Here is a 72,089-nt window from a genome sequence, read left to right on the forward strand (position 1 = left end):
GGAACTTTTTGACTTTTCGTCTGGACCTAGTGATCGCGCGTCATGAATTTGGATTTGTGAACTCAAGGCGCGAACAACAAGGAGGTATTTGGACATAAATGATGGACTTTATCGAACTAAACAAACATTTATTGTGGAACTGGGATTCATGGGAGTGCATTCTGATGAAGATCATCAAAGGTAAGTGAATATTTATAATGCTATTTCTGACTTCTGTTGATTCCGCAAAATGGCGGATATATGTTTGGCTTGTTTTGGTCTCTGAGCGCCGTACTCAGATTATTGCATGGTTTGCTTTTTCCGTAAAGCTTTTTTGAAATCTGACAAAGCGGTTGCATTAAGGAGAAGTATATCTATAATTCTGTGCATAATACTTGTATCTTTTATCAAAGTTTATTATGAGTATTTCTGTAAATTGATGTGGCTCTGTGCAAATTCACAGGATGTTTTGGAGGCAAAGCCAAATGATTGCATGATTTATCATTCTAAGGTATGTATGTATCTATGTAATATAGTAGAATGTTATGAACCGACACTGAATCGTAGGAGCTAACTACTAGCTATGTAGAAGTTGGACGGAAGAACGCCCAGTGCTGCTTACCTGAGATGCCATCATCATACAGTTCTTCGTAGGTGTCCGCTATGACTTCCTTTGTGTCAGAAAGAAAGGCTGATTGTTGTCAAAACACTCAAAAAATTCAAAAAATTGCCAAAATTGGAGGGTGGTTGATAGCGAAATTAAATTGGAGTTTTGTTATAAAATACATTTTTTGTTCTCAAAATATTTTGGGAGAATAAAATGCATAAAGTTTTGCGCTCTATTACAAAATATTTGATTGCAAAAATGTTTTTACTTTGAAGCCTCATTTTTGATTTCAGAACAGTTATTTTTTGTTATAATCTCCACCCGTTACAGCCAAAAGAGGACTGGCCACCCCTCATAGCCTGGTTCCTCTCTAGGTTTCTTCCTAGGTTCCGGCCTTTCTATGAATTTTTTCCTAGCCACCATGCTTCTACATCTGCATTGCTTGCTGTTTGGGGTTTTAGGCTGGGTTTCTGTACAGCACTTTGTGACATCAGCTGATGTAAGAAGGGCTTTATAAATACATTTGATTGATTGATTGACTATCAAATGCTTCTCAAAGATGCTCTCTGGTGGTCAAACTAGCACTAACTTGAATTAACAGAAGAAATGGCTGACAATTAAATGAAGTGCCACAGAATGCTGCGGTAGCCCGCAAGGTGTGCCGCAGTATTACGCAACTTTTAAAGGAGGAACCACTGTACGCCATTCCGAACATAGGAGTTAAGGGTGAGACTGATTTTCTTAAACACAACCTCGAATTGGTGAAAGTTAACTTCTAAAAAATCCTGTTCTAGGAACAGGTCATGCGTGTTAGAGATACCAGGACAAGTCATGATGAAAGCGATTCCAGAATAAGATCCTGAGGTATTATAGAGATACCAGGACAATGTCCTGAAGTATTCCATAGGTTACGATCGTAAGATGCAGATGCATGAGCTATGTTAAGAGATAACAGGACAAGGTCCTGATGAAAGTGTTCCAGGAAAAGGTCCTGAAGAATTAAAAATTATTCCTGCAGGTTAGAAAAACATTGTAAAAAAACAATGAATTAGTCAGTGTACTGGTAAAACAGTTGGTTATAATTGGGAAACCAGCAATAAATTTAAACCCTACACGGAAATGTGCATAGGAACTACCATGTGGGTACAACATTTAAAATTACATTGAGTAATTAAAAAATATTTTGATGAAGAAAAAAATACTATTTTAAAATTATAAGAAAGGAAGACGTTCCTAATACTGTTTGTTTTGTGTGTTTGTTTTTGTTTCCTTGTGTATTGACAAAATATTTATATTATGTACAGACGATGGACCCTAATTTTGGTAATACTGTATGTGTTGTCAACAACAGTGATATGTGAAGCATGATACTGGTATAAGATATTAGGTCTCCCATATTCTCAAGTAGTAAATTGGCAGACGCTTCAGTATTGGTTCTATTAAAAGGCACAAATACCATAACTACTCTCCGGGGAAGTGGGTATCACTACCTTGGAAAATTGTTAACGTTGGCTTATATTAAAACCATGAGTGAGGAACTCTGAAACTCTGGACACCATTGAGAGAGGCGCAGAAATAACCATTGTAGAAGAGGTCAACTATAGCAAAGCCATAGAGTCACTTAAAGAAGCCCAAGAGCATTCTACCAATTTGGCTCAAATATGGGAAAAAAATCTAATCATGGATAAAATTGAGCAGCATTTCCCTGCTGACGGAAAATTCCAATCTAATCAAGTATTCAGAGATGCTATTGTGAATTGGTACAATTATATAAAAGAAAAATCTGAAGCTCAATACACCAGCGTTTTGATGTTAGCATTCTATCACCAAAAAAGAAAAAGCAATAAAACCAAGATTAGTATATGTACTCAGTATAACTGTTACGTTCCTGACCTTATTTTCCTTTGTTTAACTTTGTTTAGTTGGTCAGGACGTGAGCTGGGTGGGTAGTCTATGTTATGTGTTTCTATGTTGGGTTTAATGTGTTGCCTGATATGGTTCTCAATTAGGGGCAGGTGTTTGACGTTTCCTCTGATTGAGAACCATATTAAGGTAGGCTGTTCTCACTGTTTGTTTGTGGGTGATTGTTGCCTGTGTTTGTCTGTGTTTGTTACACCACACGGTACTGTCTCGTCTCGTTCGTTCTTTCCTGTTCGTGCGTTCATTGTTTTTTATGTTCACAAGTTCAGGTCTGTTTAACGTTGTTTGTTGTTTTGTAGTTTATTCAAGTGTTCTTCGTGTTTCGTCTTCATTTAATAAATCATTATGTCTACGTACCTCGCTGCGTGTTGGTCCGATCCATGCTCCTCCTCGTCTGAGGAGGAGAACGAATATGACAGCCGCTACAATAACTGCACTATTTGTGAATTAAATTGAGTATGTAGTGTGCTTATTGGTCTTAAGATACAAATTCAATGATTTCATTAATTATGACAAAAGTTAAGAAAATGTTGAGCAATGTTATAAAGTAATAACTTTTCAAATAAGTTACGTTATGTTGGCTGACAATTGGCTAGTTATGCTATTCTTATGAACCGCATAGCATATCATTACAGCAGTATGAACCAGTAATATATGTTAGCTAGCTACCTAACGTTAGTTGGCTACTAATACATCAAACTAGCTAGTATATTATCTATATGCTATCTAACTAACCAACGGTTATTGACTTGATTGTTCACGTCATTCTTAGCTTAGCTAAATTGTATAGTTGTAATTTGGGTGTTTCGTAAATTCGCTCTGGCTATCTGCTCCGATTTCAGAGCACTCTCGTCTGAATGTACCAGAGCACAGAATAACCGGTGAATTTACGAACGCTCAACACCTGTTGAATATGGCCGGTGTCAATAAACATTGGGGGAAAAGAACGTCACAGTTAGTCACCAACGCTTTGGATAACATGAAAAAAGCCTAACCAGTTTTGCTAAGGTGAGTAAAATGGTCCGAGTGAGTTGTTCTCTTATTTGTGTCTGGAAGAAGCTAGCAAGCTAGCTAACCAACAGTTCCACACATGGGTGTGGAAATGATTTTGGGGTTGTATAATCCTTGCAAGAATTAAAGACAGTGGATTCTAAAAGGTAACATATTAAAATTGGCAGTATATATGGGCGAGAGCACGAACAATGTTTACAAATAGTCCAACATTGTATCACGCTGCGTTGAAACAATCGCTAAGGATGTACATTTGAGGGTTCTGTGTTGGTAGAGTATGTAGCACATTTGTTATTGGCATAAAAAGACAAAGACACTCATATGCCAGACATCTCCACATTAGTAAACTATTTGACAGAGCGGGATCACAAAGCATCATATGGGAAAGTACAACCAGCGAAGCAAGAGATTGTAAGGACAGATGCAGGGAGATGAGAAGCAAGTACAGGGAGTGAACATTTAATGGATAACAGACAAGAAACAAACAAGGACAGCGTCTGGACAGGGGAAAACATAACGACATCAATGCTGACACAGGGAACAAATTGAGGAGCAGACAGACATAGAGGGGCAATCAACAAGGTAATGGAGTCCAGGTGAGTCCAATATTGCACAGATGCGCGTAATGATGGTGACAAGTTTGCGTAATGATGGGCGCCCTCGAGCGCCAGAGAGGGGGAGCAGGAACAGGCGTGACAGAGATAACATATTTGGGGGTTTCGATTTCAGAAGTAACGAAGCACATTACACGTGATCGAGTAGGAACAATGCGTTCTCTGGCACGACCAAGCACTCCTCGTAGACTCAGGAACGCCCTAGGGGTTTTAATCTGGTGAGACATTTTATTTTGTCTTATTCTGAATAGATGTATAGAATTGACGAAAGGGAGGGGGGTCACAAGAAGATAAAGACGGTTAATGAACAGAAGTTATCATGTTTGTTTTGACTGTAATTTAACCTGTTTGGGGTGCAGCCCGACACCGGTACACTTATGACAACAGCCAGCTCAAAGTGCAGGGCGCGAAATTCAAAAGATATTTTTTTTAAATATTTAACTTTCACACATTAACAAGTCCAAGACACCAGATGAAAGGTACACATCTTGTGAATCAAGCCAACATGTCCGATTTTTAAAATGTTTTACAGGGAAGACACAATATGTAAATCTATTAGCTAACCACGTTAGCAAAAGACACCACTATTCTTACTCCATCAGTTTTTTACTCCATCAGTAGCTATCACAAATTCGACCAAATAAAGATATAAATAGCCACTAACCAAGAAACAACTTCATCAGATGACAGTCTGATAACATATTTATTGTATAGCATATGTTTTGTTCGAAAAATTTGCATATTTCAGGTATAAATCATAGTTTACATTTCAGCTACAATCAGAAATTGCACCGAAAGCAGCCATAATATTTACAGACACCAACGTCAAATACCTAATTACTCATCATAAAACATTTCTGAAAAATACATAGTGTACAGCAATTGAAAGACAGGCATCTTGTGATTCCAGACAATATTTCCGATTTATTAAATGTTTTACAGCGAAAACAAAATGTAGCGTTATATTAGCATAGCCACAATAGCCAGAAACACTTGGGCGCCGACGGCCAGTTCACATGCACGACAGATATTAGAAATAGCATCATAAAATGTTTCTTACTTTTGGTGATCTTCTGTCAGAATGTTGGACAATGTGTCCTTTGTCCAGAACAGTCGTTGTTTGGATCTGGAACGGCAAATTTCCCTCTTCATTTAGCATGGGCACTTGCCAAGTGCTACAGATCTCTCCAACGTCAACAAAGTCAGAGAACGGAACACGGCAAAACTCCCGAAAAAATTTCAATAATCTGATTAAACTATATTGAAAAAACATACGTTACAATGATATGGTCACATGTATCAAATAAAATCTAAGACGGAGATGTTAGTCGTCCATAACGAGAGCAAAACAGAAGGCAAATTCATGTCCTCTTTCGCGCGCTCCAGAAACAGGAAATGGACGGTCACGTCAAACAAAGAGCTTTAATTCCACCTCAGACCAAGATAAACACGAATTTTTCTCTCTCACCGCCTCTTGACAACCAGGGGAAGGTGTATGAAGTGTATGTAGACTCTTACGTATCACGCCCATGTATAGGCATGAAGTTGAACAGAGCATCGATTTCTGACATTCCACTTCCTGGTCAGGAAGTGTGCTGCAGAATGACTTCTGTTTCACTCAGAGAAATAATTCAAACGGTTTTAGAAACTAGAGAGTGTTTTCTATCCAATAGTAATAATAATATGCATATTGTACGAGCAAGAATTGAGTACGAGGCCGTTTGAAATGGGCACGATTTAACTGGCTACTCAATACTGCCCCTTGCAGCCATAACAGGTTAAAACATTTTGTTCACCTGGTCAAGTCAGTTAATAGGAAATAATTTGAATTGCTTGGACTGAATAAGATCTAGCGAAGTGAAAACTAACTAAATGTTTATTTTCTCTCCCTTTCAAATGTTTCCGAGGTTGTTGCCTTGGAAGAGCAGTTAGTGAAATTCTGCTGTTTTATAAAGTATAAAGGTGTATGGATCCGGCTGTAGAGGGAGCTCCCAGATAAGTTAGGCCTGGCCATTCTCTTTGTTTGTTTTTGCCCTACGTTTTACCACACACACCAGCACGCACACACAACCCACCGGTTATGAATATTTGTTAGATTTATTGTGTGGGGTCTTTTTAATTTGGTTGTAAACTGGGTACGCAGAATGATGGAAATGTTTCTAAATCGTTTCTTAGCTACAGGGGAAAAAAGGGAAAGAAAACACAATGGGGTTGAATGACCTTTGTTCTGATTATTCTCACTAGAAAGACTGGAGACATTGGGTGAGATTTAAATGGGCTATGTAAATACTAATAATTAGGAAGAAATTTATAATTTAGCAATAGTCCTATGTGTGATTCAGAACACAAGAAGGAGAGAGAGAGCGCGTTGCCCCTGAATGAGGGATACCTGTCTCTAGTCTATTTTACCATTACCTTGTGGGATACAATTATTTCCTTATGTAGTTATGAAAAGTTGTTATTCTAATTTGATTTGTTATTCTAATTCATTTAATTTTGATTTAACAGGCAGTGTTGTTGTTTTAATTACCGGTCTCCTGGGGCCTTTTGGTAAATATGCAAATAGATTTTCTTCACGCCTGCCTGAAAAAGGGAAAAAGCTATGTTGGTAATGGTTGACAGTTATTCCAAATGGATTGATGTTTTTCCCAGCTCGAGTGATATGTGTATTGTTTTCGCCCGCCTCTAGTTTTATATGAAGAAGTGTATTGCTGTTGTTGTTGTCTGTTTGTTGCTGTCTTGCTTCCATAACAAATCTCATCAAATTGGGTCTGCTGTATGGTCGGGATGTCTCCCTAAGGATTGGCCCTCTAACTCCCTGACCCTGTAACTTTGCAGTGAGATCGCCAAGATGATAGAGAAGTATAAGCCCATTTGGGGGGAAATGGTTTAAACTGTGTATTCTTATTCTCTTTGAGATTTGTCTTAGAAATCTGTATAAATAATATTGGTAGTAGTAATAATTTGTCATACAGTGAATGATTTGTCTGGATTTCCTGAATCAGAAATACCCTTAACTAAACTGTTGTTCTGGTCTGTCCTCTCTCGAGGTTATGGCGAAGGTGACCACAGATGGTATCTAGATTACATTGACTAACCTGTACCCCAGCACATTGACTCGGTACCGGTACCCCCTGTATATAGCCTCGTCATTGTTATGTACATTTCTTGTGTTACTTTATGATTTTATTTTAATTGTAATTTTTTAAACTTTAGTTTATTTAGTAAATATTTTATAAACTCTATTTCTTTAACTGCATTGTTGGCTAAGGGCTTGTAAATAAGCATTTCACGGTAAGGTCTACACCTGTTGTATTCGGCGCATGTGAAGAATACAATTTTATTTGATTTGAAATAGGCATTTTAACATCATAGATTTAGCCGATGGCAACTTGTGGAATAGACACCAGCTGGAATGCGGTTTTAACCAATCAGCATTCAGGATTAGATCCACCCGTTGTATAATTTTTTGATATACAGTGCGATCTGAAAGCATTCAGACCCCTTGACTTTTTTTTAATCCTCAACAATCTACACACAATACCTCATAACGACAAAGAAAAAACAGGTTTAGAATTTTTTGCAAGTTTATACAAATTAAAAAACAGCACTAATGTCACGAACAGGCTCATAGCCCGTAACAAAGAGGGAGACAACCCGGAGATAATGAATAACAAAAATATATTTATTAAATAAAATAAACTATGGTGTGTGTGTAGTCATTAATCAGTAGTGTAAGTAAGTAGTTGCTTGCATACATGGTGATAATGACGGGTGTTGAGAGGTGCCAAAACAAAGAACAAAAAGAAACAAACCACATAATGCCACAGCCAAAATCCAACAGCGTGTCTGCATTGAGAGAGTCTAGATTGAATGAATGGGGGAAGTTGTATTTATCCCCGGGACACACCCGAGCCTAAGTGTGTCCCATTTTCGCTGATGACCTTCCCGGCTCCGCCCAACAACATCCTATTAAGGAGAAAAAGAGCGAAGAGAAAGAATTCGGCAGACAGAGTGGGAGGGTCATCTGTAGCAGGGCAGAAATTTGACTTACTGACTTGTTGGGAAGGTAGCATCCTATGACGGTGCCACGTTGAAAGCCACTGTGCTCTTCATTACAGGTCACTCTACTGCCAATGTTTGTCTATAGCAATTGCATGGCTATGTGCTTGAGTTTAAACACCTGTCAGCAACAGGTGTGGCTGAAGTAGCTGAATGCACTTATTTTTGAAGGGGTGTCCACATACTTTGTATATGTAGCGTATTCCTCAGGCATGAAATGTGCTGCTGTGTACATGTCATCTGTATACCATTCTCAACCTATTCCTACAGGGGAAACTATACAATGAGTATCTTGCGCTGTGTGCGGCTGAATTTGACTTCTGATATTGGGGGGGGGGGGGGGGGGGGGGGGGTCGATTGGAAATCTTATGGACTGCCCTCTGTAATTCAAACCACAGGGATTCAATGGGATTCAAGTCAGAGGACTGAGATTGCCATTCAAAATGTAGATGTTGTGGTCAATTATCCGTTTCTTTGTGGATTTTGATGTGTGCTTGCGGTTATTGTCTCGCTAGGAGATCCACTTGCAGCCAGTGTCAGCCTCCTGGCAGAGGCAACCAGGTGATTTTTGAAAAATGTATTTATATCAGATCACAGCACCGCCTGGATTTTGATAAATGGCATTGGCACTTGGATTGGAACCGGTGCTATGGTCAGATGACATGAAAATAGAGCTCTTTGGCCACGCACACCAGTGGTGGTTTTGGTGTTGAAAAACAGAAGCATCTGCAGAAAAGTACATCATACCTACAGTAACATATGGTGGTAGATCTTTGATGTTATGGGGATATTTTGCTTCAACTGGTCCTGGGGCCTTTGTTAAGGTCAACGGTAGTGATGGGAGAAAAAGTGGATACAGTTACATATTATTGTTATTAATTTGACAATAAATTGTATCATATCGTTTTGTTAATATTGCAATATTATTTTTGCGCTTGTTGGTTGTACCTTTGCCAAAACTCCAGTATTTTTCATCCATAGCTTGTCCTCCATCTTCTTTTTAAATGTTTAAATAGGGAGACAATTTGTTTGACTAATCAAAACTCAGCAAACACATGGCGAGCAATATGTTTGGAACGTCGAATCGCAATAAAATCAGAGTATCTAATCGCAATACATATAGAATCGTGAGAAGCGCAATATATATGGTATGGTATATGGTATATATGTACCATAATACATATGGTATCGGCACCTAAGGATTGTTATAATATCGTATCACGAGGTCCCTGGAAATTCACAGTTCTACTCAACGGCATCATGAACTACCAAGTACCAGGACATTTTAGCCAAAACCCTGGTTGCTTCTGCCAGGAGGCTGAAACTTGGCCCCAAGTGGATCTTCCAGCAAGACAATGACTCCAAGCACTAATCAAAATCCAGAAATAAATGGTTAATTGACCACAAAATCAACATTTTCCAATGGCTATCTCAGTCTCTGGACTTGAACCCCATTGAAAACCTGTGTTTTGAATTGAAGAGGGCAGTCCATAAGCGCAGACAGAAGATATCAAGGATCTGGAAAGATTCTGTATAGAGGAATGGTCTAAGCACACTCCAAACATGTTCTCCAATCTCATAAAACATTTTAGAAAAAGGCTCAGAGTCATTATCCTCGCAAGGGGAAGGTGCTATATTATTAAAAATGGGTGCCAATAATTATGGACCCCACTGCACATGTAGCTTTAATTCCAAAACATGCAGAGAGTAGTGCAGAAAAAAATAGTTGAAGACTTTTATTTCAAAGTATCTATTATAAAAAATACCATTCTAATCTTCCCTGTATGAAGAATATGTTTTTTAAAATGTCTTTCACCTCTGGGCTTAAATATTTTGGAATCTTCAACATGCCAAAATAGAGATGGAAATGCTTTCTCCTCTACACATCTAAGGGAATTATAAGCAAGTTCTGAAAACAAGACCTCTTCAAATACAGAGAACTAATATATGGTAATAAAAAATAAAAGAAACAAATTAATATGTGTTTGCAATGGGACCAATCCCAATGTGACCAGGCCTCAAACCTCAGTTCCCTGAGTTAGTAACAAAGAGCATTCATAGATGACAACTACCAAAAATAGCCTTCAGCAACTATGACATGACCATATCTAAAAGAACAACAGTCATTTACCTTTTAGAAAGCACAGACATATTATTCTATTGCGCAAGCATGAACATAGATTAAAGTACATTTCAATTTCTCATTTATGCAATCTACGAGCCTGCCAACAAAGGTCACCACCAATAAATAGAGGTACATTGTCATCCTTAAAGGAGTGATTTGTGAGCATCTTGTGAGGATTTCATGGTTGTGTGTGTGTGTGTGTGTGTGTGTGTGTGTGTGTGTGTGTGTGTGTGTGTGTGTGTGTGTGTGTGTGTGTGTGTGTGTGTGTGTGTGTGTGTGTGTGTGTGTGTGTGTGTGTGTGTGTGTGTGTGTGTGTGTGTGTGTGTGTGTGTGTGTGTGTGTGTGTGTGTGCGTGCGTGCGTGCATGCGCACCCGTGCATTTATGCGTCAGGTGGGGAAAGGGACAACTATGGATTATGTGTAGTTTATCTTGTTATGATACATTGCATCACACTGGACTCGGGTAGACGTAGCATAGTAAATGTAAATCCGGGACACTCCAATTAGTATGTATGATATGTTACATTTCGTATGGTATGTATTAATTTGTGGATGTCAAATTACAATTTGTATGATATGTTATGAATTGCAATTCATGCAATATGTTACGAATTGCAGTTTGTACAATATGTTACAAATTTTTCAAAATGCATGATATGTTACGAATTAGCTAGGTGGCTAGTTGGCTAATGTTAACTTTACCTGGGTGTCTAACATTAGCTAGGGTTAAGGTTAGGGGTGGGTGTTATGTTAAGTGGTTTTAACCAGATTAGTTTCATCTCAACCTTAGAAAACTCCAGTTTAAAACGGTTTTGTTTACAGTGTATTGAGAATTATAGCTATATACAAAGTTGCATGTACAAAAAAGTTCAATACCCCTATCTGGCCCCTTATAAAAAAGTGTACAGGTAGATACATAATGCAGAAGCACAGAGACTGCATCCAGGATTGCTTCACTGTGAAGTAGCATTAGGACACAGATCTTCCATTACGGTATTGGAGCATGTTAACACCATATATGGTTCACGCTATTGGTAAGAATACTGTATGTACAGCCTATCACCGTGGAGGTTCACTGTAGAACAGTCTCAGTCTCGATTCCAGGGGAGCAACTCCAACAGTCCCAGACACGGGTCTTCTGCTGTATGTCTACAGTATGGCACAGCATCTCATCAGCACCACAAGTGTCCATAGTTAGTGTCCAACAGACCCCAGATGCACGGAGAGCCTGAGATGTGGAGACTCGCTCACTGCGACCCTTTGTCTATCAACCAAGACATGTCCCCTGTCCTGCAATGTGGAGGAAACGAACCAACAAAAAACATCACTCAGAGTGCATATTATGCAGTTTAGACAATAATTATGTGGATAATGTAGTCTAGGCTCTGAACAACAGAAAACAAGAGTGTAAAACTGGAAGTGAACTACATGTCATTATAAACCGGGTGGTTCTGGATGCTGATTGGCTGATAGCCGTAGTATATATATATATTTCCCAAAAATTATTTCACCTTTATTTAACCAGGTAAGCTAGTTGAGAACAAGTTCTCATTTACAACTGCGACCTGGCCAAGATAAAGCAAAGCAGTGTGACACAAACAACAACACAGAGTTACACATGGAATAAACAAGCGTACAATAGGGGAAAAAAGTATATATACAGTGTGTGCAAATGGCGTGAGGAGGTAAGGCAATAAATAGGCCATTGTAGCGAAGTAATTACAATTTAGAAAATTAACACTGGAGTGATAGATGAGCAGATGGTGATGTGCAAGTAGAAATACTGGTGTGCAAAAGAGCAGAAAAGTAAATAAAAACAATATGGGGATGAGGTAGGTAGATTGGGTGGGCTATTTACAGATGGGCTATGTACAGCTGCAGTGACTGGTTAGCTGCTCAGATAGCTGATGTTTAAAGTTAGTGAGGGAAATATAAGTCTCCAGATTCAGCGATTTTGCAATTCGTTCCAGTCATTGGCAGCAGAGAACTGGAAGGAAAGGCGGCCAAAGGACGTGTTGGCTTTGGGGATGACCAGTGAGATATACCTGCTGGAACGTGTGCTACGGGTGGGTGTTGTTATCATGACCAGTGAGCTGAGATAAGGTGGAGCTTTACCTAGCATAGACTTATAGATGACTGGCTCCAGGTCATCTATCAGACTATACCACGGGTATGACAAAACATTTATTTTTACTTCTCTAATTACATTGGTAACCAGTTTATAATAGCAATAAGGCACCTCAGGGGTTTATGGTATATGGCCAATATACCACGGCTAAGGGCTGTATGCAGGCACTCCACGTTGCATTGTGTGTAAGAACAGCCCTTAGCCGTGGTATATTGGCCATATACATTACATTTACATTTTAGTCATTTAGCAGACGCTCTTATCCAGAGCGACTTACAGTAGAGTGCATACATTTTATTACATTTTTTTACATACTGAGACAAGGTATATGGTATATACCATACCCCCTCATGCCTTATTGCTTAATTATAGCATAAGCATGCTGAGGCTGATCATTGTGTGTTCTGACAGAGCGTTTCACACACAGCCGTATCGTATAGCGTTTCATGAAGGGATTTATTTTGATTTATTTGTATATATTTTTTAGGAGCTATATCAGCTTTAATATTGCAGATACAGTATATTGTGGGTTCTATCAATGTAATTGTCTGCACATGAAGGGATTGTTAGTGGAGACTGAGATTAAGAAAGACGTCTTAGCTTTCTTAGTTTTCGTACTTGCGTTGTCGGGTTAACAGCCTTCATTGTATGAATGGACAATTAAAAATGAAGGATCTACATTAGAGAAAGTAAGATATTGTTTACAGCACAGATGTCAAACTCATTCCACGGCGGGACGAGTGTCTACGGGTTTTCCCTCCTTCCTTGTACTTGATTGATGAATTAAGGTCACTAATTAGTAAGGTACTCCCCACACCTGGTTGTCTAGGGCTGCATTGAAAGCAAAAAACAAAAACCTGCAGAGACTAGGCCCTCCATGGAATGAGTTTGACACCCCTGGTTTACAGTAAAGCATTACAGTACTGTATCTTAAAGGAAAAATCCACAAAAAACGTATCATATCATCATGATGATGTGGAAAGTGACAATTTGCTTTTTGAAAGACCTACATTTTCAAAACTTGATCACTGACATGCGTTGTATCAACAGTGGACTAATGAAAATTAAAAAATGTAAATACATAAAACTTTCCTTCAAGCAAACTGACAGACACCCACTGGTAAATATGTAAACCCTCTTCTACTTATTAACATTGGAAAAGTATATCACTGTTTTCACTTATCATGTGGTAACATTTATAGAGGTCAGTGTTTGCTCATAGTGAGCCTCGGAAAATGTAAAGAACATAACCTCATTGTCACCCAGACCCAACTGAAGACCATAGACATGCACTTACTCCACATCTCGCTTTCTAATCATCTTTCCAGACCCTAAGACCTCTGCCACACGGGATACAATGGGGTCATAGTTCATGCTGGCCACGGCAACCACCTCCTCACCCCTATAGGTAGGAGAGATTAACCAAATAACTTTTAGGGAAAACTCTAGGATTACTAGAGTTTAGTCTGCTGTAAGGATGAACACTCCTGGATTATATAAGAACAAACAAAACATGACAAAAACAAAACAGAGGATTTACTTTACAAAACAACATGAGCCGATGGCTGAATGCATCTCAGTAGATAGCCACAATTGTGATTGGACACATACCTGGTATAAAATGCCACAAACTTCAGCTCGTCCACGTCTCCTTGGATGATGACATCATCAAAGCCATCCCCGTAACCTTGGTAATAGAATAAAAGCACTTTCTTAAGTAGGTCTGTAAAAAGAGTAAACACACCATCACAGCACCACCACCACACCCATTATGATGGCATACTTCTGAATCCTATGATGACTGAAAACCCTCAGTGTCTGACTTCACAGCTAGGTGGCAGTACTGGAGCTACAATCTCAACAGAGACATTTGGAGGAGAGCAATTTTGGTAGTAGTCTTACCAACTCACTATTTTAAGATTACTTCCCAAACAATTCACACAGTACATAAACAAAACTTGTATAACTTGTGTGTGAAAAAGTTTCCAATGGTTCAGTGGGCTAGACTGCATGGTGCTGGCAACCCGATGGTGGAGGTTTGGATACATGCACAGGCCACATATAATGAATGGATGTGACACTGTCTATTTTGACAGTTCTGCCATGTGCTTCGGATATAATCTGCTAAATGACCCTACCGGTATTCAATTATATTACTTGTGGAGTGAGGCTTTGTTTACCTGCATAGCGTAGGCTTTTCCCAAACATGGCCGACCAGAAATAGGGCACTGTTTTGATCTCAGTGGGTCTTCCCATCATGCCAAGTGCTGCCGCTCTCCCTGTCAATCCCAAACAAACAGAAAAGGTCCCATAAAAACCAATATACTGCAAATCCAGCCCCAGACATGCAGCTGAGTGTTTGACCCCTTAGGGAAAAACTCACACTTTAACTCACACTGTAATACTTAGCCCTTAAAAATGAACCCTTACCGTGCACATGGGCCATTTGCCAGTGTGGGATGTTCACCTTCTTATTGCTCCGCCCCGGAAAAGGAAACGTCACAATGTCTCCTCCGGCAAAGACACCATCAACGTTGGTCTGCATTGTCTGAGGGTTAAAGGGTTATCCAGAAGAATATAGGAGCCAATGTGGAAATCAGGAGGATCTCTTACTTGTAGACAAGCCACCTAACAAATTAGAGGATAACTGGAATTTTCCCTGTCAGGAAAAACTCAGGTCTCTAGCTCTGCAAATAACACAGTAACACTTGTACATTGCAATAAAGTGGCACTGAAATTAATTGTTTCTATGAACTGAGTGCATTTGAAATTAAATGAGTACATTCAAAGTATTTGTGTGTTATTATAATTGTTGTGCATACAGTGCCGTGTGTCCCAATTGTAGTTTCTACCTTGTTGACGGGGACAAAACCCTTGGAATCCATGTGAACTCCACTCTGTTTCAGGAAGCCAGTGGCTGGGCCTGACCCTGCAGGGGTCCCACATAGATAGAGTCCACCATTAATTCACCACCAGGAAGCAGAGTAACAATGACTATTGTAAGCCAGAAGAGGACTGGTCACCCCTCAGAGCCTGGTTCCTCTCTAGGTTTCTTCCTAGGTTCCTGCCTTTCTAGGGAGGTTTTCCTAGCCACCGTGCTTCTACATCTCTATTGCTTGCTGTTTGGGGTTTTAGGCTGGGTTTCTGTATAGCACTTTGTGACATTGGCTGATGTAAAATGGGCTTTATAAATACATTTGATTGATTTGATTGAGTGAGAGTGAGTTGGATCAACTCTACTTTACACTCCTGCACCACCACTGATAGGAGTGAGTTTGCTAAAGTGGAGGCTATTGCTGAACGAGCATTTGTGTCTCTGAGCTAGCAGCCTCACCTGTGCCAATGACACACACGTCCGCCCTTAGTACTTTCCCACTCTTCAGAACCACCTCTTTCAACTGTGGAACATAAAAACAACATTGACAAAAACAGTGAGGCAACACACACATAATATTACCAATAGATTACCCTCAGTTCTACTACTTCCGTTCCTGACTACAAAGTTCAGATATTTTTTGCAAAACCAGTATTGTCAAGTCTTTTTTACTGAGCCATACTCCAAATGGAGGCTGTAATTGGTAGTAATCTTGGCTGCTTGTCCTTTCTTTTTGTTGGCACACTGTGGTGCATCGGGGTCAGTCACACCCATTCATCAGCATTCAATGGCTGCATCCCCATTCTCCACCCTTCTCCCCAATTGTATCGTTGCACACTTCCCATCATGGATTTGTGTAATCATTCGCAGAGGGAGTTTCCACCATGGTGAAATCAATAACGGAAGTGTGCATGGTAGAGAATCTGGGCGAAGCCTAAAAGTGGGCTTGACTGGCCAGCAGAGAGAAGGAAGGAGAGAGCCATCTGTGCATGTTATGCTGTTTCTCTCACTTTCGGAATACCTGTCCATCATGGCCAAGCATCTCCGATACCTCGTTCAACATGTAGAACTTCACCCTGTTTGTCTCAAACAGCTGAAAAGTCAGTCAGAAAGACAAGCAGACACAGGCAGACAGACAGGCAGACACGGTGAGAGAGAGAGAGAGAGAGAGAGAGAGAGAGAGAGAGAGAGAGATAGCACTGGGTTAAGGTTCAAAGGTCAAAACCACTTCTCAAAGAGTTGAGCTTTTGTTAAGTTTAGCCTAAATTGTGTTCAGCTACACATTTTTTTTATTTTTAATCTTCCATAAGCCTGTTATTAATGCCAATGGTTAATTGGCGGGTAGGCAGTAACGCTTCTTATGAATACTTTCTTAATAATGGATTATTAACACATTATGCACATTATGTATGACTGTATCGACAGTCTCCCTCTGCCTTATCTTAACAGCAGGGAACATGCAGTGTTACCATGCTGAGACCCTATCATGCTGAGACCCTATGCACTCACGCACGCACACACACACACACACACACACTCACACACACACAGTATAAACTCCCCTGAAAAAACAGGACTAGTGGGCAATATCTACCTGATTGTCTAAATAAGTGCATGAGCACCGATAAGAAAATACTCTAAATATTCCCTTGTGGCGCCTGGTGAATTGAGCCCAATGAACATGATTCACGTTTAAAATATATACGTTTCTCTGAGTAGAAATGCAGATTAAGCTGTTCTAGAGGTAGTAGGGCTGACACAGAGCCTGATTTCTCAGGGGTGGGTCCCTACCTTCATTATGGCTTTCCCTACTTTCTCCCCCAGAGCTTTCCGGAAAGGGATTGCTTCTATCCCAATGATGGAGACAGAGTGGGCCTTGTCGGTGAGAGCAGCAGCCACCTCCATACCTAATGCAGAGAATACAGAAGATTACACATGCACACATTTACAGATAGACATGCTACAATTAGAGTAGTACTATCAAAACAAAGGTTCCAAACAACTGTTCAACAAAGTACAACTTAATGTAGCCTTCATAAACACTTTAAGGCTTATAGATCAACATTCCTTCGGAAAAGGAATATGTGACTGTTTTATCTACTGCATGTCTGTCATCTCTCTCACCAACAAATGATGTTCCCACAATCACAGCATTCTTGTTGTTGGCCAGCCTGGCTACGCTGTTAGCATCTTCAGGGGTTAGGAGGTGAAACACATTCCTAACGTCCTGGCCTTTGTAGTTCATCAGCTTGGGTCTTACAATAGACAAAAGATGGGTATATCAGTGTCTACAGAACAATGAGTCACAACTGGTCATATCAACAAGAAGAAAATTGAATTCCATTTAATTGCATTCAACCAAAGACAATTTACGGTTACTCCTTACTTGCTTCCTGTGGCAATGAAAAGCTTCCTGTATTCCATCCTAGAGTCGTCTTGAAAAGTCACAGCCCTCGTCTTGACGTCCACTGCCACAGCCTATTGACATCCAAACATCCCAGTTAGAAAGAGAACATAGGGCCAGGGTGTCACCAAGGGAATCCATACCACTTCATTGCTGCTCTGAGACCAGTGTCGTGTTCAGTAGGGCACACTGTAACAAAAGTTTGCAACGGGAAAAAACTAAAATCTTCTTGGAAGAAGTTCGACCAGGTAGCAACACCCTGTTTCAATCTGTTTGAAAACTGCCCACTGAACACAGCCCAGATGTGGATTCAAACTTAGCCAATATAATCAGTGTTTCAGGTCTTACCTCCTTCTCCGTGAGCAACTCGATGTCGTGGGCTTGGAGGAAGTCTATGGAGCGTAGCCGGAGCTGCTCTGCTGTGCTCTCCAAGGACTGAGGGGGAGATGGTTAGTTACACCGCACCACAGCACTGTACACCACAGGTTGGAGTTTATTGGAGGTTTATTGCAGGTTGGAGGTTTGTTATTGGTGACATTCAGTGAAGAAATGCCACTTTTACGATGCTAATGCAACATACATTTGTTTGGTTTCATTTTTAACATGATCACAATTTGAAACTCAAGGTCAGCAAACCATTTTCTCATAGATATCATGGCCAAATTTCTACATTGGCTGGGACAAATATTATCCCAAGATTACAGACTAAAGATGGGTTCAAGATGGGTTAATAATACTAGCAATAACAAAATGGGAAGTATTTTGGAGCATGAAATGTCTGGGAAGAATATTCAATCTGCTACGAAATACAGTAGGGCATAACTAGTAGTCCTTCATCAGCAATTTCAACACTGTTTGTATCCAGAAGAATAGTCAACTTAAAGAACCCTCATGGTCACTAAGTCCTTATGGAGATAGTCCTTTTACCATCTCTGTGGTATGCTCTGGATCTCTGTACAAACCTTACTCAGTTTAGGCCTGTCATAGGGTGGGTGTTTGTCCATGGTGCACATGACAATGCGATCAGTGAAGCCTTCCTGTCGCAATGTCTCAGCGCACACCAGCCCTGCTGGACCTGGAGACACAAGACACTTGTTTAATGTCTTTATAGGATCTTAGATCCATGCTATCCAAACTGAATCCAAGCTCCCTTTACCATAACTATTGAGTGAAACAATAGTAGTGAATTGGAGTGTGGATTGAGTTTGGCATACCAGACACAATGTTCGAGCGTTGTGAACATAAACAAAACACTTTGAAGCGTGTTAAAACTAAGAGCATACAGTTAAAACGTACTGTAGTACAAATACACTATGAACTAACATCCTTGTTGATGCAATAATTCTTGGGAGCTGCTATCATCTATCCTTTTTTGGAATACTCAGGACCTATACTGAACTGAACATATACAGTATGGTTCAAGTCCTAGTCGACGGTTTGAACATAAACAAACAGACTTCTATTTACCAGCGGTGCGTGCAGGAATGGAACTTAAGTATTTTGGGCACTGGCCAGCCGGGCTAGTAGACTGACATTTTTTATTAGCAGGGTCGAAAATTTGTGTCATGCGATATTTGAAAAGGCAAAATGTCAGTTGCCGGCGTGCAAGTTGAACACATTTTCTTCTAGCCCGGTCTGAAAACTACTAACCACGGGCTAGTGGGCTAGCTTAATTTCCATCCCTGAGGGTGTGAGTGTAAGGAGATGCTCAATGACCAACTCACCTGATCCAACGATAAGGACCTGGCTGAAGCCAGTGCTGGAGTTAACTGCTGAACATCGGGCCATGGCTTTTGACCTCTTCTGTGACTGAAGATCCTGGAAGAAAGAAATGTTTGCCAGGTCACAGGTCATCAAAGGGGGATCAGTTGATTTAGCACAATGATCTATTCTAAATAGTCCCAGAGTGTCTTTACCTGTTTGTTAGCACGAATTATCACTTTGTCCTTTTCAACTCGGACCTGAAACAAACAGACATGAGCGATGTGTACACGGTTTTGACGATGCTTAGAGAGAATGTGAAGGCAGGGAATGTGAATGGCATTGCGAACCGAACGAGGAAGGTCACCTGGAAGATGTACAAGCTGTCCAGCCCAGGAAAGTCCTCAATGTCTCCTGTAACGATGTTGAAACAAGCTCCATGCCAGGGGCAACGCACGTGGCCTTTGGACAAGATACCTGCAACACACAAAGATATACAGTACCAGTCAAATGTTTTGACACACCTACTCATTCAAGGGTTTTTCTTAATTTTTTACTATTTTCTACATTGTAGAATAATAGTGAAGACATCAACACTATGAAATAACACGTAAGGAATCATGAAATAACCAAAAAAGGGTTAAACAAATCAAAATATATATTATATTTAAGATTCTTCAATGTAGCCACCCTTTGGTCTTGATGTCAGCTTTGCACACTCTTGCCGTTCTCTCAACCAGCTTCATGAGGTAGTCACCTGGAATGCATTTAAATTAACAGGTGCCTTGTTAAAAGTTCATTTGTGGAATTTCTTTCCTTCTTAATGCGTTTGAGCCAATCAGTTGTGTTATGACAAGGTAGGGGTGGTATACAGAAGATAGCCCTATTTGGTAAAAGACCAAGTCCATATTATGGCAAAAAGATCTAAATAAGCAAAGAGAAATGACAGTCCATCCGTACTTTAAGACATGAAGGTCAGTCACATTTTCAGTCAACCTGGAAAATTTGAAGAACTTTAAAAGTTTCTTCAAGTGCAGTCGCAAAAACCATCAAGCGCTATCATGAAACTGGCTCATGAAGACCTCCACAGGAAAGGAAGATCCAGAGTTACCTCTGCTGCAGAGGATACGTTTCTTCAGAGTTACCAGCCTCAGAAATTGCAGCCCAAATAAATGCTTCACAGTGTTCAAGTAACAGACACATTTCAACAACAACTGTTCAGAGGAGACTGCGTGAATCATGCCTTCATGGTCGAATTGCTGTAAAGAAACCACTATTAAAGGACACCAATAATAAGAAGAGGCTTGCTTGGGCTAAGAAACATGAGCAAAGGACATTAGACTGGTGGAAATCTGTCCTTTGGTCCGAATTTGAGATTTTTGGTTCCAAACACTGTGTCTTTGTCAGATGCAGAGTAGGTGAATGGATGAACTCCGCATGTGTGGTCCCCACCGTGACGCATGGAGGAGGAGGTGTGATGGTGTGGGGGTGCTTTGCTGGTGACACTGTATGTGATTTATTTAGAATTCAAGGCACATTTAACCAGCATGGCTACCACAGCATTCTGCAGCCATACTCCATCCTATCTGGTTTGCGCTTAGTGGAACTATTATTTGTTTTCAACAGGACAATGACCCAACACACCTCCAGGCTGTGTAAGGGCTATTTGACCATGAAGGAAAGTGATGGAGTGCTGCATCAGATGACCTGGCCTCCACAATCACCCAACCTCAACCCAATTGAGATGGTTTTGGATGAGTTGGACTGCAGAGTGAAGGAAAAGCAGCTAACAAGTGCTCAGCATATGTGGGAACTCCTGCAAGACTGTTGGAAAAGCATTCCAGATTAAGCTGGTTGAGAGAATGCCAAGAGTGTGCAAAGCTGTCATCAAGGCAAAGGGAGGCTACTTTGAAGAATCTAAAATCTAAAATATATTTTGATTTGTTTAACACTTTTTTGGTTACTACATGATTCCATATGTGTTATTTCATAGTTTTGATGTCTTCGCTATTATGCTACATACAATTGAAAATAGAAAAATATAGAAAAACCCTTGAATGAGTAGGTGTGTCCAAACTTTTGACTGCTACTGTACATCCCACTGTATCACTCACCAATCCATCTCAGAACTTGATTATAACATAAGACAGCAAAAATATGAATTTCCATACCAATATTCCACAGAAAAAGCAAACAATGCAGAACGGGGCTCACCTTTGACCAGTGGTGCCCCATAATGTGGGCACTTGTGCCCCATTGCAGAAAACTCTCCATGTTCTTTAATGAGCAGCGCTCTGCCACTTCCCAAATCAACCTCTCTCATCCTAAACAGGAATAAGTGCAAACACAGACACGTAAGCACGCACACACACACACACAGGAAGGGACAAAAATTGTGAGGCAAGGGGAAATAATGACAGGTTCCAGCCATACAAATTTCAGTATTCAGACCCCTTGACTTTTTTCATATTTTGTTACGTTACAGCCTTATTATAAAATGGATTAAATTGTTTGTTCTAATTAATCCACAACACCCCTTGATGACAAAGCAAAAACAGGTGTTTGAAATTGTTGCAAATTTATAAAAAAAAATAAAAAACTGAAATATTACATTTACATAAGTAAATTCAGACCCTTTACTCAGTACTTTCTTAAAGCTCCTTTGGCAGCGATTACAGCCTCGATACTTTTTGTGTATGACGCTACAAGCTTAGCACACTTGTATTTGGGGAGTTTCTCACGTTTTTCTCTACAGATCCTCTCAAGCTCTGTCAGGTTGGATGGGGAGCATCGCTGCACAGCCATTTTCAGGTCTCTCCAGCTATTGTCAGGTCTCTCTCAGATAACTGAACTAAATGCCTACCGCCTCGTAGCACTCACTTCTGTCATCATGAAGTGCTTTGAGAGACTAGTCAAGGATCGTATCACCACCACCTTACCTGCCACCCTAGACCCACTGCAGTTTGCATAACGCCCCAACAGGTCCACAGATGATGCAATAGCCATCACACTGCACACTGCCCTATCCCATCTGGACAAGAGGAATACCTATGTAAGAATGCTGTTCATTGACTACAGCTCAGCATTCAATACCATAGTACCCTCCAAGCTCATCATTAAGCTGGAGTCACTGGGTCACAAACCCGCCCTGTGCAATTGGGTCTTGGACTTTCTGACGGGCCGCCCCCAGGTGGTGAAGGTAGGAAACAACATCTCCACTTTGTTGACCCTCAACACTGGGGCCCCACAAGGGTGCGTACTCAGCCCCCTCCTGTACTCCCTGTTCACCCATGACTGCGTGGCCATGCACGCCTCCAACTCAATCATCAAGTTTGCAGACGACACAACAGTAGTGAGCTTGATTACCAACAACGACGAGACAGCCTACAGGGAGGAGGTGAGGGCACTCGGAGTGTGGTGTCAGGAAAACAACCTCTCACTCAACGTCAACAAAACAAAGGAGATAATCGTGGACTTCAGGAAACAGCAGAGGGAGCACACCCCTATCCATGTCGAAGGGACAGCAGTTGAGAAGGTGGAACGTTTTAAGTTCCTCGGCGTACACATCACAGACAAACTGAAATGGTCCACCCACACAGACAGTGTGGTGAAGAAGGTGCAACAGCGCCTCTTCAACCTCAGGAGGCTGAAAAAATGGGGCTTGTAATCCAAAACTCGGACTAACTTTTACAGATGCGCAATCGAGAGCATCCTGTCGGGCTGTATCACAGCCTGGTACGGCAACTGCAACGCCCTCAACCGCAAGGCTCTCCAGAGGGTGGTGCGGTCTGCACAAGGCACCCCCCGGGGCAACTACCTGCCCTCCATGACACCTATAGTACCCAATGTCACAGGAAGGCCAAAAAGATCATCAAGGACAACAACCACCCGAGCCACTGCCTGTTCACACCGCTACCATCCAGAAGGCGAGCTCAGTGCATGTGCATCAAAGCTGGTACCAAGAGACTGAGGAACAGCTTCTATCTCAAGGCCATCAGACTGCTAAACAGCAATCACTAACTCAGAGAGGCTGCTGCCTACATGGAGACCCAATCACTGGCCACTTGAATAATAAATGGATCACTAGTCACTTTAAATAATGGCACTTTAATAATATTTACATATCTTACATTACTCATATCATATGTATATACTGTATTCTATACCATCTATTGTACCTTGCCTATGCTGCTCGGCCATCGCTCATCCATATATTTATATGTACATATTCTCATTCACCCCTTTCAGATTTGTGTGTATTAGGTAGAGGTTGGGGAATTGTTAGAATACTTGTTAGATATTACTGCACTGTCGGATCTAGAAGCACAAGCATTTCGCTACACTCGTATTAACATCTGCTAACCATGTGTATGTGGCCAATAAAATTTGATTTGATTTTGATTTGATTTCAGATGTTCGATTCGCCCCAGTCTTAGGTCCTAAGCACTCTGGAGTAGGTTTTTTATCAAGGATCTCTCTGTACTTTCTTCCATTCATCTTTCCCTCAATCCTGACTAGTCTCCCAGTCCCTGCCACTGAAAAACATCCTGCATCATGCTGCCACCACCATGCTTCACCATAGGGATGGTGCCAGGTTTCCTCCAGATGTGACGCTTGGCATTCAGGCCAAAGAATTCAATCTTGGTTTCATCAGACCAGAGAATCTTGTTTCTCATGGTCTGAGAGTCTTTAGGTGCCTTTTGGCAAACTCCAAGCGGGCTATCATGTGCCTTTTAGTGAGGAGTGGCTTCCGTCTGGCAACTCTACCATGAAGGCCTGATTGGTGGAGTGCTGATGAGATGGTTGTCCTTCTGGAAGGTTCTCCCATCTCCACAGAGGAACTCTGGAGCTCTTTCAGATTGACCATCGGGTTCTTGGTCACCTCCCTGACCAAGGCCCTTCTCCCCCGATTGCTCAGTTTGGCTGGGAGGACAGATCTATGAAGAGTCGTGATGGTTCCAAACTTCTTCAATTTAAGAATGATGGAGGCCACTCTGTTCTTGGGGACCTTCAATGCTGCAGAAATGTTTTGGTACCCTTCCCCAGGTCTGTGCCTCGACACAATCCTGTCTCGGAGCTCTATGGACAATTCCTTCAACCTCATGGCTTGATTTTTGCTCTGACATGCACTGTCAACTGTGGGACCTTATATAGACAGGTGTGCGCCTTTCCAAATCATGTCCAATCGATTAAATTTACCACTGGTGGACTCCAATCATGTTGTAGAAACATCTCAAGGATGATCAATGGAAACTGGATCCACCAAAACCGGATGAGCTCAATTTCAAGTTTCATAGCAAAGGGTCTGAATACTTATGTAAATAAGGTATTTCTGTTCATTTTTAATATTTTTTTTGAAAATGTATCTAAAAACCTGTTTTCGCATTTTCATTATGGGGTATTGTTTGTAGATTGATAAGGAAAAACATTTTGATCCATTTTAGAATAAAGCTAAAGAATAAAGCGAAAGAATAAAGCTAAAGTAACAAAATGTGTAAAAAGTCAACGAGTCTGAATACTTTCCGAATGCACTGTACATTGTCTTTTGTTTGGCCTTACTGTCCATTTTCCAGGTCTTTGACATGACACACGGAGGCCTCCAGGTAATCGCGGGGTTTGTAGAGCCTGAGGGGGGCGGCAGCGGCGGAGTCCTCATCGGAGAAGTGTTCCAGTGCTCCGTTGGGTCTGCAGTCAGAAAAGGGGCTCGCATTTCCATTGGCGGACTTCACACCTGCTTCCTTTTCTTTGCCCAGAAGGGTTAGCTCCACTTTCACCTCAACTGCAGGACACAGACCACAGACCATTAGCAAAACTGCAGGACACAGACCACAGACCAGTAGCAAAACTGCAGAACACAGACCACAGACCATTAGCAAAACTGCAGAATACAGACCACAGACCACTAGGAAAACAACACCCTTTTCAGGCTGATGTTTGCCCAGTCACTTACATTTAAAAAAAAATGTATTCACTTGTTTTTAGTTCACAACTTTTACCCATCATCCTCCTCAACATTAAGTCACCAGCAGCCACTGATACTCATATACATTTTTCCTTTGATTGCAGAACTCAGCGTCAGACACCCCACGGAGAAGAGTTATGTATCGAATGAAACTGACATGACCATGAAAATACTTTATGAGATTTAAAAAAAACGTGGGGCAAATTTACTGTGGCAATCTTGAGAGCTTTATAGCATATATTTAGAATCACTACACCATGCATTTGTCACGTTCCTGACCTGTTTTCTCTTGTTTTTTTTATGTGTTTAGTTGGTCAGGGCGTGAGTTGGGGTGGGCATTCTATGTTATGTGTTTCTATGTTTAGGTTCATTGTCATTTAGCCTGATATGGTTCTCAATCAGGGACAGGTGTTTTACGTTTCCTCTGATTGAGAACCATATTAAGGTAGGTTGTTCACACTGTTTGTTTGTGGGTGATTGTCTTCCGTGTCTGTGTATGTCGCACCACACGGGACTGTTTCGTTTTCGTTCGTGTATGTAGTCTGTTCCTGTTCGTGCGTTCTTCGTGTTTATGTAAGTTCACATGTTCAGGTCTGTCTACGTCGTTTTGTTGTTTTGAGTTTATTCAAGTGTTCATCGTGTTTCGTCTTATTATAATAAATCATTATGGATTCAACCTACGCTGCATTTTGGTCTGATCCCTACTCCTCCTCTTCAGACGAAGAGGAGGAGAGAAACCGTTACAGAATCACCCACCAACCAAGGACCAAGCGGCGGAATAAAAAGCAACAGCAGCGATCGCAGGATTTCTGGACATGGGAGGAAATACTGGACGGTAAAGGTCCATGGGCTCAACCTGGAGAAGATCGCCGCCCTCGTGAAGAGCTGGAGGCAGCTAAAGCCGAGCGGCGGCGGTATGAGGAGGCAGCACGGAAGCAGGAGAAGGATCTGGGCTACACTACGTGGGAGGAGATCGACAGGTGGGCGATCGACCCAAGGAGAGTGCCGGAGCCCGCCTGGGATTCTCTGGCACAGTGTGAGGAGGGATACCGGCGAATGGAGGCAGCACGACGACGCGGTAGGAAGCCTGTTAGTCAAGCCCAAAAATTTATTGGGGGGGGGGGGGGGGGGGGGGGCTAAAGGGTAGTGTGGCGAAGTCAGGTAGGAGACCTGCGCCAACTTCCCGATCTTACCGTGGAGAGCGAGAGTACGGGCAGACACCGTGTTATGCGGTAGAGCGCACGGTATCTCCTGTACGTGTGCATAGCCCGGTGCGGGTGATTCCACCTCCCCGCACTGGCCGGGCTAGATTGAGCATTGAGCCAAGTGCCATGAAGCCGGCTCTACATATCTGGCCTCCAGTACGTCTCCTCGGGCCGGCATACATGGCACCAGCCTTACGCATGGTGTCCCCGGTTCGCCTACATAGCCCAGTGCGGGTTATTCCACCTCCCCGCACTGGTCGGGCTACGGGGAGCATACAACCAGGTAAGGTTGGGCAGGCTCAGTGCTCAAGGGAGCCAGTACGCCTGCATGGTCCGGTATATCCGGCGCCACCTCCCCGCCCCAGCCCAGTACCACCAGTGCCTACACCACGCACCAGGCTTCCTGTGCGTCTCCAGAGCCCTGTTCCTCCTCCACGCACTAGCCCTGTGGTGCGTGTCTCCAGCCCATTACCACCAGTACCGGCACCACGCACCAAGCCTCCTGTGCGTCTCCAGAGCCCTGTTCCTCCTCCACGCACTAGCCCTATGGTGCGTGTCTCCAGCCCATTACCACCAGTGCCTACACCACGCACCAAGCCTCCTGTGCGCCTCCAGAGTCCTGTGCGTCCTGTTGCTGCTCCCCGCACTAGCCTGAAGGTGCGTGTCCTTAGCCCGGTACCTCCAGTTCCGGCACCACGCACCAGGCCTACAGTGCGTCTCAGCCGGCCAGAGTCTGCCGTCTGCCCAGCGGCGCCTGAACTGCCCGTCTGCCCAGCGGCGCCTGAACTGCCCGTCTGCCCAGCGGCGCCTGAACTGCCCGTCTGCCCAGCGGCGCCTGAACTTCCCGTCTGCCCAACGCCGTCTGAACTGTCCGTCTGCCAAGCGCCGCATGAACTGCCCGTATGTACTGAGCCTGCAAAGCCGCCCGTCTGCCATGAGCCTTCAGAGCCGTCCGCCAGACAGGAGCCGCTAGAGCCTTCCGCCAGACAGGAGCCGCTAGAGCCTTCCGCCAGACAGGAGCAGCCAGAGCCTTCCGCCAGACAGGATCAGCCAGAGCCGTCCGCCAGACAGGATCAGCCAGAGCCGTCCGCCAGACAGGATCAGCCAGAGCCGTCAGCCGGCCATGACCAGCCAGAGCCGTCAGCCGGCCATGACCAGCCAGAGCCGTCAGCCGGCCATGACCAGCCAGAGCCGTCAGCCGGCCATGACCAGCCAGAGCCGTCAGCCGGCCATGACCAGCCAGAGCCGTCAGCCGGCCATGACCAGCCAGAGCCGTCAGCCGACCATGACCAGCCAGAGCCGTCAGCCGGCCATGACCAGCCAGAGCCGTCAGCCAGTCCGGAGCTGCCCCTCAGTCCGGAGCTGCCCCTCAGTCCGGAGCTGCCCCTCAGTCCGGTGTTGCCCCTCAATCCGGTGTTGCCCCTCATTCCGGTATTGCCCCTCATTCCGGTATTGCCCCTTAGTCCGGTGCTGCCCCTTAATCCAGTGGGGTTAATTTGGAGGGTGGTCATTGGGAGGAGGCTACAAAAGCGGGGATTGACTATGGTGGGATGGGGACCACGCCCAGAGCCTGAGCCGCCACCGTGGACAGATGCCCACCCAGACCCTCCCCTAGACTTTTGGTGGTGCGTCCGGAGTTCGCACCTTGAGGGGGGGGGTTATGTCACGTTCCTGACCTGTTTTCTCTTGTTTTTGTATGTGTTTAGTTGGTCAGGGCGTGAGTTGGGGTGGGCATTCTATGTTATGTGTTTCTATGTTTAGGTTCATTGTCATTTAGCCTGATATGGTTCTCAATCAGGGACAGGTGTTTTACGTTTCCTCTGAGAACCATATTAAGGTAGGTTGTTCACACTGTTTGTTTGTGGGTGATTGTCTTCCGTGTCTGTGTATGTCGCACCACACGGGACTGTTTCGTTTTCGTTCGTGTATGTAGTCTGTTCCTGTTCGTGCGTTCTTCGTGTTTATGTAAGTTCACATGTTCAGGTCTGTCTACGTCGTTTTGTTGTTTTGAGTTTATTCAAGTGTTCATCGTGTTTCGTCTTATTATAATAAATCATTATGGATTCAACCTACGCTGCATTTTGGTCCGACCCTTACTCCTCCTCCTCATCCGAGGAGGAGGCATTAGACGAGCGTTACAGCATTAGATATTTGCTGAAATAACACACATACACAAGGACAGGCCTAAGTGGATGTTTGGGTTTATTTGTTGTGAGGCGCCCTGAGGCATTTGATGACATCTGATAAGTTGCCTCTGGTGTTTGTATTTCTGCATTTGAAGAGGTGGTTGTGCAACCTGTTTTCACTGCAGCCAGATTTATCTCTTCGGCAGTAGAAATGTGCTGACCCTCCGGTTCCTACACGATAATCTGGCTGGAATTTTGACCTGCTGAGCAAGTCTTAATTAAAATCAATGGAAAATCATGAGAGTGACTGCAATCACAGGAGAGGAAAGGGGGAGAGGCATCCATCCCCAGACTCATATGGGATCTTTTTTTTCAAAGGAGAGATCTTCAACTAGGACCTTATGTAAGAGAATTCACATTGTGTATTAGATTTGTTATTGGGATATTAAAAATTTCGATATTCTCTTTTCTTTTGATTCTCAGATCATAAAATCACATCCGCTGATCGGGGCAATTCTGAATCAATAAATTGATAGCTTACTCAACCATATGCTCCATGCTGAAGTCAGAATGTTGATTGATGTATAGTGAGCTCCAAGTATTGGGACAGTGACACATTTGTTGTTGTTTTGGCTCTAGTCTCCCTGTTTTAGGGGACCAAATACTAAACTTTTGACTACTTTAATACACATATAACTGAATTTGGCCCAATACTTTTGGTCCCCTAAAATGGGGGGACTATGTACAACAATTGATGTAATTTCGAAACGGTTCACAAAATATGGGAGAAAATACCCTCAAATTAAAGCTTACAGTCTGCACTTTAACCTCCTAGCCATTGTATCATTTCAAATCCAAAGTGCTGGAGTAAAGAGCCAAAACAACAAAACATGTGTCACTGTCCCAATACTTTTGGAGCTCACTGTATATATAAAATGAAGAGCAGCATGATAATTGCAGATTACTTAATTAATTCACTAATTTGTTAATTCATTGAATCTAAAGTAAGCAGCACCACCCATTCATGTACATGAGCATTTTTTAAATCATCATAAAAAAAGCATAACGTGTATATTTTGGTTCACCTCACCTTCTCCTGGACAGGGGTTTATTTGTCAATGACTTGCAAACTATGTGAGATGACTCTGTCCTAAAACCTATTACCTTTAACTGAGGCTATTTGTCCACAATGTGTAGTTGCTCTTACTTTTGTACTGTATATTACATGTACAAAGTGTAATTTTACATTCATACACACTGCTAAAAAACAAAGCTGATTTGTGGTTCTATATAGCACCATTTCTTCTAGAAATGCAAGCGTCTTTGTTTTTGGATTATTCCTGCCTAGTTAAGGGATCAATCTCTCCACTGAGATTATCCAATGCACCAAAGAGCAATATGATTTATTGACAGCAAAACTGAGTGAATTGTACACCTCAGGAGAAACATACTTGTCAAGTGAGGAAGAGATACTCCTTCTGCGTTCTCTCACTTTGCCATATGTTATCACTTCATCCCCTCTCTCACACACTCATTCCCCGTTCTTTTCTCCCTTCTGTTTTTCCATTCAGAGGCATCATGTGCTTAATCCTTTTGAGTGGGCACTGATGGCTTTATATTATTCCTAGTCTTAGAAACTATTCTGTGTTTACTTGACTCTATGATGCTAAAATATTTTATTGGATCAAATTGAGTAGTCAGCTCCCACTAACACACCTGTAGGGATCATGTAAAATGTATTAGTCAAATTAGGTACCAATCTGCTTTTCACTGACTGCAGAAACTCACAGTGTGCATCAATGTTTTGACTGGGCCCACGCTTTTCAGAAATGTTCAGTATCACATCAGGCAATACACTTGAATAATTATTATCATCTTCATGTAATTGCTTTATGATTTCAATTTTTCTCTGGATTTTTCCTAACCCTTACCTTAGCGCTAGGTACAGTTGAAGTAATTACAATACTTTTTACATTGTACTTATAATAATATAACAATTACACAGTTATGATGGTGTGATACTGTATTCTACATTAAAAACATGTATTTATTTAACATTGTGTAAAAGTTTTTGTCTGGTTTAGTTTCTCAACTATACTGGTGCTCATCCCTGCTGTGTCCAAGGTTCCGTTCAGGGTCCCACTTGTTTCCTAAAGACTGACTAATTAGACATTTTACAGTCAGGGACCTCTGTTCCAGCACAGCACCCTCTAAAGTCGCCCCTATAGAACTGTAGACTACCTACCTATCCCCTCCACTTTATTCATACTAGCTGCCAGTGTGGTATTGCAGTGGTTGTTTTTGTGAAAATTATGTTTTGGTTTTTTAAACCGCTCTCCATAAGAGCTAAAGCACTATTAAGTCAAAGCTTTAGGAGCAAGCAAAGATATAAAACATGTAATGTGCTTGATTACAGCACTTACCACAGCCTTCAACAAGCTGACTGCATTGCAACAGTGATATGTTTGCTTTGAAACAGTCATACATTGTGCCATACGTTTAAAACTCAAATTTGACTATGTAATCCTCTTGAAGGCAATGCAATTGAGAGCATTAAAATTCCTCCTCCACAAATCGCCATGCTACAAAGGCAGTCAGGAGAGGGGTTTGTATGACCTATATACTGTATAGCTGGCGAACAAATGCCAATTATTCCAGGATTTGGAAGGGGTAGGACAGACGGAAGGAGAACAGGAAGCAGGACGGAGGGAAGGAGAACAGAGGGTAGGACGGAGGGAAGGCGAGCAGAGGATAGGACGGAGGGAAGGACGGAGGGAAGGAGGACGGGGGGTAGGACGGAGGGAAGGAGGACGGGGGGTAGGACGGAGGGAAGGAGGACGGGGGGTAGGACGGAGGGAAGGAGAAAGGGGATAGGACGGAGGGAAGGAGAAAGGGGGTAGGACGGAGGGAAGGAGAAAGGGGATAGGACGGAGGGAAGGAGAAAGGGGGTAGGACGGAGGGAAGGCGAGCAGGGGATAGGACGGAGGGAAGGACGGAGGGAAGGAGGACGGGGGGTAGGACGGAGGGAAGGAGGACGGGGGGTAGGACAGAGGGAAGGAGAACAGTGGGTTGGTGGAGATGGTGTTCACCTGGCTTGCTTTTGGAGAGGCATCCTCCCATTATGGGCCCAGGGTAGAGCCAGGAGGCCTGGCTGGAGGAAGCCCAGGGGAGGTGAGGAAGAGACGGGGTCAGATCCTGGGGTTGGGCTGCTGGGTCGGGAGGTAACCACGACAGTGTTGAAACGGGGGTATCAGTATGTGCAGGTGCAGATCCAGGTCAGCCATTGTAGACATCAGCTCTCCCACATCACCACCTGGGAGGAGGAAGAGTGAACAACAGCTGAGTGGCTGAAAAGCCCAGTGGAGGCTGGTCGAGGCAGAAATTGGGAGGTTACAAAAGCCCAACCATCAAACAGCACCACTACTCCAACCTGGACTCAGGGGTAGACTTAACATAGTAAATGTAAATTAGTATGATATGTTACGTTTCATATGGTATGCATTAATTTATGGATGTCCATCATCCATTTCATATGATATGTTACGAATTACAATTTGTATGATATGTTACAAATTGCAATTCATACAATATGTAATAAATTCCAATTCATACAATATGTTACAAATTTGCCAAACCTATGATATGTTAGGAATTCCAATTTGTTGTCGCTAAATTTTCCTAGGTGGCTAGGTGGCTAACGCTAACATTAGCTAAATTTGCCAATAAGCTAAAATTAACACACAACCTTTGGGTTGCTAAATGTTTACGTTATACGCTCACCCATCCACCCCGACCAACCACCCTACTTTCGTTTTTGCCTTAAGTAACCTTCTGTCTTATGCAGCCATACCAAACGTGACATGTCATAATAATTTTACGTCTAGTCTATGAGACCAGGCTGACTACACAGTTCTAAAAGTTTCTCACATGACTACTTGTGTTTTTTAGAGTTCCTCTGTATAGAGTGGTGTGTGTGTGTGTGTGTGTGTGTGTGTGTGTGTGTGTGTGTGTGTGTGTGTGTGTGTGTGTGTGTGTGTGTGTGTGTGTGTGTGTGTGTGTGTGTGTGTGTGTGTGTGTGTGTGTGTGTGTGTGTGTGTGTGTGTGTGGTGTGTTTGCATTTGTGAACCACTACCTATTTTAGTCATTTAAATATGTACAGTTTGTGAGTTTGCCTAAGGATACCAAATAGTTGATATCAACATTAGGAAAACTTTATATTTTCATAATATTCTGAAGTAATTGAGATAATATCACGCGAGGATTAGCCACATATATCAACCATGGCTTAGAAATGGTACAATGAACTACTATGCATTCATGATGCCATTCATGATGCTGAGAAACATGGACAAAGTCCTGGAAAGGCCACTGTGGTAGTTAAAGGGCTAGCCTAGCACTCATTAACAACCATTAGCATTCACAGCACCATCCACAGTGCTCTCAATGGCATTTTTGACAATTTGTTTTCCACCACAAAAACTGCCGTTTGAAAAGGAGAGGGTGTGTAATTGTTCGTCAACCTGTAGAGAGGCCCTAACTTGGTTCTCTGAGGTGGTATAGAACTAAGCAGCTTCTAGTACTATTCCTGTGTGCTCTGCCCTCCAGCAACACTTGGCAACAATGTAAGGCTGAGAAAAGGTTGTCACTTGTTTTCTACACTTGTCTTCAGTGTTGGGGAACCTACTTTGAAAATACAGTTTACAAAGCTACCAATTACTTCACACGGGAAGAAGTTAAGCTACAGTAGAGCTACCCTTAAGAAAATATTGTTTACTGAACTAAAGTCACTTTGAAAAAGTAGTTCACCACATCCAAACTACTTAGTGAAGAATTATCATATCTAAATCAGAAATGTCATAGACTACAATTGCATGACCAGATCACTCTGGAGTCAGATGTTAACATAATGTGCAATTTAGCCTATTAAAAACTAAAATTATGTTTCAAGTGAGAATTATGCAGGTCTAATGCTGAAAAAGAAAGTAAATTCTTGCCTACTTCACTCATATTTTATTTTAGCCTAAAAAGTAGTGTGTATTTCCAATAGTTAGCTACACCAATACATGGCAAACAAGTAATTAACTACTGAAAACACTACCTAGATTTGAATTGAGTTCAACTACCACCAAGCTACTTCAAAATGCAGTTAAATTACTAGTTGAACTACATGTAGTTCACTCCTCCCCAACACTTATTGTCTCTCTACAATGAAGCTAATGTGTGTGTGTGTGTGTGTGTGTGTGTGTGTGTGTGTGTGTGTGTGTGTGTGTGTGTGTGTGTGTGTGTGTGTGTGTGTGTGTGTGTGTGTGTGTGTGTGTGTGTGTGTGTGTGTGTGTGTGTGTGTGTGTGTCCAAATGCCCTTGAAGAGAATGTAATAGTGTTAATCATGTTAATTGATAAAATGTTCGACATACATTGTTACTTAATGTTACTTACATACAGTGCCTTCAGAAAGTATTCACATCCCTTGACTTCTTCCACATTTTGTTGTGTTACAGCCTAAATTTAAAATTGATTAAATTAAGATTTTGTGTCACTGGCCTACACACGATACCCCATAATGTAAAATTGGAATTATGTTTTTAGACATTTTTACAAATTAATTAAATATGAAAAGCTGAAATGTCTTGAGTCAATAAGTATTCAACCCTTTTGTTATTGCAAGCTTAATAAGTTCAGGAGTAGACATTTGCTTAACAAGTTACATAATAAGTTGCATTGACTCATCCTGTGTGCAATAATAGTGGTTTTTAATGACTACCTCATCTCGGTAGCCTACACATACAATTATCTGTAAGGTCCCTCAGTCGAGCAGTGAATTTCAAAAACAGATACAACCACAATGACCAGGGAAGTTTTCCAATGCCTCGCAAAGATATATAGTTGAAGTCGAAAGTTTACATATACCTTAGCCAATTACATTTAAACTCAGTTTTTCACAATTCCTGACATTTAATCCTAGAAAAATTCCCTGTCTTAAGTCAGTTAGGATCACAACTTTATTTTAAGAATGTGAAATGTTAGGATAATAGTAGAGAGAATGATTTATTTCAGCTTTTATGTCTTTCATCACATTCCCAGTGGGTCAGAAGTTTACATACACTAAAATAGTAAATGGTAGTGTTGCCTTTAAATTGTTTAACTTGGGTCAAACATTTCGGGTAGCCTTCTACAAGCTTCCCACAATAAATTGGGTGAATTTTGGCCCATTCCTCCTGACAGAGCTGGTGTAACTGAGTCAGATTTGTAGGCCTCCTTGCTCGCACACGCTTTTTCAGTTCTGCCCACAAAATTTCTATAGGATTGAGGTCAGGGCTTTGTGATGGCCACTCCAATACCTTGACTTTGTTGTCCTTAAGCCATTTTGCCACAACTTTGGAAGTATGCTTGGGGTCATTGTCTATTTGGAAGACCCATTTGCAACCAAGCTTTAACTTCCTGACTGATGTCTTGAGATGTTGCATCAATATATCCACATAATTTTCCTCCTCATCATCATGCCACCTATTTTGTGAAGTGCACCAGTCCCTCCTGCAGAAAAGCACCCCCACAACATGATGCTGCCACCCCCGTGCTTCACAGTTGGGATGGTGTTCTTCGGCTTGCAAGCCTCCCCCTTTTTCCTCCAAACATAACGATGGCCATTATGGCCAAACAGCTTTATTTTTGTTTCATCAGACCAGAGGACATTTCTCCAAAAAGTATGATCTTTGTCCCCATGTGCAGTTGCAAACCGTAGTCTGGCTTTTTAATGGCAGTTTTGGAGCAGTGGCTTCTTCCTTGCTGAGCAGCCTTTCAATTTTTTTCTGAGGTCTTGGATGATTTCTTTTCATTTCCCATGATGTCAAGCAAAGAGGCACTGAGTTTGAAGGTAGGCCTTGAAATACATCCACAGGTACACCTCCAATTGACTCAAATGATGTCAATTAGCCTATCAGAAGCTTCTAAAGCCATGAAATAATTTTCTGGAATTTTCCAAGCTGTTTAAAGGCACAGTCAACTTAGTGTATGTTAACTTCTGACCCACTGGAATTGTGATGCAGTGAATTATAAGTGAAATAATCTGTCTGTAAACAATTGTTGGAAAAATTACTTGTGTCATGTACAAAGTAGATGCCCTAACCGACTTGCCAAAACTATAGTTTGTTAACAAGAAATTTGTGGAGTGGTTGAAAAACAAGTTGTAATGACTCCAAACTAAGTGTATATAAACTTCTGTCTTCAACTGTAGATGGTAGATAAAAAAAAGCAGACATTGAATATCCCTTTGAGCATGGTGAAGTTAGTAATTACACTTTGGATGGTGTATCAATACACCACGTCACTACAAAGATACAGGCGTTCTTCCTAACTCAGTTGCAGGAGAGGAAGGAAACCACTCAGGGATTTCACCATGAGGCCAATGGTGACTTTCAAACAGTTACAGAGTTTAATGGCTGTGATAGGAGAAACTGAGGATAGATCAACAACATTGCAGTTACTCCACAATACTAACCAAATTGACAGAGTGAAAAGAAGGAAGCCTATACATAATACAAATATTCCCAAAACATGCATCCTGTTTGCAACAAGGCACTAAAGTAATACTGGAAAAAATGTGGCAAAGCAAATAACTTTTTTTCCTGAATACAAAATGTTATATTTGGGGCAAATCCAATCCAATACATTACTGAGTACCATTCTCCATATTTCCAAGCATAGCGGTGTCTCCATCATGTTATGGGTATGTTTGTAATCGTTAAGTACTGGGGAGTTTTTCAGGATAAAATAAACATTATAGAGCTAAGCACAGGCAAAATCTTAGAGGAAAACCTGGATCAGTCTGCTTTCCACCAGAGACTCGGAGATGAATTCATCAGATGAATTCAGCCTTTGCACCTTTAACTTTCACGTCACTGTGTTTTGAATGGAAGTAGAGGCCCCATGAGTTTCAAAAACACTTTTGTTTTGCTGCCACACATTGCCCACACACCCCTGCCAGAGCTTGTGATATTTCAACCCACTTGGTGTTGCTAAACAATACAGCTGTTGATATGAATATGAGAGCAGTACTACAGTAACAAGCATTCACATGATGGCAGGTGTATCACGCAACGCAGTGGGATTCGTTAGCAATAGCAAGCCACCCTTCGGGGTGCACTAAAGAAAGTACTTGATATTCAGAGCACATCTTAATGTCCTTGAAGTTAAAAAAAAGAAGCTTGCACTTTTGAATGGAGAAGTGGTTATTAAAGTTCCAGAGACCAAGTGAGACATGGAAAGATCTCTCTTTTGAATCATGAAACATTTCACACAGTAAGAAATGTCTGTGTCATGTCATCGTTGTCATACTGCTACATCGAAAGTATATGAGTGTATATACTTCACAATAAAATCAATTCAAAAGGATCACAAAAACATTCAAGAAGTTTAAAGTTTTACAGCATGGAATTATCAAAGTCAGTTTAGTCATCTTTTTAAAGGTAATATAGAACCGGAGCAAGCTAAATAACTGATATAGCCTAGTTCTTTTGGGCAGAATGTGGGCATCTGTTTTTTCTCTACACGAACTGTGAAAATGTCATGGCAACCACTAATTATTTTCTACACTAATTTTATAGCTTCACCAATCTCAATGACCCAACAACAACAAACACATTTCAAAATGCCATTTTGTCATGAGAATGATGTTTCCCTATGAAGAAATCAATGAAGGTTTAAACACTTCATGAAGACGGAAGTGCACTCTATCTTCTCTATCTGCCATATCAATAATTACTATACAAATTAAAATTGAATGAACGTTGAAATTGCATCAAAAAGGCTGCCGTTGTGAGGTTCCAGCAAGCCTGAAATATTTTGTACTAACCCAAAGTCAGGTTAAGCAGATTTGGTCCTCAACATATGACGCAGATTCCATTCGCTCACCGTTGGGCCTGTCCCCAAGCAGTGCTAATAATCCTTCCTGCAAACAAGCTGTCAGTTTCACTCACTTTTCTCCACAAATGTAATACGTTTTACTGGAATGTAGCAGGGAATTAGCCATTGTGGCACAACCCTTAGGTAGTTTCCCCCCACACACCCACCCCAAGAATGGATCTGAGTGAAACCAATGTTAAACTCCGAGGACCGGAATCAATTCTGATAGCCACATCAATCACTCAGAAAAGGGACTTTACTTTTCTTTGAACAGCCCAGGTAAACACACTGTGTTTCTAAACAGACTACTCCAGTTGCGCAAACATTTCACTGCACCACAGTGAATAGCCCTTATTTGATCACCGCTGTGGCACACCTGAGGGGTTGGTACCACACCCCAGAAAGATGAGTTCAAACAACCAAGAGAAAGTAGTACCATCCAGGTCATGATAAAGCCAATACACTATCAGGTATCAAGGTAAGACCCAGATGCAGACCGTGTCGAAGTAACAATGTTTATTACAGCAACAGGGGCAAAGGTACAGGACGGCAGGCAGGCTCAGGGTCAGGTCAAGCAGAGGTCGGTAACCCAAAGGTGGGGCAAAGGTACAGGACGGCAGGCAGGCTCAGGCAGAGTGGTCAGGCGGGTGGGTACAGGGTCAGGACTGGCAAGGGTCAAAACCAGGAGGATGAGAAAAGAGAGACTTGGGAAAAGCAGGAGCTGACACAAAAACGCTGGTTGGCTTGACAAACAAGACGAACTGGCAACAGACAAACAGAGAACACAGGTATAATTACAGTGGCTTGTGAAAGTATTCACCCCCCCTTGGCATTTTTCCTATTTTGTTGCCTTACAACCTGGAATTAAAATAGATTTTGGGGGGGTTTGTATCATTTGATTTACACAGCATGCCTACCACTTTGAAGATGCTAAATATGTTTTATTGTGAAACAAACAAGAAATAAGACAAAAAAACGGAAAACTTGAGCGTGCATAACTGTTCACGCTCTCAAAGTCAATACTTTGTAGAGCCACCTTTTGCAGCAATTACAGCTGCAAGTGTCTTGGGGTATGTTAAGTTTGGCACATCTAGCCACTGAGTTTTGCCCATTCTTCAAGGCAAAACTGCTCCAGCTCCTTCAAGTTGGATGGGTTCCGCTGGTGTACAGCAATCTTTAAGTCATACCACAGATTCTCAATTGGATTGAGGTCTGGGCTTTGACTAGGCCTTTCCAAGACATTCAAATGTTTCCCCTTAAACCACTCGAGTGTTGCTTTAGCAGTATGCTTAGGGTCATTGTCCTGTTGGAAGGTGAACCTCCATCCCAGTCTCAAATCTCTGGAAGACTGAAGCAGGTTTCCCTCAAGAATTTCCCTGTATTTAGCACCATCCATCATTCCTTCAATTCTGACCAGTTTCCCAGATCCTGCCGATGATAAACATCCCCACAACATGATGCTGCGACCACCATGCTTCACTGTGGGGATGGTGTTCTTGGGGTGATGAGAGGTGTTGGGTTTGCGCCAGACATAGCGTTTTCTTTGTTGGCCAAAAAGCAAAATGTTTTTCTCATCTGACCAGAGTACCTTCTTCCATATGTTTGGGGAGTCTCCCACATGCCTTTTGGCAAACACCAAATGTGTTTGCTTATTTTTTTCTTTAAGCAATGGCTTTTTTCTGGTCACTCTTCCGTAAAGCCCAGCTCTGTGGAGTGTATGGCTTAAAGTGGTCCTATGGACAGATACTCCAATCTCCGCTGTGGAGCTTTGCAGCTCCTTCAGGGTTATCTTTGGTCTCTTTGTTGCCTCTCTGATTAATGCCCTCATTGCCTGGTCCGTGAGTTTGGTGAGCAGCCCTCTCTTGGCAGGTTTGTTGTGGTGCTATATTCTTTCCATTTATTTATAATGGATTTAAGGGTGCTCCATGGGATGTTCAAAGTTTCTGATATTTTTTTATAACCCAACCCTGATCTGTACTTCTCCACAACTTTGTCCCTGACCTGTTTGGAGAGCTCCTTGGTCTTCATGGTGCCACTTTTCTTGGTGGTGCCCCTTGCTTAGTGGTGTTGCAGACTCTGGGGCCTTTCAGAACAGGTGTATATATACTGAGATCATGTGACAGATCATGCAACAGTTAGATTGCACACAGGTGGACTTTATTTAACTAATTATGTGACTTCTGAAGGTAATTGGTTGCACCAGATCTTATTTAGGGGCTTCATAGCAAAGGGGATGAACACATACGCACCACTTTTCCTTTTTTTCCTTCTTTTAATTTTTTTTTTTAAACAAGTATTTTTTTTTAAATTTCACTTCGCCAATTTGGACTATTTTGTGTATGTCCATTACATGAAATCCAAATAAAAATCAATTTAAATTACAGGTTGTAATGCAACAAAAACGCCAAGGGGGATGAATACTTTTGCAAGGCACTGTACACAGGGGATAATGGGGCAGATGGGCGACACCTGGAGGGGGGTGGAGACAATCACAAAGACAGGTGAAACAGATCAGTGTGTGACAATACACAAACAGAAACTTCAGGCCAGGCAGTAGATGACCCTTAACCCTACAGAGACAACAACACGCTAACAAACTCCTCACTGCCTCAGGCATTCAGTGATATCATGGGCTAGTAGCTTCAGTAAATATGTATCAGAAATGATTGTGGTTCCTCAAGCAACCATAGGGTTCCATTTTCACCTTAATCTGGTAAACCTTGAAAGTAGATGCGGTCAGATCTTCACCAGTGATGCTATGCAAGAGTGTATGTTTTCTGTCTGTAAGCATGTGGTTTCTCTATGCTGTACATGAACCAACATGATAATTTGTCCCTCGGGCATGGGTAACTGGTTATTTACATTTATTAACTGGGTGGTTTGAGCCTTGAATGCTGATTGGCTGTAAGCCGTGGTATAACAGACCATATACCATGGGTATGACAAAACATTTATTTTTCCTGCTCTAATTATGTTGGTAACCAGTTTATAATAGCAGTAAGGCACCTCGGGGGTTTGTGGTATATGGCCAATATACCACGGCTAAGGGCTGTATCGAGGCACTCCGCCTTGCGTTGTGCATAAGAACATCCCGTAGCCATGGTATATTGGCCATATATCACACCCCTCTTGCCTTATTGCTTAACTAACATCTCAGTTGGTTATTTAACATCTCATGCACCTAACACCTGTTCCACAGGTAAATCAGGCCGCTCGATTAGAACCACGGCTGATAAGGACCGAGGACAAAGTAACACCACACAAGACAAAGTAGCACAGCACCTATCCCCCATTACTAAAGATTTGTGAATTACAAGATAAACTTGATCGTCCCAAGATTGTGTTAACCACCGCTTGAACAACAACCTTTTTCGTCCGAGACATTTAACAGCTGCATTTACCACGTTTGTCCTGAGCCTAATCAAGCCTGTGGAGTTAACCTCATTTTGAATGTTCTTGTTATGTTAGAAAACCTGCAATGCTGATCAAATACTTAGCTTGTTGTTCAGCTTTAATTGCTAAAAAAACAAGCCCTGGAAAGCTGATGAAATAATAACAATTGTTTGAATTGTTAAGGGGTGGAAAGAAGTTTTGTTAACTCATCCTATACTTGTATTTGTGGCCAAAGCACAAATTGTTGAAAAACAAAATGTGAAAAAAAATCCCACCTCAAACTTGCATCTCAAACAGACCATTTAAAAAATGCTTGCTATTTCCTAATAGAACATGATGTCATGTTGACTCACTGGCTGAACCGGTCTACTCACTTGAATCTTTTTAATGACCGGTATACACCCACACCAGTCTGTGGTTGGGGTATGCCCACACCATTCCAAGACAGAAAATATGCTTTTTAACATACTTAATTACCATTTCTTTGGAAAGAAAACTATTTAACTCATATTGTTGTTAAATATAGGTCCTATTTCATAGAAATCTGGAAACACTGGACAGTTACTTTATATTACCTTTTTGATTATTTCCAGAGGCTACCAGTTTTACACTGTGAATGTATTATAAATTCCCCAATACTAGGCTCTAGAAGCATGTGAAACAATCATCATACATTGTGACTAAGTGCATTCCCCCGTTTGTCTTGTACTTGCTTGTTTAAGTTTGTTTGTCCATAAGGTACATGTAAGGTAAGATCAAAATCTAACATTGTTTTTTAAATGTTGTTTCGCCACTGTAAAATGTATTCATGCGTCCTTCACAAAGACAAATTTCAGCCTTGCTGAAGAAACCCCAGATCATCACCGATCCTCCACCAAATTTCACAGTGGGTGCGAGACCTGGGGAGGCCTACAAGCCACAGTGTCTTGCAACCACTGTGAAATTTGGTGGGGGATCGGTGAAGATATGGGGGTGCTTCAGCAAGGCTGGAATCGGGCAGATTTATTTTTGTGAAGGACGCATGAATCAAGCCACGTACAAGGTTGTCCTGGAAGAAAACTTGCTTCCTTCTGCTCTGACAATGTTCCCCAACTCTGAGGATTGTTTTTTCCAGCAGGACAACGCTCCATGCCACACAGCCAGGTCAATCAAGGTGTGGATGGAGGACCACCAGATCAAGACCCTGTCATGGCCAGCCCAATCTCCAGACCTGAACCCCATTGAAAACCTCTGGAACGTGATCAAGAGGAAGATGGATGGTCACAAGCCACCAAACAAAGCCGAGCTACTTGAATTTTTGCACCAGCCATAAAGTAACCCAACATCAATGTGAAAGACTGGTGGAGAGCATGCCAAGACGCATGAAAGCTGTGATTGAAAACCAGGGTTTTTCCACCAAATATTGATTTCTGAACTCTTCCTACTCTAAGTTAAAACATTAGTATTGTGTTGTTTAAAAATGAATATAAACTTATTTTCTTTGCATTATTTGAGGTTTGACAACACTGCATCTTTTTTGTTATTTTGACCAGTTGTCATTTTCGGCAAATAAATGCTCTAAATGTCAATATTTTTATTTGGAATTTGGGAGAAATGTTGTCAGTAGTTTATAGAATAAAGCAACATTTTTAAACACATACGTACCTATAAATAGTAAAACCAGAGAAACAGAACATTTTGCAGTGGTCTCTTCATTTTTTTCAGAGCTGTATATGACCAAGATGAACAAGGTTCCATGTAGCTACTGTGGCTAATAGACAGTGAAGTTTCCATGCAATAGGTGGTGAAAGTCATTAAGTCTGGAATGTAATGTTTGATGTCTGAAATGTGTTTTTACCATGATCAGGCTGCGGAGGTCAGGTAGGTTATTTTGTATTTGTATTTATTATGGATCCCAGGAAGAATAACTGCTACCTTGGCAGCAGTTACTCTTCCTGGGGTCCAGACACATTAAAGCACATCACAAAATACACAAACAAAAAAATTAAATAAAACAGTACATCATAGGGGCCTCCCGGGTGGCGCAGTGGTCTAGGGCACTGCATCGCAGCGCTAGCTGCGCCACCAGAGTCTCTGGGTTCGCGCCCAGGCTCTGATGCAGCCGGCCGCGACCGGGAGGTCCGTGGGGCGACGCACAATTGGCCTAGCGTCGTCCGGGTTAGGGAGGGTTTGGCCGGTAGGGATATCCTTGACTCATCGCGCTCCAGCGACTCCAGCCAGCAGTGCGTGCTAACCAAGGGGGCCAGGTGCACGGTGTTTCCTCCGACACATTGGTGCGGCTGGCTTCCGGGTTGGAGGCGCGCTGTGTTAAGAAGCAGTGCGGCTTGGTTGGGTTGTGCTTCGGAGGACGCATGGCTTTCGACCTTCGTCTCTCCCGAGCCCGTACGGGAGTTGTAGCGATGAGACAAGATAGTAATTACTAGCGATTGGATACCACGAAAATTGGGGAGAAAAGGGAGTAAAATTTAATAATTAAAAAAAAAAAAAAACAGTACATCATATAATATCATTACACCACTACATATCTACAACACAAATGTACACTGAGTGTTCAAAACATTAGGAACACTGCTCTTTCCATGACATTAACTGACCAGGTGGATCCAGGTGAAAGCTATGATCCCTTATTGGTGTCACCTGTTAAATCAACTTCAGTAAAGGTAGATGAAGGGGAGGAGACAGGCCAAAGAAGGATTTTTAAGCCTTGAGACAATTGAGATATGGATTGTGTATGTTTGCCATTCAGAGGGTGAATGGGCAAGACAAAAGATTGAAGTGCCTTTGAATCGGGTATGGTAGTAGGTGCCAGGCGCACTGGTTTGAGTTTGTCAAGAACTGCAACGCTGCTGGTTTTTTCACACATAACAGTTTCCTGTGTGTATCAAGAACTTGACACAACTGTGGGAAGCATTGGAGTCAACATGGGCCATCATCCCTGTGGAACGCTTTCGACAACTTGTAGAGTCCATGCCCATGACTAATTAGGGCTGTTCTGAGGGCAAAAGGGGTGCAACTCAATATTATGAAGGTGTTCCTAATGTTTTGTAGACTCAGTGTATAATACCACCATACAACAATATTAAAATGTACGTGTGTGTAGAGTGCATGTGCTAGTGTGTGTGTGTGACTATGCACGTGTGTGTGGGTGCCTGTGTGTGTGTGTGTCTCTTCACAGTCAGCGTTGTTCCATATGGTGTAGTTCTATCTGTTTTTAAATCTGATTTTACTGCTTGCATGGGTTACTTGATGTGGAATAGAGTTCCATGAAGTCATGGCTCCGTGTAGTACTGTGTGTTACCAGGAGTCTGTTCTGGACTTGGGGACTGTGAAGAAACCCCTGGTTGTGAAGAGACCCCTGGTCGTTGAACTTGTTGTGGAATTCAGAGGCTAACCATTCGTACACTTGATGGGATAAGGCAGGGATACCACGTGATACCACACAAGTTCTAGCGACCTACAATTAGTTGTGTTAACCATGTAATGCCACTCCAAACATGAAACTGATCTGAATTTACTGAAATGAAACATTGAGTCTGATTAGGAAATTTGAAGTTTACAGATATATGACAAATAATGGAGAATTAAAGAGATGTTACGCTGAGTAGCAGGCAGTGGCACTATCGAGATGTAGTGTCAGGGCGTTTTGGTGCTGCTTTCAGCGTTTGCCTCCCAATTAGGCAAAAGGAATTGTGAGGTCATGGAAAACCAGAATAGCATTTTACAGAGGGGTGTCCACTCCTGCAGGGGACCAATGTTTCCATGGTCAGAAATAACGAATAATACAATCAATTTCCAGAGGAGTGCGCACACGTGCGTACACACAAACACACACACATATCAAAATGAAGCTAAACAAATAAATTATATCACAACTCATACACAAATGTATAGGAGCAATCTCCCTTAGTGGACCCTTCATTGTTTTGAGGTCAGGAAAATCTCTCAATTACCTCCTCTACCTAATATGGCTGTTTATTTTGATTACTGTAATTTACTGTACATTTGCCACTGTGTAAGAATGTGCTTGTTTGTGAAGTGCCTTGTGTCCATTGGTGTACAGTTTGTCAGAGTATTGAGTATATTACTGCACCACATTGCTCCACTTCTTTAAGCATGACTGCAGAAATCTGTGGAACTGGCCCAGAACCGAGTTACTTCCTTGGCTCTATAATGCTGAATGGCCATAGTGCTGTACCATATACAGACCACAGAAAGTGGTAAAGTCTAATGATATACTGAGCATCACATTAACATATCATATCAGCAGAAACAAGCACAATCATAAAATCAGCCCTTGGCCTACTGACTGTAAAAGAGGAAAAGGATCTTACCCAACAAGCTAGTGTGGAGCAGGTGCACCGCTGAGTGCCTGTCTATCAAATGCCCCAGTGTTCAGCCTTTCCTGTGGAGCACGTTAGAATACTATCACACCCAGTCTTCCAAGAATCCTGTCCCTCCCCCAGGATTGTCTCTCTCTTCTAGAGTATTCCCACTCCGTATCTACTGTTCAGCTCTCCTCCTGTCTCTTCCTCTCCCTCAGACGCAGCAGTAGCGGCCGGGGCTCTGGTGGGTGTGTTATCCCTGGGAGAAACCTCTCGAGCAGCACACGGATTGGGGGGATTGTGGAAGCTGCTCTCTCTCACTGACAGAGCCGGCAAATGCAGCACCAGGGGCCTCTGCCTGTTTCTTAGCTGTATGCAGTATTGACAGAGTTGCTGGGTGGATGCTAACATAGCAGGAATTCTCACAGTGCTCGGCTCTCCTCCCTCCATCTCTAGCTCCACTCCTCTCCTCCCCTCTCTACCCGCCTCTCTCACTCTTTCTCTCTCTCTCACACACGTGCGCACACACACACACACACACACACACACACACACACACACACACACACACACACACACACACACACACACACACACACACACACACACACACACACACACACACACACACACACACACACACAAACACACACACACACACACACACACACACACACACACACACACACACACACACACACACACACACAGTCCCCCTCCTGGTCAGATCCTTTCAGCCTCGCCTTCAGATGCCAAAGGCCTGGCTGGCCAGTTAAATCTGATCAAAGATTGGCTGCGATCCCCCTGTACTGCCTGGTCTGCCGGCTTTCTTTGATTGTCTGCCTGCTTGTCTGCCTGCTTAATGCATGCATGTGTGCTCTATTGTATGCCTGCTTGCCTGTTTGTGTGGAGGATTGTCTGCCTACTGTAAATGCCTATTTTACTGACTACTGGCTGGCTTGACAGCCTAGTGGGCAAAACTAATTGCAATGACGTTCTTAAGTAACATTATGGTCCAGTTGTATATTGGCTGTTAAAGGAAGTGACCAGAAGAACTGGTTGTAATGGTTGAACTGATTGTAATCTGGTTATCTGACCAGTTAATAACCAAAATATGACATCTTTCTAAGATGTTAGGGTAAAATATGTCTTTACCTGGTTGTAATCTGGTTTCTGATGTCTCTACCAATAGAAAAACTGTTTACAACCAGAAAATGACAAGATTAGGACTTCCCATGCTAAATCTTGACAGCTGGGTGTCTATCTACATTGGTCAAAATTCTATATATCCCCTTTGCTTGGTGGATGGAATGGGAACGGGGCACACTGATAAGATGTCCTTGACATCATTTATTTGGGGGATGGGGCATAGGTGTGCTGGTTGCTCTGGTGTGGATTCAATTATGTATTGATTGTCAAATCCCCTCTGTAACTTCTGACAATGGCCATACAGTACCTCATATCATATTCACTGGAAAGGAATTGATTTTATGGTAATACTGCACCAAGATACAGATGGGTCATTCTTGAATTGCGGTCCCTCATCTGCGCAACCATGAAAAATACTTTTAAATGACAAATAGTTACACATCATACATGTTTTTGTTTATATTGAACTGTTTATCACTGATACAACCTAATGCAAGTCCTTTAAACAGCAAAACTTTATCTTTATGCATTGTTTAAAGTACTAGGGGAAAGAAAATTACCAGTAGTGATGAGTTGTGGTGACATGTTTTGTGGATTTAGAGATATTTATCTATTATTTTGAATGCTAGAACTTTTTTATATATAGATCAATAGAAAAAAAGAAGTCTATTAAAATACCTATGTTATCATAATTCCAAAAAATATTTATAGTAATTAAGCTGTCATATTAGCTGATTTAGAATGGGAAGATACCAAAATACAAATAAATACACATCTAGAAAAATTGACTTGTTTATTGCTTAATACCATGCCCAAATGTTAGAGCAATTACAAGAACAACATATATGTATCTATTCAGGGTATAGATTGTGTATTTCATGACATGAAAATGTTTTCTGAATAGTTTGGAATAAGTGAAGCACAGGAGGCTGGTGGCATCTTATTTGGGGAGAACGGGCTCGTGGTAATGGCTGGAGTGGAATAAATCGAATGGTATCAAATACATCAACCATTATTATGAGCTGTCCTCCCCTCAGCAGCCTCCACTGAAGTGGCATAATATGTAATTTGCCATATTGACATTAGTTCTTACAATTCCTACGGACCCAGAGGAGAAACCTGAACCATAACATTGCAAATTAAATGTTTTGCTTTGGCTGTAATGCTCAACCAATGCAAAAAAGCGTAATTTGAGCTCGCTTGTCTTGCTGCTCTGCTCACAAGACCCTCTGCTGGTCACACAGTGAAAGAACAGCACCACTGTTGCTGTGTGTGTGTGTGTGTGTGTGTGTGTGTGTGTGTGTGTGTGTGTGTGTGTGTGTGTGTGTGTGTGTGTGTGTGTGTGTGTGTGTGTGTGTGTGTGTGTGTGTGTGTGTGCGTGCGTGCGTGCGTGCGTGCGTGTGTGTGTGTGTGTATACATGTGTGTCTGTGTTATTGTTACTAAAAGGGCAGCAAGATTACTTATCGTCTCTCCCCAAGGGCAGGGGGAGGGTCACAACATGACATCACTGATACATCACTCAGTTGAATTTAATTACAATAGTAGTCCAATCCTCCCATGCCCCAGGGACAGCCAGCCACGCACACACACTCCAAAAACCCAGATTAAAGGAGTGTGCCACATGGGTGCCTCATTTATGTGCTATGATCTCCAAATGTTAATGTCAGATGCTTTAAGTGTAGGCTTAACACCTTTACTACTCTCTGGGCAATACTACACTGTGTAAATACTAAATATCTGATTTCCCTGACATTGGCACAGAGAGTGACTAATTTTACCTTACTCTTATTGGTGATACATGTGATTGTTTGGCTGTCTCCCTTTTACATTTACAGTCTTTCATCAAACAAACGTCTATTTGGGTCTCACTCCTTGTACAACATACAGTAGCGTCCCTGAGCCTAAATGTGTATTAAGATCTCAGGCCGCCTCACGTGGCTAAATCCCTCCCCCAAACTAAATACATCTCAGAAGAGGTGGGGCTTTGGAATGCTTCTCTCTCTCACCAGTGGAGGCTGCTGAAGGGAGGACGGCTCATAATAATGGCTGGAACGGAGCAAATGGAATGGCACCCAACCATGTATTGGATGTATTTGATACCATTCCACTAATTCTGCTCAATGTCTGTATTTTTTTTACCCATCTACCTTCTTTGCGAGGCATTGGATAACCTCCCTAGTCTTTGTGGTTGAATCTGTGTTTGTAGGCCAGCAACCAACAAATCTCAATTTAATTAATTTTAAATTCAGGCTGTGACACAACAAAATGAGGAAAAATTCAAGGGGTGTGAATACTTTCTGAAGGCTCTGTATGTTGATGTTGGGGTGTGGAGATGATGAAGTTGAAATATTTTGAACTTTCCCTTTAAAGGGGAAGTTCTGTATTTTACAATACGTAACGATATATTGCCCCTCACCCTGAAAGCAGTCTTCGGGCACAGACAAACTGTAATCCATGGTTTGGTTTACAAACTTCAGCTAAATTTAGACACTGCTAGCTAAAATCACTGAGAGTGGTAAAGACATGCGTGCCTATAAAAATGTTTATGGCCAAATCAACTCAAATCAACTAAATGATTTAGCTTGATATTATTTCAAGGTGATATGGCAACAAAACAAATTACAAATGTACTGCATGCCCCTACCACTCCCATTGATTTTTAGCTAGCAATGGCTATGTTTACGGTGGCTGTTTAAAGATAACCAAACCATGGATTACAGTTTTCCCTGACCCAGACTACTTTCATCATGAGTTACCATCTAACATTAAATTGTATAAAACAGAACTCATCCTTTAAAATTGCCCCCTGAGCTCCACTAAGGGAAACAACTGCAGAGTTGGCATTACAAAACAAGTAGCTCCACTTATATCATGGCATATTGTGGCAAACTATCCCTTTACGAGCTTTAGTGATTGTGGAAAATCACAGTGATCTTTTCCTTTCTCTTAACATACAATTCATAATTTAAAGGAATTGTATTATCTTCACCGGTAGGAATAACTTCACAGTGCGACAGAGACCACCCATCCAGCTTGATGCATATCAAGAGACAAGACATACTGTGCAGGAACAAAGTAGGCACTCGAATTACAATGACCAGAGTCTCTTGTAATTAATAAATGAGAGGCTGCAAACAAGTTACAGACAAAAGGTTTTCATTGCACTTTTCCATCGGAAATACAGCACTTTATCCATGTTCAACAATATTGAAATATACAAATATATCTTTCAAACATTTCAAACGTGACCTTTCATATTTCAAAATAAACCCAGGCAGTCGCAGTCTGAATTCAACTTTATCATTCTCCTTCAAACTAGGCATTCTAAGCTACCACCATTCATTAAGTGAAAATGAGACTATAAAACCTCTGTCTTTAAGTAGTACTGACTCCTTGGCTTCTCCTGGGGGGTGTTTGGGAGGCTGGCCACTCGCTGCTGCCCGTCGTGATCCGCCATGCACACAGCCACAAAGAAAAGAGAGCCTCCAATGACCAGGAAGAGACCCGCAAACCAGCCGGAGAACATGGCCTCGCCATACTCCCAGCGTGGAACGACGTCAGGCAGGTTCTCGTCCCAGAACTCCACCAGGGTCACGTAGGCCACCAGGGAGACGGGGGCCAGTGTTGTGAGCCCCGACACCCAGGACAGCACCCCGCTGACAATGAGGAGGCCCCTCTTTAACCCTTGCTGCCTCCCAGAGCCCAGTTCCACCCCCTCCAGGCCTGGCAAGGCCACCACCACGGCTAGGGCCCCAGTACCCACAGACACCAGCATGAGCACCCGTGAAGCCAGCAAGTCCATGGGCAGGGCCATGAGGGATTCAAAGGCTTTACATTGCATCCCAACCTCCTCGGCAAAGATGCAGATGTGCCACAGGCCTGAGTACCAGTTCTCCACTTCGTTCAGCTCTGAGTTCAAGGTCTTCCACAGGGGAATGAAGGTGGTGACCAGAGTAGTGACCAGACCCCCGAATATCACAAAGAGCGCAGTCCTCTCCATGATTTTGGCAGTCAAGAGCACCATCTTCAGTGTCAGTCGTCGTTGCTTACACTCCTCGCACTCTTTCTGCTCCTTTCTCTGTCCCTCTCTCTGTCCTGGCTGAAGAACAGCTAGTGAGTGACTGGGAAGCCCGTCCCCCTCTCCTGTGGTAGCACTTGGACCGACCCAGCCAGCCTGCCTCATTCAGCTTTATAATAGAATGCATAACTGGGAGATAATCCCAGGTCCTGAGGCATTACAAAAGACATATTGTTTTGTCGTAGTGTTAAATATCATTGTAGGGAACAATGGGCTCTGTTTTGAGATGAAACCAGATATGTAAACCAGATATGTCTAGTGGGATCCTGGGATTGAGTGTGGTAACAGAGAAACATAAGCAAGTTGGTCATGGGGGAACAAACAAAAAGAGGAAGGGCCAAAAACTCTCCCAAGGGTGTCCAGTAGCCTGATTCTATGGACTCTTTGATTGGCCACAGCTAATTATTTCAAATGAAACCATGTGCTGATGTTACTGATAAGAGCTTATGAGATTAGCTCTTCATGTAAGTGAAAAAAAAAAATCCTAAAGAAATCTATAGAAAATCAGTTGATTTGCCAAATGTCTCAAGTGTTAAGACTAGGAATAGTGCTCAAAGCAATACTACTTACAAAAGACCTCAACACTTGGTGAGGTATTCATTGAGGTTTTAAAGGTCTGGGTTTGTAGCTGGCAGGGAACATTAAATCCTATCTGGCCATTCAGCCCTCGAGTCTTTGATTCGTTTACTTCAGGGAAAGCATCTTCTTTAAAATGTTACATGAAATCAAATGGAATCAGATGAAAGAAGTCAACATTCCACTGCAAAATCAAAGTTTATCAGTTGTTTTCAGACGTGAACATTTGAATTTTGTACACATCCCAGGTAATCTGTTTTGTAGACCCAGCCATACGCTGACAATCCAAAATTAATGGTAAGCTTGACTACCGGTATACAGAAATATCAAAATATCTTTCATTAATCATTCAGTATGTAATAAATAAATATTAAAAAGGAAAAACCTATAAGGTATAAGGTCTGATAACCTTGCTTAAATGGAAGGATTTCGCCCACTCTATTGAAAGGTGCATTGTGCAAGCTTATCTCTCACATATCAGTGGAACCTGAAACTGCTAATTTGTAGAGACAAAGGTCAAGGATTAACCTGCGTAGACTTGGACTTCTCCTTCAGCTTGGATTCCCCCTGGCCACCTGCTGGTGCAGCAGCTGACATGTGCTCCATTTCCCTCAAGTGGTCCACTGATTCAACATCATCTGCTGAATTTGAAAAAGTAAAATACTTTCCCGTTTCTAATGCCAGCTTGCTGCAGCCCAACGACTGAAGGCAGTGTCGGTTGCACACTACTGGAAGACGGTGTGTCAGAGAGAATGAGATCCATTGTGCTGTAATCAGGTCACTCAGTCTCCTTTCTACTATTATGTTTCAGGTAAGGGACGGTGGACAAAGCACACAGCAGGAGAAAGAGAGACCTGGTAGTCAATCAAACTGTATCAGAATGTTTCTTCTTTAAAAAGTGGTCTACCTTCAGATTGTTGCTTAATGTGGTTTTGGGAGCCTTTTCTATAAGCAATCACATCTTTGCAATTTGCAAAATGACATCGATAACAATCCCTGTGACAGTTCTCAGCAAAACAACAACTAACACAAAGCCAACCTATATTGAGTGACAGGATGGCGTGTAAGTACATAGACTAAGTGATGAATTTCACATTTGTATTTTATTTATTTAACCTTCATTTAACTAGGCAAGTCAATTAAGAACAAATTCTTATTTACAATGACAGCCTACACCGGCCAAAACCGGACGACGCTGGGCCAATTGTGAGCTGCCCTATGGGACTCCCAATCACAGCCGGTTGTGATTTAGACTGCTACGCCACTCGGGAGCCATATGTAATTTATTAAGGCTTTGATGGAGTGAGAAACATTTGACTCAGTAGCATGTCATCATAGCAAAACACAAAACAGAGTATTTTAGCAGGTTCATATTCCTGCAAACTGTACAGCAGCTGGTTAATCAGAGAATTTTCCAATATAGGTCCTGTGTTTGCCAATGTCAAACATCCATTCAACTCGAACACCAATATTAAACAAAACCTGGTTCTCCCAAGCTTAAACAAACACCTCTCCAGTACTAGACATGCCATAGCTCATCTGAAACCATCCAGAATTAAATGATACTGATTATATGCTGTGATGTTAAAAATGTCCAAATGTTTTCATTTTATAATTGATCAGCAGAGAGGAGCAAATACTTTGGTGATACATTTCCCATCCTGTTTGATTTAGTTGCTCAGGAAGGAATTATTGATTTAGTTGCTAAGGAATGAATTATTCCCTCAGAATAATGACCACGTCTTCAATTCTTCTTGAAACACATTTTATATTATAAACTGGGTTGTTCGATCCATGAATTCTGATTGGCTGACAGCCGTGGTATATCAGGCCGTATACCACGGGTATGAGAAAACATTTATTTTACTGCTCTAATTATGTTGGTAACCAGTTTATAATAGCAATAAGGCACGTCAGGGGGTTTGTGGTATATGGCCAATATACCAAGGCTAAGGACTGTATACAGACACTCCGCATTGTGCTGTGCTTAAGAAAAGCCATTAGCCATTGTATATTGGCCATATACCACACACCGTTGTGCATTATGGCTTAAATATAGTACAACTATAAAGAGTTGTCACACATATATAATGCATACAGTATGTCAGGGATCATCAACTAGATTCAGCGATGGGACGATTTTTTCTTGAGAGGATAGTCGGGGAGCCGGATCATAATTACAAATCATTTGTAGACATTTGTATACGTGTCTCTCTATTATGCATGGAAAAACTTAGAAACAGATTTCTTCAATTAAAATCCCTTGGAGCTGATTTCCTGGTGTTTTTACAGTCTTTTATGTTCAATAACAATAATAATAAAAATAAAATATATATATATTTACACACTGCATTGAGAAAGTATTCAGACCCATTGACTTTTTCCACATTTTGTTACATTACAGCCTTTGCTAAACTTTAAAAAAAACTTGTTTTCACTTTGTCATTTTGGGGTATTATGTGTAGATTGATGAGGAAATTCAATTTTGACGACGCTCCCCATCCAACCTGACAGAGCTTGAGAGGATCTGCAGAGAATAATGGGAGAAACTCCCCAAATACAGTTGTGCCAAGCTTGTTGCATTATACCCAAGAAGACTCGATGCTGTAATCGCTACCAAAGGTGCTTCAACAAAGTATTGAGTAAAAGATCTGAATACTTATGTAAATGTGATATTTCCGTTTTTTAAACATTTCAAAAATCCTGTTTTTGCTTTGTCATTATGGGGTATTGTGTGTAGATTTATGAGGGGAAAAAACAATTTAATACATTTTACAATAAGGCTGTATATTGTAACAAAATGTGGAAAAAGTCAAAGGGCCTGAATACTTTCCGAATGCACTGTATATAACGTTTTTGCTCAGAAAACTTGGGGGGGCCAAATAAAACCAACCATGGGCCGCCAGTTGGGTAACCCTGCAGTATGTAGCGTTACTATGCAGGAGAATCAACATTTAACTATGATCCAGGTTTTTTTATATACCATTTATGAAATTATCAAATTAATATATGAGGGAATAAGTAGATGAAAAGGGTACTTATAAATCAGGCTAACTGAACAAGGATGAGGGGGAGGTTACTTCATGTTAGCACAATATCAGCATTCTCAAAACTGGCCCAGACGTACACATTCAGGTGATCATTGTATAATGTTCAGTATTCTTCTCGCAGGTCATTCAAACATGATTCATTTAGAGAGCGCATCCAAAGTAACCCAGCATAGGTAAAAAGGGACATTTGGGACAAGGTTGAGGAAATGTTACGTAAGGTCCACAGTAACTTATTTCTGCATTTTTTATTTAACCTTTATTTAACTAGGCCAAACCCTCCCCTAACCCAGACGACGCTGGGCCAATTGTGCGCCGCCCTATAGGACACCTGATCACGGCTGGTTGTGATACAGCCCAGTTTCGAACCAGGGTCTGTAGTGACACCTCTAGCACTGCGATGCAGTGCTTTAGACCGCTGCGCCACTCGAGAGCCTTAACCCTAACTTATAAGGCAGTGGAGGCTGGTGGAGAGAACCCATCCTCCACATTTCTCTTTTTACCAACCTCCACTGGTGTAATGGAATGACTAATGAGAGAGAGAGCAGACACGGAGGGCTTCGGTAGAGAGAGTAGGTCAACAGCCTGGTCCTAGATGTAGGAGCCCATCTCGTAGTATTTTCCTTGGTTTGTTAAGAAAAAAGATACCCCCACATGGCACTGTAAGGAGAGTTGACAACAATGAAGGTTAAGTTGCTGTTACTGCTAAATGGCATATATTACTGCATGCTTGGCTGTAAACTGTCTCTTCTCTAACCACTGTGTAGAGCAGTGGTTCCCAAGCATTTTTGGTTACTGTACCACCAAGCTGTACCCTAGAAGTATCCCCTCATGTGCATTTTACCAGTAAGCCTATGGTCTCATGAGTCTTCTCATGTTCCCCCTGTGGATAGGTCACATACCCCCAGGGATCCTAGTACCCCTGGTTGGGAACCACTGGTGTAGAGGCTTCCCCACAGAGTTTGCCCTCAGGGGTTTAGTTTAGCTGTGGAGTGGGGGGCAAAACCTCCCCATGGCTCCAGACACCAGTAGCCCACCCACCTTGATGAACTGGTGGATGAGGATGTGCAGTCAGTGCTTCTTCATGTCCCAGGCCTGAGTTTCGTCCGCTTTCTCTAGGATCTGAAAGGAAGGATCAAATGAAGGACATGGAACTGAGTGATGCACACATGTTCAATGACACACTAACAGGATATTAATGGTGGGTGTAGAATACCTGAAGGACGTTCTCCACCATCACATTCATCTCCAGGTTCTGCTTGCAGTAGGCCTGTAGTCTGTTGTTCAGGAAACCGTAGCAATATGGTGCTGCAAACAGGTAGCTGTTATCAAGAGTCAAGGGCTTCATTCATTAATTAATTGCATACAAATATCAGTATTGCCAAGTGATAGAAATTCATATTTTTCACAAAACGTATGTTAAAAACAGTGTTCTGTTGTATTGGACACAAATGGATGATGTGGAAAATGCTAGCCACGTATTGGCTGAGTGGGAAGGATACAGAGAGTCTTCCGGAGGCATGTTAACATCCCATAGTACATGTAGCAGAGCATGGACTCAAAGGCCTGCATGCTGGGCACCATCTCACCGATGGAGATGTTCACCTTACGGCGAGTGTGTAATCGGCCTATACCATCGGTCCTATTAGCCAATGTACAATCATTGGATAATAAAACAGACGAACTACGAGCACGTATATATGCTACCAATGGGACATTAAAAACTGTAACTGTTTCACCGAGTCGTGGTTGAAAGACGACATGAATAACATTCAGCTGGTGGGCTTTACGCTTTTTCGGCAGGATAGAACAGCAGACAAAGGGTGGCGGTCTATGTATATTTGTAAACAACAGATGGTGCACGAAATCTAAGGAAGTCTTGAGGTTTTGCTCGCCTGGGGTAGAGTATCTCATGATAAGCTTTAGACCACACTATTTACCAAGAGAGTTTTCATCTATATTATTCGTAGCTGTCTATTCACCACCACAAACCGATGCTGGCACTAAGACCGCACCCAATGAGCTGTATACGGCCATAAGCAAACAGGAAAATGCTGATCCAGAGGTGGCTCTCCTAAGGGCCAGGGACTTAAATCTGTTTTACCTAATTTCTACCAGCATGTTAAATGTGCAACCAGAGGGGAAAAAACTCTAGACCACCTTAACTCGTACAAAGCTCTCCCTCGCCCTACATTTGGCAAGTCTGACCATAATTCCTGATTCCTGCTTACAAGCAAAAACTAAAGCAAGAAGCACCAGTGACTCTGTCATTAAAAAAGTGGTCAGATGAAGCAGATGCTAAGCTACAGGACTGTTTTGCTAGCACAGACTGGAATATGTTCCGGGATTCTTCCGATGGCATTAAGGAGTACACAACATCAGTCACTGGCTTCATCAATAGGTGCATCAATGACGTCATCCCCACAGTGACTGTATGTACATACCCCAACTAGAAGCCATGGAATACAGGCAACATCTGCACTGAGCTAAAGGGTAGAGCAGCCATTTTCAAGGAGTGGGACTCTAACCCGGAAGCTTATAAGAAAACCCCGCTATGCCCTCCGACGAACCATCAAACAGTTAAAGTGTCAATACAGGACTAATATTGAATCGTACTACACTGGCTCCGACACTTGTCGGATGTCGCAGGGCTTGCAAACTATTACAGACTACAAAGGGAAGCACAACCGCGAGCTGCCCAGTGACATGACCCTACCAGAGAAGCTAAATTACTTCTATGCTCACTTCGAGGCAAGTAACACTGAAACATGCATGAGAGCATCAGCTGTTCCGGAAGACTGCGTGATCACGCTCTCCGTAGCCGATGTAAGTAAGACCTTTTAAACAGGTCAACATTCACAAGGCCAGACGGATTGCCAGGACGCGTACTCCGAGCATGCACTGACCAACTGGCAAGTGTCTTCACTGACATTTTCAACCTGTCCCTGACTGAGTCTGTAATATCAACATGTTTCAAGCAGACCACCACAGTCCCTGTGCCCAAGAATAATAAGGTAACCTGCCTAAATGACTACCGACCCGTAGCACTTACGTCTGTAGCCATGAAGTGCTTTGAAAGGCTGGTCATGGCTCACATCAACACCATTATCCCAGAAACCCTAGACCCACAGATGATGAACAGATCCACAGATGATGCAATCTCTTGTAATCCACACTGCCCTTTCCCACCTGGACAAAGGAACACCTATGTGAGAATGCTATTCATTGACTACAGCTCAGCGTTCAACACCATAGTGCCCTCAAAACTCATCACTAAGCTAAGGACCCTGGGACTAAACACCTCCCTCTGCAACTGGATCCAGGACTTACTGACTGGCCGCCCCCAGGTGGTAAGGGTAGGTAGCAACACATCTGCCACGCTGATCCTCAAAACGGGGGCCCCTCAGGGGTGCGTGCTCAGTCCCCTCATGTACTCCCTGTTCACTCATGACTGCATGGCCAGGCACGACTCCAACACCATCATTAAGTTTTCAGATGACACAATAGTGGTAGGCCTGATCAACGACAACAATGAGACAGCCTATTGGGAGCTAGGTCTCTTGAAGGGACAGGTAGACACATAATGACCGGCAGTACCGCAACACAGACAACTCTGGGTGTTAAGTCTGCGTACGCGTTTGGCTGGAAACAGCCTAGCCCTGCTGAGCTGCATCAGCTCGGGAAGAGGCAAACGGCAGTCTTCGGAGGCTCATGGAGGAACTTGCGTAAGCTCGGATCCTTTCTGGGACTTCCGGAGTTCATCAGATGCAAAGTGGGATCCTTGAGTGAGCGATTGGGACCGCAATCAGACCTCTGCTCCCTCCCGGCAGGTTCTGGAATCTCCATCGTAGTGCTCCAGGGGAGGTAAGTGGGGTTCCCGGGAAATCGGGGTGACGGCGTTGCTACCAGCCGGGTTACTGAGGGGCTGGGAGGTTACCGTCGTGGTAAGCTGCCTGGTAGACAACCCACGGAATTGCTCCCGCAATGCGTCCAATGCTATGTTGTGACGTTCGGCCACGTCCTGGAACCCTTCCATCAGACCGCGAAGCAACACCTTGTGTCTACTAACGATGGCTCCTTGGGAGGAGATGACGTTGTGGTGCTGGTCCAAGTCTGCTGGGTCAGTCATGGCCAGTTCATACTATAACGCTTCAGGTAAGACCCAAATGCAGACTGTGTTGAAGTAACAATGTTCATTACAGCAACAGGGGCAGGCAAACGACAGGTCAAGGCAAGCAAGGGTCGATAATCTAGAGTAGTGGCAAAGGCACAGGACAGCAGGAAGGCTCAGGGTCAGGTAAGGCAGAGGTCGGTAATCCAGAGTAGGGGTAAAGGCACAGGATGGCAGGAAGGCTGAGGGTCAGGGGCAGGCAGAGTGGTCAGGCAGGCGGGCTCAGAGTCAGGACAGGCAAAGGTCAAAACCAAGAGAGCGAGAAAAAGAGAGACTGGGGAAAAGCAGGAGCTGAGACAAAACACTGGTTGACTTGACAAACAAGACGAACTGGCAACGGAAAACAGAGAACACAGGTATATGTACCCAGCGGATGATGGGGAAGATGGGAGACACCTGGAGGAGGGGGGGGACAATCACAAAGACAGGTGAAACAGCTCAGGGCGTGACACTTCCTGCCATCCAGGACCTCTTTGCCTGGCGGTGTGAAAGGAAGGCCCGGAAAATCATTAAAGACTAGAGCTACCCAAGCCATAGACTGTTCCCTCTGCTTCCGCACTGCAAGCGGTACCGGTGCATCAGGTCTGACACCTGAACAGCTTCTATCCTAAGCCATAAGACTGCTAAATAGCTAACAAAATTGCTACACGGAAAGGCAAACTGAGATGGCAGAGATGCTTTCCAGAGCATCTGAGATGACCCTTGTATTTATTTATATTTTTGCACTGTCTCTATGCACACTCACAGGACTCTACACAGTCACACACACTGACACTCTAACACACATATAACATGGACACACATTTAAACTGACCCTACACACACTCACATACAATCTTAATTTACGCTACTCTGTTTATCATATACAGTGCATTCGGAAAGTATTCAGACCCCTTCACTTTTTCCACATTTTGTTACATTACAGCCTTAATCTAAAATTGATTAAATGAATTATACTTTTCAATCTACACACAATACACCATAATGACAAAGCAAAAACATGTTTAAAACATTTTTTACTGGAGTCCACCTGTGGTAAATTCAATTGAATGGACATGATTTGGAAAGGCAAACACCTGTCTATATAATGTCCCACAGTTGACAGTGCATGACAGAGCAAAATCCAAGCTATGAGGTCGAAGGAATTGTCCGTAGAGCTCTGATACAGGATTGTGTTGAGGCACAGAACTGGGGAAGGGTACCAAAACATTTCTCCAGCATTGAAGGTCCCCAAGAACACAGTGGCCTCCACCATTCTTAAATGGAAGAAGTTTGGAACCTTTAAGAATCTTCCTAGAGCTGGCTGCCTGGCCAAACTGAGCAATTGGGGGGAGAAGGGCCTTGGTCAGGGAGGTGACCAAGAACCCGATGGTCACTCTGACAGAGCTCCAGAGATCCTCTGTGGAGAAGGGAGAACCTTCCAGAAGGACAACCATCTCAGCAGCGCTCCACCAATTAGGCCATCTTTCCCTTATTATTTATTATTATTATTATGGGCAAGGGAAGATCCAAAGGAGACAATCCATCACTCTATGGGGTATTTTGACATGCTTGGTTATTTAAGATACAATTGAGTTTTGCTCCCCAACCATGCACATTCTCAACCTTTGGCTTGTTGCTCTATTAGAAGCTGACTATATAGACATTGATCTTCTTAAACCTGCACTCTGTAGCTTATTTCCCATTTCCTCTGTAGCTTGTTTGTTTCTGTTTTTGAGGACTGAGAAGGGAGGGTTGAGGCAAGTGCAAAATCGAAGAAGAAGAGTAACCAGAAGTCTGATTGGCTTAAACCAAACAGCTGTTGTTTTTTTGTGTTTGTTTTGAGTTGTAACTGTGAATGTAGAAGAAGAGCTATGGAGGGGGCATGTTGAATGACGAGAAAGAGCAAAGAGGCATTTCACAAGAGACATTTTCTACATGGTTAAAGATCTTTTACCAGGACAGACCCTTGAGATGAGGTCATCTCGTTTCCAAGGGGATTCTGGAAAAGGTAGAGATCATTGGTACTTCAAAATGTATACATGTCAAACAAATGGCGAAATGTCATGCTTCCTATGCAAGTCAGATAAGATGACAAATACACACATCCAAATTCTTAACGTGCTAGACAAAAAAAATGAACCCGAAGTATCTGAAGATATGTCCACAACTCTGATACTCTCGCAGTGATTTATTGCGACAAAGTTGTATGTTATGTACACGTCTCAGTGAATCACTGTGGGAGCATTTAAAAGTTACCATATTTTTTCACGCTTGCTATGCAACTCAGGTATTGGCAGCCTGACCAACACAGACAAATAGGTACCTCTTTGACATCAGATTAGGGCTACACCCACAAATATGACAATGCAAACATGCCACATTTCCACAACTGCTCTTGGGGTACAGAGAATACATTCCAACCCCTAAGCCCTTCCACCTTAAGCACTTCCGGAGATCTGAGAGGAATTTATAGATTTAAGCAATATGGTGAATGCAGGTGTTCGGTCAGGATGTGTGTCCACCTGGGCAGAAAAGGACGTTTAACAAGACAGGATCTCGGTCATCTGACCCTTGGACATCATCAGCACAATCACTTCTTTCATAGCATCATTAAATACCTCTCTTTTGTGTCTACTCATTTAAAATGCCTATATAAACCTTCAATCTTCTTAAGGCTATTTAAACCTTCAGTCTTCTTAAGGTTATATAAACCTTCAGTCTTCTTAAGGCTAAATAAACCTTCATTCTTCTTAAGGTTATATAAACCTTCAGTCTTAAGGCTATATAAACCTTTAGTCTTCTTAAAGCTACATAAACCTTCATTCTTCTTAAGGCTACATAAACATTCATTCTTCTTAAGGCTATATAAATCTTCAGTATCCTTAAGGCTATATAAACTTTCAGTCTTCTTAAGGCTATTTAAACCTTTAATCTTCTTATAGCGATGTAAACCTTCAGTCTTCTTAAAGCTATATAAACCTTCAGTCTTCTTAAAGCTATATAAACCTTCAGTCTTCTCAAAGCTATATAAACCTTCAGTCTTCTCTGGCTTACTTGGTATGCTCTGACTTACATGTGTCCCTTGAACTTTAACTGGAAGAGGTTGTTGGTGATCTTGGCTCTTACTTACTTACTTACTTACTTACTTTATTGTCCCCATGGGGAAATTTTGTTGCAGTGTCATGTACACATTTAGTGGCGTTAAATACAAAACAAGATTGACAATACAACTTTCAATAACAGTCACGCACCAATAAAAAAAATAATAATAGTAAGAAATAAGAAATAAAACATTTAAAACATTTAAAACAAAGACTAGCCTGCTGGCCTTACGGGGTCAATGGGAACATTTGCCCGAGCTATTTAAGAGGGATATCACACCTGGCACAAATGATTTGTCTCGTTCTATTTTTCCTGCTGAGGGGTGCCCTATACCTGCGCCCAGAGGGGAGTAATTCAAAGTCCAGGTACAGGGGGGGACTTGGGTCTAAAATGATTTTGTGAGCCTTACGGAGGGCCCTGACCTTAAAGATCTCATCCAGGCCTGTCTGTTTGACTCCAAGTACCTTACTTGCTGTGGTAATAATCCTTCTCAGCATGTTTCTCTGACTGACAGTGGCATTGCCAAACCAACAAACAATACAAAAAGTTAAAATACTCTCAATAAAGGATTTGTAAAACAGAGTCAATATAGTACAGTCTATATTAAAAGAACCCAACTTTTTTAGAAAGTACAGTCTCTGTTGGCTCTTTTTGTAGATCTGGTCTGTACATTTACTCCACTGAAGCTTACTGTCCAAAAAGACACCCAGATATTTATATTCCCCTACAATTTCTATATTCTGGCCTCTGATAGATGTTACAGAGGTAGGTGTTGTACGCTTCCTGAAGTCTATGCACATCTCTTTGGTCTTGTTAGTATTGAGGACCAAGTGTGATTCCTCACACCACTCTACAAAGTCATCTAGGACCGGGCCATGATGTTCCTCGTCATCATGCAACAGGCTGATCAAGGCAGTGTCATCAGCGAACTTAACGAGGTGTCTGTCAGTATGGGAACTAGTAAATGACATCAGCATTTGCTTTCCTATGCATTTGTAGCTATTTTCCCATGTACTCACAGTACTTGCTCAAGGATCCGCCCCCTTTTTTCAATTTTCGCATAAAATGACATACCCAAATCTAACTGCCTGTAGCTCAGGACCTGAAGCAAGGATATGCATATTCTTGATACCATTTGAAAGGAAACATTTTGAAGTTTGTGGAAATGTGAAATGAATGTAGGAGAATATAACACTTTAGATCTGGTAAAAGATAATACAAAGAACAAACCATGCATCTTTTATTTAAAAAGAATTGTACCATCATCTTTGAAATGCAAGAGAAAGGCCATCCAATGAACCATTACATTTCTGTAAAAAAAATTGTATCAAGACATCCCAAATGTGCCTAATTGGTTTATTAATAACTTTTCAAGTTCGTAACTGTGCACTCTCCTCAAACAATAGCATGGTATTCTTTCACTGTAATAGCTACTGTAAATTGGACAGTGCAGTTAGATTAACACGAATTTAAGTGTAACAGTATTGCTTCTGTCCCTCTCCTCGCACCTACCTGGGATCGAACCAGGGACCCTCTGCACACATAGACAAAAATCACCCTCGAAGCATCGTTACCCATTGCTCCACAAAAGCAGCAAGGGGAACAACTACTTCAAGGTCTCAGAGCGAGTGACGTCACCAATTGAAATGCTACTAGCGCGCACCCCGCTAACTAGCTAGCCATTTCACACCGGTTACATAAGCTTTCTGCCAATATCAGATATGTCTATGTCCTGGGAAATGTTCTTGTTACTTACAACCTCATGCTAATCGCATTACCCTACGTTAGCTCAACCGTCCCGTGGGGGACCTTTCTGATCCTGTAGAGGTTTTAAGGGCCGGTTTCCCGGACACAGATTAAGCCTCTAAAATTGCCAGTGTAGAAGTTCCCTTCAATAACCCATGTGTAGCCTACAATATGTATACAATTTTTTTCACACTTAGACAATCAACAAATGTGAATTTGTTTGGTGGCAACAATATTACAGACAAGACAAATTGTAGACTATAACATGGGCCGCAACATTACAGTAACATCTAGATAAATACATTAGCTATATTGTCACAAGCAGGATATTTCATTTATTTTTGTTATAAATTAGGATCATATGTAGGCCTATGTAATTTGATTGTAATGATGTAAGGATAAATATGTATTTAAGCTCTAAATAGTCATCCACCTAAAACAGTAAACATGCATTGATAATAACCAATGATAGGTTGCGACAATGTTCCCTCTATTTTTTTTCGGCACTGAGCGCAAACTTGAATGTTGTTAAAACTTCCAACATACGTTTACTGTGAACACTGAGGCTGTACCTGCTTTAAGTTACAGTTTTAACAGTGGCCAAGTAGGCTACTGTGGCTATTTGCTTATAATGACGGCCTACCAGAGTGGCCTACCATAAATAACAATGGAGAAAATGCATCCCATAATATTCTAACATGGAAATAGCTGTTATATCATTCAGCCTACAGTAGCAGCCAATGTGTGGTGTTCAATGTAGGTCTACAGTCCATGAGAATTTTTTAGACGTATTTTGATTTAATTTATTTAACTAGGCAAGTCAGTTAAGAACAAATTCTTATTTACAATGACGGCCTACCAAAAGGCCTCCTGCGGGGACGGGCTGGGACTAAAAATACAAATATACTACAAAACACACATCACAACAAGAGAGACACCACAACACTACATAAAGAGAGACCTAAGACAACAACGTAGCATGGCAGCAACATATGATAACACAGCATGGTAGCAACACCACATGACAACAACATGGTAGAAACACAACATGGTAGCAGCACAAAACATGGTACAAACATTATTAGGCACAGACAACAGCTGTATGCAAGAAGGTAGAGACAACAATACATCACGCGAAGCAGCCACAACTGAGTAAGAGTGTCCATGATTGAGTCTTTGAATGACGAGATGGAGATAAAACTGTCCAGTTTGAGTGTTTTTTGCAGCTTGTTCCAGTTGCTAGTTACAGCGAACTGAAAAGAGGAGCGACCCATATACACTTGTCCTTCAGGCAAGGAGGTGAGTGAAAATGTTGTGTTGTTTGATGCAAGAAACCACTTTACAAACTAACATTTATTATTATTCCCATACCATTATTATGGGAAAAATAATACACTGCCCCTTTAAGACAAAAAAAAGCTATTTACCTGACTTGCTTTTCAAAGATGTCTAGAAATGTACACGTTTTGTGCTCTTGTAGGAAGCAATCACTCCCTTATTGCTGACTACAAATTATCTATAACTGGGCTAATAACTCACTAACGAGCAACGGATATGGACAAAATGTGCACGCATGGCTACATGCAGCTCTCGCATTGATCTCAAAACAAGCGCATCTACTCACTACAGCTCATGCTGTAGTGTAAACAACAGTCCTCTTCAAAGTAAATGGCACAGATCCATATATGGCAATGGTCTATTTGCATATAGGCCTACTGCATCTCTGATTGGTTATGCCGAACAGGTCTGTGTAGAGTATGGGGTGAGTCATGCGTGTCAATGCAAAAGAATCCTACTCCGATGCGTTCTGCCCACATCAAAATATTCCATTGATTCTTTCAGTGCACACCTGAGGGGCCCCAGTGTTGAGGATCAGCGTGGCAGACGTGTTGTTGCCTACTCTTACCACCTGGGCGTGGCCCGTCAGGAAGTCCGGGATCCAGTTGCAGAGGGAGGTGTTTAGTCCCAGAGTCCTTAGCTTTGTGATGAGCTTCGTGGGCACTATGGTGTTGAACTCTGAGCTATAGTCAATGAACAGCATTCTCACATGGGTGTTCCTTTTGTCCAGGTGAGAAAGGGCAGTGTGGAGTGCGATTGAGATTGCGTCATCTGTGGATCTGTTGGGGAGATATGCGAATTGGAATGGGTCTAGGGTGTCCGGGAGGATGATGTTGATGTGAGCCATGACCAGCCTTTCAAAGCACTTCATGGCTACTGACGTGAGTGCTACGGGGCGGTAATCATTTAGTCAGTTTACCTTCGCTTACTTGGGCACAAGGACTATGGTGGTCTGCTTGAAACATGTAGGTATTACAGACTCGGTCAGGGAGAGGTTGAAAATGTCAGTGAAGACACTTGACAGTTGGTCCGCGCATGCTTTGAGTACACATCCTGGTAATCCGTCTGGCCCAGCGGATTTGTGAATGTTGACCTGTTTAATGGTTTTGTTAACAATGGCTACAGAGAGCATTATCACACAGTCATCCAGATCAGCTGGTGCTCTCGTGCATGCTTCAGTGTTGCTTGCCTCGAAGCGAGCATAAAAGACATTTAGCTCGTCTGGTAGGCTCACATCACTGGGCAGCTCGCGTCTGGGTTTCCCTTTGTAGTCCGTAATAGTTTTCAAGCCGTGCCACATCCGACGTGTGTCAGAGCCGGTGTAGTAGTATTCAATCTTAATACTGTATTGACGCTTTGCTTGTTTGATCTTCTGAGGGCATAGCGGGATTTCTTATAAGCGTCCAGATTAGTCTCCTGCTCCTTGAAAGCGGCATCTCTGGCCTTTAGCTCGATGTGGATGTTGTCTGTCAGGATGTGTGGGGACGGCGTCGTCGATGCACTTATTGATGAAGCCGATGACTGAGGTGTTGTACTCCTCAATGCCATTGGATGAATCCCAAAACATATCCCAGTCTGTGCTAGCAAAACAGTCCTGTAGTGTAGCATCCCCGTTATCTGACCACTTCCATATTGAGCGAGTCACTGGTACTTCCTGCTTTAGTTTTTGCTTGTAAGCAGGAATCAGGAGGATAGAATTATGGTCAGATTTGCCAAATGGAGGACGGGAGAGAGCTCTGTATGTGGAGTAAAGGTGGTCTAGGATTTTTCCCCCCTGGTTGCACATGTGACATGCTGGTTTTCCTGCATTAAAGTCCCCGGCCACTAGGAGCGCCGCTTCTGGGTGAGCATTTTCTTCTTTGCTTATGGCCTTATAGAGTTGGTTGAGAGCGGTCTTAGTGCCAGCTTCGTTCTGTGGTGGTAAATAGACGGCTACGAATAATATAGATGAGAACTCTCTTGGTAGATAGTGTGGTCTACAGCTTATCATAAGGTACTCTACCTCAGGCGAGCAATACCTCGAGACTTCTTTAATATTAGACACTGCGCACCAGCTGTTATTGACAAATAGACACACACCCCACCCCTCGTCCTACCAGAGGTAGCGTCTCTGTTCTGCCGGTGCATGGAAAATCCTGCTAGCTCTATATTGTCCGTATCGTCGTTCAACCACGTCTCGGTGAAACATAAGTTACTACAGTTTTTAATGTCCCGTTGGTAGGATAATCTTAATCGTATATCATCAATTTTATTTTCCAATGATTGCATGTTAGCGAGACGAACGGATGGCAGTGGGAGTTTACACACTCGCCTAGAGGATTCTCAGAAGGCTGCCCGATTCTTCACGCAAAAGGCGGGGATCTGGACCTGTTCCAGTGAAAGCAGTATATCCTTCTCCTCAAACTCGTTAAAGGAGAAAGTTTCTTCCAGTCCACGGTGAGTAATCGCTGTTCTGATGTCTAGAAGTTCTTTCCGGTCATAAGAGACGGTAGCAACAACATTATGTACAAAATAGGTTAAAAAAAATAAGTTAAAATAAGCAAAAAAACTAACAAAATAGCACAATTGGTTGGGATAATGTAAAACGTCAGCCATGTTCTTTTGCAACATCTTACACTCGAACCGCCGCCCGGTTTGAGCAAGAAATTATTTATGTTTTTACGTGAAATGCTTGGGTTCCCCGGGGATCTCTCGGTCAACGGGGCAGCCTTGGAAAGGGGGTGGGCCTTTTCGTGGCACGCTTGTAAGGCCCTGATTATCCGAAATGTTTCCAACAGCTCTTCTACTGTTGTCCTTCTTCATAGTTGTCCGGTATCCGGTGACTTGTTGTGTAGTCCTGAACAGAACTACAGAGTTGATTTTCCTTCCATTCGCTCTTGAAGATGCTTTTTTGAAGATAGGCTAGCCAGCTGTATCGATGGTTTCCCAATGGGGTAATGAAAGTAGTGTGATATGATTGTTTGAGCAGAGTAACAGGATGGTCTTACTTAAATTCGCTTTAGAACGTATACTTTACTTAGGACAGCTAATCAGCCGTACAAGTGATCGTCCGGGAGATGATTTTACCATCTCCACCTCGTGTTGAGATTCAAAGTTCAAACCATTTTATACGTGTAGCTGCCTCTTTGCGTTTTTTCTGGTTCAACCCATCATTTATACCTTTCGCACGAATGGAGTGGTTCCGGAAGGCTGGCATGCTCCCTGACCTCACTCCGGGGCGGTGATTACTCACTGTGCAAAGTTATGGGAAAGAATGATCTCTTATAACTTCTCAAATCACATCCCTTTCTTAACAAAAACACTCATAATTTTCTATAATACATGCACAACCCATAGTATAGAAACTTCATCCACGTAGTGGGTATACTTACCAAGTTACAGTATATCCTTTATAACATTTTGAATGACATCCCAAAATAACAAACAAAATGACAGTGTTCTATAAATCGCCTCTGACCATTCCCCACGTTAGAAATATTGTTCCAGTATTCGCTTTTGAACGTGTTAGAGTTTCAGCGGCAAAAATGCATTTTGAGACAATTTGGAGAGCACAGGCCTGGATCTTCTCCCTTGATTTACAACAGGACACGAGTGTCAATCCCCACTAGTTCTTTTCTCCCCCCTCTATGGGTGAAAGGGGGTCTGATTGAAGTTATTCATTGCAAACCTGATCTGACCTATTTGGATTCTCATGGACAGTCATGACAACCTCATGTTCCAGTATGATAATGCAAGGCCCCATGTCGCAAGGATCTGTACACAATTCCTGGAAGCTGAAAATGTCCCTGTTCTTCATGGCCTGCATACTCACCAGACATATGTCACCCATTGAGCATGTTTGGGATGCTCTGGATCAACGTGTACGACAGCGTGTTCCAGTTCCCACCAATATCCAGCAACTTCCCACAGCCATTGAAGAGAAGTGGGACAACATTGCACAGGCCACAATCAACAGCCTGATCAACTCTATGCGAAGGAGATGTATCGCACTGCATTTATTTTTTCACCTTTATTTAACCAAGCTAGGCCTGGTTATATTCTCATTTACAACTGCAACCTGGCCAAGATAAAGCAAAGCAGTGTGACAAAAACAACAACACAGTTACACATGGGATAAACAAACATACAGTCAATAACACAATAGAAAATCTATATATAGTGTGTGCAAATGAAGCAAGGAGGTAAGGCAATAAATAGGCCATAGTGGTGAAATAATTACAATTTAGCAATTGACACTGGAGTGATAGATGTGCAGATGAGGATGTGCAAGTAAAAATACTGGTGTGCAAAAGAGCAGAAAAAAACAGAAAACAAATATGGGGATAAGGTAGATAGTTGGTTGGATGGGTTATTTACAGATGGGCTGTGTACAGCTGCAGCGATCGGTAAGATGCTCCGACAGTCGATGCTTGAAGTTAGTGAGGGAGATATAAGTCTCCAACTTCAGTGATTTTTGCAATTCGTTCCAGTCATTGGCAGCAGAGAACTGGAAGGAAAGGCAGCCAAAGAGGTGTTGGCTTTGGGGATGACCAGTGAGATATACCTGCTGGGGCGCGTGCTACAGGTGAGTGTTGCTATGGTGACCAGTGAGCTGAGATAAGTCTTTGCTAGGTAAAGCTCCGCCTTATAGATGAGCTGGAGCCAGTGGGTATGGCAATGAATATGTAGCGAGGACCAGCCAATGAGAGCATACAGGTCGCAATGGTGGGTAGTATATGGGGCTTTGGTGAGAAAACGGATGGCACTGTGATAGACTGCATCCAATTTGCTGAGTAGAGTGTTGGAGGCTATTTTGTAAATGACATCGCCGAAGTCAAAGATCGTCAGGATAGTCCGTTTTACGAGGATATGTTTGGCAGCATGAGTGAAGGATGCTTTGTTGCGAAATAGGAAGCTGATTCTAGATTTAATTTTGGATTGGAGATGCTTAATATGAGTCTAAGAGGAGAGTTTACAGTCTAGCCAGACACCTAGGTATTGGTAGTTGTCCACATATTCTAAGTCAGAACCGTCCAGAGTAGTTATGCTAGGCGGGCGGGTGGGTGCGGGCAGCAATCGGTTGAAGAGCATGCATTTAGTTTTACTAGCGTTTAAGAGCAGTTGGAGGCCACGGAAGGAGTGTTGTATGGCATTGAAACTTGTTTGGAAGTTTGTTAACACAGTGTCCAAAGAAGGGCCAGATGGATACAGAATGGTGTCGTCTGCGTAGAGGTGGATCAAAGAATCACCAGCAACAAGAGCGACATCATTGATATATAAAGAGAAAAGAGTCGGCCCGAGAATTGAACCCTGTGGCATCCCCATAGAGACTGCCAGAGGTCCGGACAACAGGCCCTTCGATTTGACACACTGAACTCTATCTGAGAAGTAGTTAGTGAACAAGGTGAGGCAGTCATTAGAGAAACCAAGGCTGTTGAGTCTGCCAATAAGAATACGGTGATTGACAGAGTCGAAAGCCTTGGCCAGGTCAATGAAGACAGCTGCACAGTACTGTTTTTTATCGATGATGGTTATGATATCGTTTAGGACCTTGAGCGTGGCTGAGGTGCACCCGTAACCAGCTCAGAAACCGGATTGCATAGCAGAGAAGGTACAGTGGGATTCGAGATGGTCGGTGATCTGTTTGTTCACTTGGCTTTCAAAGACTTTAGAAAGGCATGGCAGAATGGATATAGATCTGTCACAGTTTGGGCTAGAGTGTCTCCCCCTTTGAAGAGGGGGATGACCGAGACCCCTTTCCAATCTTTAGGAATCTCAGATGATACGAAAGAGAGGTTGAACAGACTAGTAATAGGGGTTGCGACAATGGTGGCGGATAATTTTAGGAGGGTCCAGATTGTCTAGCCCAGCTGATTTGTAGCGATCCAGATTCTGCATCTCTTTCAGGACGTCAGCTGTCTGGATTTGGGTGAAGGAGAAGCGGGGGGGGTTTGGGCCAGTTGCTGCGGGGGGTGCAGAGCTGTTGGCCGGGGTTGGTCCCCGCCAGGTGGAAAGCGTGGCCAGCCGTAGAGAAATGCTTATTGAAATTCTCGATTATCGTGGATTTATCGGTGGCGACAGTGTTTCCTAGCCTCAGTGGGGCAAGGGCAAGGGAGCTAACCGAGGCATGTAGAGCAGGACTAGGGGCTCTGCAGTAAAGCAAAACAATGAGAGCTACCCTAAATAACAGTATACAAGGCATATTGACATTAGAGGGAGGCATAAAGCAATCACAGGTGTTGATTGGGAGGGCTAAGACAACAATGGGTAAACAGCTAAGACATCAACAACGGGTAAATGGCGATGAATGGGCAGAGAGGGTCAGTTAGCTACACACAGGGCCTGAGTTCGAGGCTGGGGCCGACAGATAAACAAAATGAAGTACCGTGTTAATGAACAGTCCAGTAGGCATCAGCTGTGTAGCCGAGTGATCATAGGATCCAATAAGCAGCAATGGACGAAACAGGCTGGGCGAGCGGGAGACACAGCGCTTAGAGAGTTAGCGGGCCGGGGCTAGTAGCTGGGTTCTCACCGACATCAACGATGCAGGGGCCGGTTGAGAGAACATCGGCCGAAATATGTCAGTAGACCAGTCGTGATGGATCGGCAGGGCTCCGTGTCGACAAAGGGTCCAGGCCAGTTGGCAAGAGAGGTATTGTACTTGGTGTAGTTCGTTTGCTAGCCTGGGGAATGGGCCTAGCTCGAGGTTAACTGGTGCTTGCTTCTGGACAAGGGTGTTAGCCACGATAGCCACTCGGTAGCAGCTAGCTAGCTGTGATGATCCCGTGTAATGGTCCAGAGTTTGCGGCAGGAATCAAGTGATGTAGTGGGGGGAAAAAAGCAATCCGATATGCTCAGGGCTGATATCGCGCTGTGCAGACTGGCAGATATTTTCCGGGCTATCCGGGCTAAAGTGGCTGGTGTCTGTGCTAAAGGTAAAGACTACTAGCAGTGGCTAACAATGACTAAAGAGCTAGAAGCTAATTAGCTGGCTAGCTTCTGAAGGCTAGCTTCTGATGGTTTCAGTTATAAGGTAAAGAATTATGTATTTTTTTAAATAGCAGATCTGTACCAAGTTGGTTGAGGTGGGTTGCAGGAAGGTATATTTAAAATCAAAAATGGAAAAAGATATTGAAATGTATACAGAAAAACGAAAAAAGTTGAATATTTACACGGGACAAAAACAAACACGTCTTGCTGCTACGCCATCTTGGAAATATGCATGAGGCAAATGGTGATCACACCAGATATTGACTGATTTTTTGATCAACGCCCCTACTTTTTCTAAGGCATCTGTGACCAACATATGCATATTTGTATTCCCAGTCATGTGAAAAATGCATTAGGCGCTAATCTATGGTTTTCACATGACTGATTTCCTTATATGAACTGTAACTCAGTAAAATCTTTGAAATTGTTCCATGTTGCTTTTATATTTTTGTTCAGTATAGCTATGTTTCAATTAGCTTGTCCAGTGATTTTTTTATGACCACACTTAGAAAATTTGCCTAGAAAAGAGATGTGACAATTGCCTGCTAGGGTACGTTTCTATTTAACTCTCTTCTGTCGATGAAAACAGCTGGAAGTA

At 42.6% G+C, this 72,089-nt stretch overlaps 2 protein-coding genes across 2 annotated transcripts; both read right to left on the reverse strand.

The window, feature by feature from the left end:
* Positions 1-10,927: 10,927 nt before the first annotated feature.
* LOC120049389 (apoptosis-inducing factor 3-like) lies at positions 10,928-45,693 on the reverse strand. Its single transcript, XM_038995689.1, has 20 exons — positions 45,342-45,693; positions 31,809-32,032; positions 24,986-25,205; positions 21,641-21,750; positions 19,794-19,903; positions 19,642-19,686; positions 19,450-19,543; positions 18,688-18,800; positions 18,074-18,160; positions 17,708-17,799; positions 17,446-17,576; positions 17,113-17,228; positions 16,343-16,414; positions 15,781-15,844; positions 15,299-15,375; positions 14,877-14,994; positions 14,627-14,725; positions 14,058-14,133; positions 13,744-13,848; positions 10,928-11,608 (listed from the first exon to the last, which is right to left on the reverse strand). Exons 2-20 carry the CDS (start codon positions 31,837-31,839, stop codon positions 11,566-11,568), a joined length of 1,803 nt encoding a protein of 600 aa, XP_038851617.1. The 5' UTR covers positions 31,840-32,032; positions 45,342-45,693; the 3' UTR covers positions 10,928-11,565.
* Positions 45,694-49,840: 4,147 nt separating this feature from the next.
* LOC120053988 (putative claudin-24) lies at positions 49,841-50,506 on the reverse strand. The gene has a single exon (XM_039001342.1). The coding sequence runs from the start codon at positions 50,504-50,506 to the stop codon at positions 49,841-49,843; it is 666 nt and encodes a 221-aa protein (XP_038857270.1).
* Positions 50,507-72,089: the final 21,583 nt, after the last annotated feature.

The sequence above is a fragment of the Salvelinus namaycush genome, chromosome 1 (assembly GCF_016432855.1).
Source record: "Salvelinus namaycush isolate Seneca chromosome 1, SaNama_1.0, whole genome shotgun sequence".
In the NCBI taxonomy this organism is placed as follows: Eukaryota; Metazoa; Chordata; class Actinopteri; order Salmoniformes; family Salmonidae; genus Salvelinus; species Salvelinus namaycush.

Coding starts and splice junctions, on each gene's coding strand:
- LOC120049389 (XM_038995689.1), bottom strand. CDS start 31,839: ATGGGAGGATGCCTCTCCAAAAGCAAGCCAG. Junction 25,206..31,808: donor CCTCTCCAAAAGCAAGCCAG/GTGAACACCATC, acceptor TGTGTCCTGCAG/TTGAGGTGAAAGTGGAGCTA. Junction 19,904..21,640: donor TGGGGCACCACTGGTCAAAG/GTGAGCCCCGTT, acceptor TGTGTGTTGCAG/GTATCTTGTCCAAAGGCCAC.
- LOC120053988 (XM_039001342.1), bottom strand. CDS start 50,506: ATGGTGCTCTTGACTGCCAAAATCATGGAGAGGACTGCGCTCTTTGTG.